The 61,305-nt window shown below is 42.8% G+C and overlaps 2 protein-coding genes and 1 long non-coding RNA gene across 3 annotated transcripts in view; 1 reads left to right on the forward strand and 2 right to left on the reverse strand.

The window, feature by feature from the left end:
• LOC100685048 (zinc finger protein with KRAB and SCAN domains 4-like) overlaps nucleotides 1-4,269 on the forward strand; it is an 11,559-nt gene extending 7,290 nt beyond the window's left edge. The window contains 1 exon segment of the mRNA XM_038584443.1: nucleotides 2,792-4,269. The gene's annotated coding sequence lies outside the window, so the exon portion shown is untranslated.
• Nucleotides 4,270-22,595: 18,326 nt separating this feature from the next.
• On the reverse strand, nucleotides 22,596-24,759 carry LOC119877885. The gene is made up of 2 exons (XR_005384449.1): nucleotides 24,495-24,759; nucleotides 22,596-23,949 (listed from the first exon to the last, which is right to left on the reverse strand). It is a non-coding gene; the product is annotated as an uncharacterized LOC119877885 (long non-coding RNA).
• A 4,051-nt stretch (nucleotides 24,760-28,810) lies between these two features.
• ZSCAN12 (zinc finger and SCAN domain containing 12) lies at nucleotides 28,811-59,340 on the reverse strand. Its single transcript, XM_038583983.1, has 12 exons — nucleotides 59,230-59,340; nucleotides 53,225-53,694; nucleotides 52,861-53,008; nucleotides 51,850-52,505; nucleotides 46,385-46,636; nucleotides 45,743-45,851; nucleotides 43,513-43,779; nucleotides 42,917-43,056; nucleotides 37,052-37,253; nucleotides 35,994-36,448; nucleotides 33,382-33,529; nucleotides 28,811-31,803 (listed from the first exon to the last, which is right to left on the reverse strand). Exons 2-12 carry the CDS (start codon nucleotides 53,615-53,617, stop codon nucleotides 30,536-30,538), a joined length of 4,038 nt encoding a protein of 1,345 aa, XP_038439911.1. The 5' UTR covers nucleotides 53,618-53,694; nucleotides 59,230-59,340; the 3' UTR covers nucleotides 28,811-30,535.
• Nucleotides 59,341-61,305: the final 1,965 nt, after the last annotated feature.

Genomic DNA, 61,305 nt, shown 5'->3' on the forward strand with positions numbered 1-61,305 from the left:
CTTCTTGGTCTTCTTACGTGTTAACTTCTAAGTCACCGGTGGGGTATCATCTCCTCAATTGTCATGATGACAATCTTAGCCGTTAAGTTAATTCCTCAGCCTATCTACTTTTCTTTCCTTTAAAAAATTGTATCGGGCAGCCCTGGTGGCACAGCGGTTTAGCGCTGCCTGCAGCCTAGGGCGTAATCCTGGAGACGAGATCGAGTCCGCCGTCCGGCTCCCTGCATGGAGCCTGCCTCTCCCTCTGCCTGTGTCTCTGCCTCTCTCTCTGTGTGTCTCTCATGAATAAATAAATAAAATCTTAAAAAAAATTTTAAATGTATTTATTTGTTTTAGAGAAAGTGTGCATGTGAGAGAGTGGACAGGCAGAGGGAGAGAGAGAATATTAAGCCGACTCCCTGCTGAGTGCAGAACCCACTTGGGGCTCAGTCCCAGGACCCTGAGATAATGACCCGAGCCGAAATCAAGAGTCAGACACTTACCCAACTAAGCCACCCAGGCGCCTCTCTGCTATCAACTTTTCTTAAGCATACTTTGTAGACCATCTTTATTTTTCTTCATGATAGTCAAAGTTGCAGTTTTGTGAGAAAACTTTTTTCAAGTCGCCATTATTAGAAGAACAGTGACCCTTGAACAACACTAGTTTGAACTGCACAGGTCCACTTATATGCAGATTTTTTTCAATAAATCAATACTATATGTATAGCTTATTAATAACATTTTTCCTCTAGTTTACTTTATTGTAAGTATACAGTATATAATACGTACAACAAAAAATACATGTTAGCTTTATTGGTAAGGTTTCTGATCAACAGTAGACTATTAGTAATTAAATTTGGGGGGAGTAAAAAATTATATATGGATTTTTCAACTGGGCAGGAGACTGCCACCCCAGCCCCCTGTTGTTCAAGGATGAACTGTAGTATTGATTATTTATATTTCAAGTGGAGTTGCTTCTACAAAAGCATTTCCTAGAATGACGCTGTCCTGCAAACTTACTGGAGAAATATGCTTTTGTGTTTGAATCCACCCTTCTCACATGGTTCCTGGCACCCACAGCTTCTTCTCTGTTTACAACATCAGTCTGGAATTTGAATATAGCAAGGTTTTCTGGTTACTTCGCATAGTTAATGGTTTTGTCATTGTGATATATTGTCCCCTGCTTATCCAAAATCCTTTGCAGATTGTCCAAGTCCCCACTTTTATGACAGTTTCCAAGGCCTGGTACTCCAGAATTTTTAGGGATCACAAATCTAACAAATCCTAATGTAAATTATTTATATTACAGTAAAAACCATAGGGTTATTTTGAGTGAATTCTTAAACCAATAAAAATGCATTGCATGATTTCCAGAATTTCTGTATATACATGTATTAGGGTTCTCCAGAGAAACATACTTAATAGGATATAAATATATAGAAAGAGATTGTTTGGGACACCTGGGTGACTCAGTGGTTGAGCGTCTGCCTTTGGCTCAGGGTGTCATCCCAGTGTCCTGGGATAGAGGCCCACACCCGGCTCCCTGCATGGAGCCTGCTCCTCCCTCTGCCTCTGTCTCTGCCTCTCTCTGTGTCTCTCATGAATAAATAAATAAAATCTGAAAAAAAGAGAGATATTGATTATAAGGAATTTACTCCCATGATTATGGAGGCTGAGAAGTCTCAGGATCTGCAGTTGGCAAGCTGGAGACCCAGGAGAGCCAATGGTGTAAGTTCCAGTTCAAAACCAGAACCCATGTGAATTTGAGGCAGGAAATGATTGATGTCCCAGTTTAAGGCAGTCGGGCAAGAGGAGCTCCCCTCATCAAGGGAGCGTCAGCGTTTTGTGCTGTTCAGACCTTGAACTGACTGGATGAGGGCCACCCACATTATGGAAGAGATTCTTCTTTATGCACTGATATCAGTTCAGCACTGACATGAACTGATATCAGTTCAGATGCTGGTCTCCTCCCAAAACATCCTCATAGCCAAGTCACACCCAGAGTAACATCTGACCACATGTCTGGGTACCCTGTGGCCTGGTCATGTTGACCCATAGAGCTGACAGTTATGGTACTGTAGTTTGGGGTATTTGCTGAATAGAAGATACTGAAACTTTGAACCATGCTCCTCCCCTCTCCCCCACCTTTTGTTCTCTAGTTACTGCAACTGACAATAAGAATCTAGGAAATAGTGATTGTGCCTCCCTCCCCTGCTTCAGATCAGGATAGAGAAAGTATAAAGCTGAACACAGAGATCAATGACTGGCTCTTGTATCCTCAGCACCTGGCAGACTTGATGAATGAATAGTTCTGAAGATTGATTGATTCTACTTGCTCTCTCATATTAACATAAAATCCCTATTGGTGGAGACCAGTGTTCACATTCCTATTTCCAGAAATAAATTTTTCTTTCCTATTTCTAACAAACTCTGTTTATAGCCATTCATTCAGCAAACCTGAATTAGGTTAGGTCATGCACTAAGGAATCCAAGATGAATGGTTGCCTCTTCCTTGGAGGAAGATGAAAACAAAATTCTCTTCTAAGATATTCTGTCCACATCTGTCCTCCCAGACCCCAAGATCATGCCAAAGGCAGATGCTCAACCACTGAGCCACCCAGGTGCCCCCTGTATATATTTTAGAGTAAGCTTATTTATATCTACAAAAAATCCCTGGTGAGATTTTGATAAGATCTGTATTAAACCTATAAATCAGTATAGGGAGAACTGATATCTTTATTGTGTTCTGTCTTTAAATCCATAAACACAGTGTTCCTCCATTGATCAGCTCTTCTTTGCTTTCTTTCATCAGGATATAGAGAACTCAGTTCTGACCTGAATTCCACCAACAACCATTGAATGATCTTGGAATCAGATTCTTTCCAAGTGCCTACCAGGAAGAATGCAAATGACTGACACCTTGATTCTGGCCTTGTGGAACTGGAGTAGAGAAGCCAGCTGAGTTAACTGGGATTTCTGACTTAAAGAAGGAGGAAATAATAAATTTATGTTGTTTTAAACCACCAAGTTTGTGGTAATCTGTTAAGGTGGCAACAGAAAATTAATACAAGTAATATTACAAGCATCACTTGGGAAATTATTAAAAATTAAGATTCAGACCTACAGAATCTGAACCTACATTTAACAAGATCCCCAGGTGGTTGATTTGCTTACACTCATTTTTGAAAATCACTGGTAATACTATGCCTGCTGTGGAAGTGGAACAAAGAAATTGAAGAAGAACTCAAGTTTGCATGTATTTCAAATAAAGACAAAGCCACAAATTTTAATGACCAGAAGAAAGAAAGAAAAAGACCACCACAGAAGGGGTGTGGGCCAAAGATTCTGCGTTCAGAGAGTCATATTTTCCATTGTATCAGTAAGAGTTCAACCAGAAAACACATGATATCTACCTACCAACCTATCATCTATGTACCCATCGGTCTGTCTGTCAATAGACTTATGCATTTGGGGGTCTGGCTAAACAGTCTCTGTGAGGCTCCAGGGCCCACAAGCATGTAGTCAGAAAGGGAAGATAACAAGCCATCTAGTACCTGTGTCCATTCCTATTGCCTCTGATTTTTGTGATAAAGTTATCCTGTGAAAACGGGGCCCTTCATTGTGGAGTTAAATGCAGTTGGATCAGAAGTCAAAGCACAAGGAGTCAAAGAAGCACAAGGAGGATCCAGGGGAAGAGAGAACAACTATAAGCCCAGGTGCTGCCTCACACCAACCAAGTGAGCCAGGTGATTAGCAACAATGTATGTAGGCTACATAATGGCTGTTACCTCCCTCCTGCCTGTAATTCTGAGGAGACAGTCTTCCTGCAGTGCCCCCCTCTAACAGCAACATACTAAGAAAGAGAATTCTGGGGAATGTAATTTAGCTTGGCCAAGTTGGCACATCACAAGCCATCACAATCCATCATCCCTTGTCAATCTTGGTACCAATACACATCTTCTTAACCATACTTAATTGCCTAATATCGACATTACAAAGCTGTACTTCCATCTACATGATACCAGAATCCCCATAAAACCATGACTACACTAACTCTTTTCTCAGGAGAGGATACAACATCTTCTCCCTCTCCTTCCCCATTAAAAAAAAAATGTCTTAGCTGGTGTTCATTCCTCTCTTACCTGATTCACACTCATTTTGAAACCCCTTAACCGGGACGCTTGGGTGGCTCAGCGGTTGAGCATCTGCCTTTGGCCAGGGCGTGATCTTGGGGTCCGGGATCAAGTCCTGCATCGGGCCCCTAGCTGGGAGCCTGCTTCTCCCTCTGCCTATGTCTCTGCCTCTCTCTCTCTCTCTCTCTCTCTCTCTCTCTGTGACTATCATAAATAAATAAAAATTTAAAAAAATAAATAAATAAAAGGTAATTTTACTGTTTTATCAACTCAACTGCTTCCAGATGATGAGGACTATGGTAAGATTAGTGAACTCCATGAACACAGCCCCAATACCCACTTCATTTGCTTTGAAATAGTTCCTTGGTCAGAAGTGAAGCCGTGTGGAATACTATGAAAGTGGATGAGGCATTCTGTAAGTCCACAGAAGGCAGTTTTGGCAGAAGCACTATAGGCCAGGAAGGTAATCCATATCCAAAGTGTGTATTCTAGTGTGTACAAAATGGTGGACATGGTCCATTGTACTTCATGGTCATTGTACTTCAGTCAAGTAGCTGGCTGATTGCATCAAGAAATGATGCATATTGGGAGTTTAGTGTTGGTTTCTGCCGTTGACAGATTGGGTACTCAGCAGTGGCTCTAACTAGGTTGGCCTTGGTAAGTGGAAGTGAGCCTGAATCCCTGCATCCATGGCCCCTTTGTTCAGGATCCCAGGGAAAGAGGCTGACTGATAGCCCCAGAACAGGTCATCCTATCCATGCAATTATTAAAAAAAAAAAATCCTCCTCTGCTGAGATCACCCATTGGTAAGCAATAAATGGCACACATGTAACTTCAGATTTTTGCTTATTTGGAGAAATCTATTCACATATTTTTACCCAGACTTCCTTGTTTCAATTTTCCAATGGTACCTTAACCATTCAGCCAAACCAAGAGCTACAGCCCATAAATTGTTAATAGATTCATACTTCTGGCCACCTCTCTCTCCTAAACAAAATGAACAACCAGGTACAATTCTTGAAGTTCTGTCTCCTGGGAGGATTTCATTTTATCACCGTCTTTCAGGACTGTCCCAGAATAGGCCTACAGTGCTGCAAGTCAACTTTTGTAGATGTCATGCAGAATCATGTTTTTTTCTTTTTCATTCAACTATTCATAGAAAACTCCCCCATGAGGCCATAGTTTCAAGCAAATAGGAAGTAATGTAGCAGGAGTAAAGGTCTGGAGTATTTCAGTCACTTCCTCATGCAACTTATTTGTCTGCAAGCCTGCTCAAGCTTGACCATGTATATATACAACTTCCATTTAATAATGAAGCTGCTGTGTATTCCCAATTTTATGGCTTGGTATATCAGACAACATCCAACTCATGACAAGCAGATCAGGTCACATGGTAACTTAGTGGTCCATGGCCAAGTATTTATTCTCTATTAAGGTCCAGTAGCAAGCCAAAAGCTGTTTCTCAAAAGGAGAGTAGTTATTTGAAGAGAATGGCTCTGCTTCAAAATCCTAAGGGTCTGTTCTATGATTAACCTATAGGGATCTGCTAATGTTCTAATTTTTTTTTTAAGTTTTAACTTAAGTTCCAGTTAGTTAACACAGTGTACTGTTGGTTTCAGGTATACAATGTGGTGATTCAACACTTCCATGCAACACTAGGTGCTCATCACAAATGCCCTTCTTAGCTCCCATCATCTGTTTCTCCATCCTCCCACCCACCTCCTCTGGTAACCATCAGTTTGTTTTCTATAGTTGAGTCTGTTTTTTTGTTTTGTTTTCTTCTCTCTTTTTGCTCCTTTGCTCTTTTGTTTTGTTTCTTAAATTCCACATAAGTGAAATCATATGACATTTCTCTTTGACTAACTTTTTGCTTAGCATAATACTCTCTAGCTCCATTCCTGTTGTTGCAAATGACAAGATTTCATTTGTTTTGATGGCTGAGTAATATTTCATTGTGTATATACACTATATCTTCTTGATCTGTTCTTTGATGGACACTTGGGCTATTTTCATAATTTGGCTATTGTAGATAAAGCTGCTTACATCAGGGTGCATGTATCCCTTTGAATTAGTATTTTTAAGAAATATTTTATTTATTTATTCATGATAGACAGAGAGAGAGAGAGAGGCAGAGACACAGGCATAGGGAGAAACAGGCTTCATGCCGGGAGCCCAACATGGGACTCGATCCCGGGTCTCCAGGATTAGGTCCTGAGCCAAAGGCAGGCGCCAAACCACTGAGCCACCCAGGGACCCCCTGAATTAGTATGTTTATATTCTTTGGATAAATACCTATTAGTACAATTGCTGGATCATAGAGTCGTTCTATATTTAATTTTTTGAGGAACCACCATATTGTTTTCCAGAGTGACTGAACCAATTTTCATTCCTACCAGCAGTGCAAGAGGGTTCTACTTTCTCCACATCCTTACCAACATATGCTGTTTCTTGTGTTGTTGATTTTAGCCATTCTGACTGGTGGAAGGTGATATCTCATTGTAGTTTTGATTTGCATTTCCCTGGTGTAAGTGATGATGAGCATCTTTTGATGTCCATTAACAGGATGTCTTCCTTGGAAAAATGTTCATTTTTCCTGCCCATTTTTTAGCTGGGTTATTTGTTTTTTGGGTGTTGAATTGTATAAATTCTTCATATATTCTGGATATTAACTCTTTATCAGATATATCATTTGCAAATATTTTCTCCCATTCCACAGGTTGCCTTTTAGTTTTATAGATTGTTTCCTTTGCTGTGCAGAAGTTTTTAATTTTGATGAAGTCCCCATAGTTTATTTCTGCTTTTGTTTCCCCTGCCTTGGGAGACATATATAAAAAGAAGTTGCTACAGCCAATGTTAAAGAGGTTACTGCTTGTGCGATCTTCTAGGATTTTTATGGTTTTAGGTCCCACATTTAGGTTCTTAATCCATTTGATTTTATTTTTGTGTATGGTATTAGAAAGTGGTCCAGTTTCATTCTTTTGCACATTGCTGTCCAGTTTTCCCAATAGCATTTGTTGAAGAGACTCTTTTTCCTGTTGGATATTCTTTCCTGCTTTGTGGAAGATTAATTTACCATATAGTTATGCTTCATTTCTGTGTTTTCTATTCTGTTCTATTGATCTATGTGTCTATTTTTTGTGCCAGTTACTATACTATTTTGATTACTACAGCTTTGTAATAGAACTTGAAGTCCATAATTGTGATGCCTTCAGCTTTGTTTTTCTTTTTCAAGGTTGCTATGGCTATTTGGGGTCTTTCGTGATTGCATACAAATTTTAGGTTTGTTCTAACTCTGTGAAAAATGCTGTTGGTATTTTGATAGAGACTGCACTGGGATATGCCAATGTTTTTTAAGAAACATCTCCACCTGCCACTGATAGTTCAAGGACCACAGGATATGTTCTATTACATGGGAGGAGTTTCTAGTTCCCTAAATTAGCACTAAAAGGGGTTATAATCCAACCTACTTAAAGGGTGAATTTGAAAAGTTTGGGTTACTTTAGAGTAGTGAGCCAAAGCCGGATTTGACTTAGATGGCCTTTAGGTAAACATGTAAAGAAACGGCCATTGGTAAAGGTGGGTGCTGCTAAACATTTAATAGAAAGCCAAGTAGATGAAGAGACAAGAAGTAATATTTATTGAACATCCTCTATGTGCCAGGAATTATGCTGGGCTTATATTTATGGTGCTTATATTGATTATTTAATTCCTACAAGTGAGCAATTTTCGAATTATAATGTTTACAAATGGGTACACTCAAGTTTAGAATAATTCAGTGACATATGTAAGAAAAAAAAATGAAACTAAAGTTTTTAATTTAAACATGGGTCTCTAACTCCAAAATTCTATGCCTTCACAACTTTACACCAATTAACTGAAAGTAAGAAAGCAGTTGTGTACCGCATTGCATGTTCTGACAAGAGATGAAATGATTACTCAGAGTCCAATACTTTGGAATAAAGACAGGCCCGAAGGGGCTGCACCACCAAGAAGTGCAGGAGCCGAGGTGAAGCTGTGAGTCCGGGCTGAGTCTTGGTTTTATCAGAATGTAAAGTATGTGGAAACAAGGAAGGATAAATAACCCAAGAAAGCATCACATGAGGGGCAGCAAGGAACTGCATATGTGACTACCTGCACGGGTCTTAGTGAAGCGTTAATCTAGGGTGCTGCAAGGAAACAGAGAACTGACCTCAGCAGGCCCAGCTATCTTATCCATTACCATTACTATTTTCAGCACAGACCAATGGCAGGAATAATTGACTTTTGCCACATGCATAGAGCTGTTGCCATTTATGTGTGTCCCTGTTCTTATTGTTTCTTCTACCTGTTGAGGTCCTGCTCTCCCACAGTTGTGGTCTGCAGTGAGGACTATCATTTAGGAGTAACTAGATAGAGGAGGGAGTAAAGAGGAAAAGGCGGTGGAAAAAGGCAGATAGATACTAAATGAACAAGATAGCTACCCTTCAATGGGTAAAAGCAGGGCAACAGTTAAAAGGTGGTCACTGTGAGTACTGGGCTCCTATACATATTATATGCATGTATCTTAAGGGAAATAGAATTTTTAAAAAAATAGTTATGCATACAAAGTTTTATCACCATAAAACTGAAAGGCAACAAATGAAGCTAAAAAGAAAATCCATACGGGGTGCTCCAAAGTATGAGATATATACGCATGTATAATCAGACTTACACAGTGAATAAACAAGACCACAAGGGGCACTACCAAGGATATGTCTTCTGCCCTAAAAGCCATCTGTTAGGGGAGGTTTTATCCATACAGAGATAAAAAGTAAAAACACTGATATCCAGGACCCCAAATAATCACAATTTTGGAGACAGTAAATTTTAAATGATACTCATAATTGACTGAGTCTTGGACAAAAATATATTTCTTTATTTGAATGTGTTCAATTCAGTTGGTATGTACTTTTTTAGACCTTCAAGTTACTTAGTGGATGCCTCAGAGTAACTGGATTTTATTCCCGTGTATAGAAAAGGTTAAGTCCTAGCAATAATCCTGTATAATTAGTACTTTCTTCCATGTCTAAAAGATGCGTTCTTTTAAGTGATTAAGGACTATAAGTACGTAAAATTCTTTGGTATAACACTATAACAGTGTGAAGAGCATGAAAACTGAGTTGCTAAAATGTCGGAAAATAGAAATTGTTAATCCCATTTGTCTCATTCCATGTGTAACAGCAAATATCTTGTAGCTTATATCCAAGAAAGTCGCAATGACTCCTACAAAACCAAAAACAACCAAGCAGCAAGAATACACAACAAAGACAACCTAAGAGTGAAGCATGTATGCCACAGGGTTCTCAACGAGCTCACAAACACTTCATTTTCTTTTCACTCCACAGTTTAATTTCTACCTGCCTTATTTCCTGGGAACAAAGTGCTGTGGTTTGTTTTTTGTTGTTGTTGTTGTTGTTTTAGCTCTGTATTCACTGAGAAATCCAACAGTCATTTGGCCACTGATGTTTGTGGTGCTGAAACTGGATGCTGGGTATTGATTAGCATTATAAAATAACCCGGAGGTGCCTACTGGTGAGATCCAGAATGATGACATCAGCACTTCCTGTCACTGCTAGACAGGTGGTTATTTGTTACTCATATAATACTAAAAAAGGGGGGGGGGAGAAGCTATCCTTTTCCCCCTGTTGCCCTAGAAGCCTCTATGCTGGGGATCTCTATCTCCAGGGCCCAGCTCAGCTCCCTACTACGAAGAATTTACTAACACAGCTTAGCTCATGAGAAAAAAAAAAAATGTTTCCTTCCTTTATCGTAATGTTCTGGGAAGAACTTCATTCGTTCATTCATGAGTTCCTACCGTGTGCAGGCCTGTTTCAAGCCCCTCAGGTGCTCAGTGAACACAACAGTAAGAGCCAATACTCCCACCAGGCGGACTTCCGGGCAGTGGGCAACTCTTACTCCTGATTACAGCGGAACACACACAGACTTCGGCCCTGGAGGAGCTCACACCAGCGTCAGGGTAGACGTAGGCTGGGAGTACAGACAAACGCCAGACGAAGAAAAGTGGACCTGTCAGCACTTGAGGCGGTAAGAGCTGTAGAGAGAGCGGATCGGCCTCCCGGAGCCGACCCGAGTGCGGTGGGAGAAGCGGGTCACGTAGGCCACTGACGGGGACTCGGACTCTCCGCCCTGGTCCACGTGCACGCCTCCCTAAGGGCTTGTGCCGCAGCTCCCCGGCCCCGGAAGGCCCCATCCACCACGCGCGGTGTCGCCCCGGGCCGTCGGAAAAGACGCCACGGAGGCCTCCCCGCGCCCCCATCATTCCCGGTCCAGCCCGCCGTCCGGGGCCACCGAGGCGCTCCCGCAGAGCGGCCCCGGCTCCTGAGGCGGCTGCCGGGACTTCCGTCGTCCGCAGGCACTTCCGGGATCGCTCTAGGATCGCAGGAAGGTTCCCAAACTCAGTGGTTGCTCTGAGCCGGGTGTAGGGCGCGGCCGGCCGGCCAGGCCCAGCGCCTCGAGGTCGCGTTCTCCTGGCCGCCTTCCCCTCCCCTGCGGAAGCTGGCGCTCCGCTCCCCTTCCGCCCCGCGGGCCCGACCTGCCGAGCGGGTTATGCACGTGGACTCACCTCCCTTTGCCTGTAAAATTCAGACACTTTACTTTTAGGGGTTTTTTGCTGACTTGACTAGACTTGTTATATATCGGCCTGGCACAAGTAATATCTTTTGTATTTGCTAGATAAAAATAGTGCATTACCCCTACTAGCCTGATATGCTGCTCATCTGTCCTGTCTTTGACCACAGACGAAACTGGTGGTCTCTGTTTCTAATCTCAGGGCCCGGGATGAAGTTGAAGGAGGAAAGCTACGTGGTAAGCGTGAGAGGAAGACTGGTTTCCCTTACGCATTAGTGAAAGAGTATTCTGAGTACAGAGTTAGTGCATGACCTCAGAACGAGCCACCAGGGCAGGGGGTGTCTAAAGAAACTAATCCGTATTGTCAGGCATCCAGGACTCCCAAATGATCAGTGTCCCACGGTGTGTTCAGAGAAAACACTGTGCCCTCCCCCAGCAATACAAAGGTAGTTTGAGAATCTGTGAAATAATAGGTACTTCCAGATGCACCTATTGGGTTGGCAGTAAGCCACAGAGGCAGCAGGTGCAATGGGAAGACAAGGGGCTATCTCTGCTACCAGTGAATATCCAAAATCCAAAGGAAGTGTCTTGCTTGTAGGAAATAAGAGTGAGCAGAATTGTTGATTCTTCTTCCTCCTCTTCCTTCTCCTGCATCTTCTCCTTTCTCCTCTGCCTTTCTGTTGTTGATAATAAACCCTAATGAGAAAATAGACTTCCCACATAAAAACTTTGTGGGGTATTAAGTTCAATAATGGATGGGACATGAGTCAAAGGATGACAGTTTCAGCCCTTTATTTCCTGGCCTAGAGAATACAGCCTAGGAATCAGATAGTACATTTAAAAAGCTAGGAAGGAAAAAAATAAAATAAAAAGCTAGGAAGGTACTAGAATTTCAACCAAGAAAACTTGTATTTCCTATTTCCATTTCTTGCCAGTTTCCTTCATTTCAGCAAGAATCTCAACTTGAGCACTATTGACATTTGGGGCTGAATCATTTTGTTGTGAGAGACTGTTCTGTGCATTCTGGGATTAGAAGCATTCCTGAACTCTACCCACTAGATTCCACTAACTCCTTCTTCTCCCCTCCCAGACACTGACCTGTCCCTCCCCACTGACCCCCCCACCTGGCTGCCGACTGTGAAACCACAAGTCTCTTTTCATGGTCAAATGTCTCCTGGGGGACAAAATAATCGTGGGTGAGAAGTACTGTTTTAAAATAAGCCTATTTGAGATATTTGAAAACACTTCGAAAGACCTTCTTCATATAGTCTTTTCCCATTTGCATCTCATGGCAACTCCTAGCACCCAGCCAGTCCAAGGAGCCCTTTTTTCCTGACCTTTCAAAATCTAGTAGTCCATATGAAATCTAAGTTACAAGAGCGCCTGGGTGGCTCAGTCAGTTGAACATCCAACTCTTGGTTTCGGCTGGGGTCATGATCTCTAGGTCAATGGACTGAGCCTGGAGTCAGCTTGTCCCTCTAACCTGCCCTGCCTCTGTGCGTCCCCCCTTGGTGCATGTGTGTACTCTCTCAAACAAATAAATAATATAAATAATCTTTAAGAATTAAAAAGACTTTGAAGTGCCTGGGGGGTTAAGCATCTGCCTTGGATTCAGTCATGATCTTGAGATAGAGCCCTTCATCATGCTCCCTGCTCACCAGGGAATCTGCTTCCTTCCTCTCCTTCCAACCCTCCTCTCTGCTTGTGCGCTCTTTTTCTCTCTCTTTCAAATAAATAAAATCTTCTTTTTTTAAAAAATAAAATCTTCTAAGAAAAAACTAGACCTTTAGAAAAAGAAATCTAAGTTACCTCATTTTTAGCATGAACTCTACCTCTTCTCTTATGGCTGACAGCATTGCCCATGCATTACTGTCCTTTCCTCCAAACAAGGCAAAGCTATTATGATGAGACATCACTATTCTATTTTGTAGGGTTAAAAACAGTAGAGTGAAACTATTGAATAAAATGTCAGAGCTCCAAGTCATGGATTTCCTTCATACCTATAGACCAGTGAAGAAAATTGTATCATGAAGGGATGTATGGAGTGAGGGCTAGTTGGTCATTTCTATATGAGGGCAGTAACTCCATAGGTATTCTTGAGGTATAAAGTTCTCTCTTCCCAATTAGTAAGTGTCCTAGAGGTTAGAAGGTCATGTTTTTCTACTTGGCTTTTGCATTTAACAAATGCCTGACCCAGCACAATGCATCTATCAAAGTTGACTGACAAAACAGTGTTCCTTTGAAATGGATTTGCCAGAAGGAAGCTCAGCAATAAAATGTCTGTAAAGACTGAGAGTTCAGAACCATTGATGGTACAAGTTCAGAGGGGCCTAGGAGATGACCTGGTACAACATTCTCTATTTTGAATGTGACCTATAAAAATGATAACTTTACAAATGACAGTTACACATACAAATACAGAATACTGAAACAAAAGTATCCTAAAACAGTACTCTTATTATTAATGAATTCTGATATTTTCTGTTCTAAATGCTTCCATTTCATTTTTTTGGAAAACCTACTGATGGATAATGACAACTGCTTCGATCTGTGTTGCCAAATATCCTCCAAAAACCACGTGGAACAAGAAAAACAAAACTACACAAAAACTATGTCTTCAAACTACCAGAAGACAGAAAATGCCTAAACTTTAAATTACCCTAGAATACAAAGTGAGAAAACACCAGAATCCTACCCTCCCCGCCCCCATGGCAAGGCTCTGTGGTGAGAAACGGGCAGTCTGAGAAAGTCCTAGAAAAGAGAAGAGGGGAGCTAGTAGTGGCCCTAAAAGTTACTCTAAAATCACCATCAGAAAGAGGGAGTCTATCCTATGTGTGAAGATTGGGGAAAATATACCGGGTATGAGAACACTGACTACAGCAAGGGGTTTAAGAGAGTATGTAACTCAGGGTGGCAGTCTTCAAAAGACATACTTTGAAAGGGAGAGGAGTAAAGAAGAAAAAAACAGTTTTTGGTAAATTTGTAGTAAAAGGGATAAAGAGTGAAAGAGGAAACTTTTAAGATTCCTGCAAGATATATATATACACACAAAGAAATCTCAAAACCAGTAATCACACAGTCTGCATAAAAACATCTACTAAAGAAACTGGATTTTGTTACACTGACAGAAGGAACCACTGAATAAAGAATCTAGTACACACCCTAAGTTTATGAACAGGGGAAAATGTGAAAAAAAATCTAGAAAAAGGTACTACATGGAAACAAAAAATCAGAACCAACACACCTCAGCTAATACAAATCAACTAGCCCACTCCCCCAAAAATCCTTGAAGAAAAAGAAAAATGAAACAAATACTGCAAAGTAAACTGAACATCTCAAACAAGCATCGGGGATATGAAAAACACCTTGAATCAGAAACTCAAGGCGCATCCCGCGTGGCTCAATGGTTTAGCGCTGCCTTCAGTCCAGGGTGTGATCCTGGAGACCTGGGATCGAGTCCCACGTCGGGCTCCCTGCATGGAGCCTGCTTCTCCCTCTGCCTGTGTCTCTGCCCCTCTCTGTCTCTCATGAATAAATAAATAAAATCTTTTAAAAAATAAAAAAAAAGAAACTCAAAAATTAAAAACAAAGATAGATAAAAAAAACTAGGAGGAAATGAAAAGAGAGCTGATTGAACCTGGAAGAAATGGAAAGAAAGTTACCTGAAAAACAAACACTACATTGAAAGATACCTAGGGTAGAAAATCCTAAATGTAAAAAATAAAAGGAGCACTGAGGCAGGAAAGGCAGGAAAACAAAGAGAATGAAAGCAAAAGGAAAGAAGAAGAAAGTGGAAGATATTAGAGGAGTGATTGAAATGGAAGCTGGGCCAATGAAGTCCCTGAAAAATAAAACAACAAAACAAAATTAATATTGAAAGTCCTAATCCAAGAAAACTTTACATGTTTTTTTTTTTTCCCCAAAGATTTCATTTATTTATTCATGAGAGACACACAGAGAGAGGCAGAGACATAAGCAGAGGGAGAAGCAGGCTCCCTGTAGGAAGTCTGACGCAGGGCTCAATCCCAGGACCCTGGGATCACACCTCGAACCAGAGGCAGACACTCAATCACTGAGCCACCCAGGCATCCCAAACTTTACATTGTTAAACACTGAAAACAGGGCAGCCTTGGTGGCCCAGCAGTTTGGCACCGCCTCCAGCTGGGGGTGTGATCCTGAAGACCCGGAATCGAGTCCTGTGTTGGGCTCCCAGCACGGAGCCAGCTTCTCCCTCTGCCTGACTCTCTCTCTCTCTGTCATGAATGAATGAATGAATGAATGAATGAATAAATAAATAAATAAAAATTTAAAAAGAAAACAAAAACAAAACACTGAAAACAAGACCTAAATGTACAAAGGCTCACTGGATACCTGGGAAGATTGTCCTGGAACAGGAAACTAGAGATGTGTGCTAGTCCATATATTTGGCTTCAAAGATAAAGAAAAATGTCCTCTAGGCCTCCAGGGGAAAACATTAAAGAACTTAAAAGGGCTAAATAATTAGACTGATATTAGCTTTCTCAAAAACACCACACAAAATGAAACTATAGTGGAATATTTTTTAAAAATTCAATGAAGAAAAGTGTGACCCATGGGGCACCTGGGTAGCTCAGTCTGTTAAGCGTCTGACTCTTCATCTCAGCTCAGGTCTTGGTCTTAGGGTCATGAGTTCAAGCCCCACACTGGGCTCCATGCTTGGCATGAAGCCGACTTAAAAAAATTTTTTTGTGAAGTGTGACCAAAGAATTTAATATTCAGCTCAGCTGTCCTTCAAGTATCAAGATTACAAAAATAGTTTGAGATCTAGAAGAACTTAGGGATTTCTTTTTTTTTTTTTTTTTTTTTTTTTTTTGAACTTAGGGATTTCTAAATCCATGAGTCTTTCTGGAGGAGACACCTGGAAACAGGCTTTATTCAACCATATGACTTGGAAAACTCAAAATTATCAATAATATTTTAATATATTTTATTGTAGGCCTAAAATTAAAATAGAAGCAGCAACAAGGATAGAAGATAAACATGTAAACATCATTTATTGTGACAAGTAGAATTAATACAACTTCAAAATGGGAGAAAGGAGGAGCACCCAGCTGGCTCAGAAGAGCGTGAGACTCTTAATCTTGGGGTAGTGAGTTTGAGCCCCATGTTAGGTGTATAGATTTTTAGAAAAAAATAAGTAAACTTTAAAAAAAATGGGAGAAAGGAGAAGCTCACTGATTGTAGGTGAAGGAAACAAAACTGACAAGTCAATAGTAAAAGCTGGATATGAAAATAGGTGACTAAGGGCATTAAAAATATAAATATAAATGTTACCATTGTAATAAAACTACATTTTCTTCTAAATATGAAGAATATTTCTAAAGTAAAAGAGCAAAATATACACAAGAAATAAATATAGCAAACACAACAGTCAGTATTAAAAAATTTTAAAAAATAAATTGATAGTTGGTACCAAATATATCCAATCATATCAATAAATAGAAGTGAAACCTAACTTACCTGATAAAAGAAAGATTGGGGGGGGGGCATGTGGATGGCTCAGTCAGTTAAGTGTCTGATTTGGGCTCAGGTTATGATCTCAGGGTCCTGGGATTGAGCTCCACATCAAGCTCTCTGCTCAGTGAGGAGTCTGTTTCTTCCCACTGTCCCTCCCCCTGCTCATGCTCTCTCTTTCAAATAAATAAAATCTATAAAAAAAAGAAAGATTTTTCATTCAAGCTACAAATTAAGACCTGATTATACATGTACCCTATGCACTGAATGTTGCTGAGATAAATTCAAAAAGATGTAAATAAATGGAGAAATATACAATGTTCATATGTTAGACTACTCAGTACTCTTAGGATGTCAATTCTCCCCAATTTTTTTTTTTATAGATTCAATGCAATGCAAAGTAAAATCCCAGATGTTTTGGAAGAAATTGACAAGCTGTTTCCAAAACTCATATGGAAATGGAAATGACCTACAATTGCCAAGACAACTTTGAAAAGGTTGGAGGACTAATGCAACTGATTTCAAGAATTATTATAAAGATATTAGTAATCAAAAGAGAATGGTATTAGTAGTGTAAAGGTAAACAAATAGATCATTTGAACAGAATAGGAAGTCCAGAAATAGACTCGCATGAATATGAACAACATTTCAGCAATCATTTGAAGGCAATTCAGTGGAGGAAAAAACTAAAAATTACAAAGCACCTAAAAGAATTACAATTTTTGTGTGTGTGTGTGTGTGTGACTTTGGGTTAGGCAAAGATTTCTTAGTCATATCGCCAACATGACCCATCTTAAAAAAAAAAAGATAAATTGTACTTCATGAACAGTTAAAAATTCTGCTCTTCAAAACACACTATTAGAGTGAATATAGCCTATAAACTGGAAGAAATAGTCATACATCATTGCACTGATAAAGGACTGGTATCCAGAATATATAAGTTTAGAAAACAAACAGCCCAAGGAAAAAAAATGGGCAAAATCTTGAACAGATACTTCAGAAAAGGCTTTATAGGAATGACCGATAATCCCATGAAAAGATGCTCAATCATTAGTCCTTAGAATTACAAATTAAAATTACAATAAGGTACATATCTATTAGGTTGTCTAAAATCAAAGACTGACCTCACCAAGCATTAGCAAGAATGTGTAGTTAAGGAAAGCCCATAGAATGTTGGTAGGAATGTGAAAGAGAATAAATATTAGAAAACAGTTTGAGTTTCTTTAAAAGTTAAAAATATTCTTAGCAAGTAATTTCAACTATCCCACTCCTAGGTATTTACTGAAGAGAAACGAAAACATGTCTATACAAAGACTTGTTTATACACAAATGTTCATACTTCAAAACTTCATTTTTAAGAGCCCTCAAATGGGAATAACCCAAATGTCTATCAACAGGTAAATGTACAAACTGTGGTGTATCCATACAATGGAATACTCAACGATATAAAGAAAGGATTGTTGATATATGCAACAACACAGATGAATCTCAAAATAAATATGCTGAATAAGAGAAGCTGGACCAAAACAGTTAATGTACTGTTTTATACATTCATATCCAATTCTAAAAAATGCAAACTAAATTTATAGCAACAGAAAGCTGAGCAGAGTTTGCTTGCAGATGAGGGCAGGATGCAGGGAAGGGAGGGAGGAATTATCAAGGCACACATGTTAACTTTTTTGGGTGATAGATATGTTCATTATATTGATTGTGGTAATTGTTTCACAGATGTGCACATGTTAAAAATTATGTTCAACTGTACACTTCTGCAGTTTACTATACATAATTTTCCTCAGTAAAGCTGTTTATTTATTTTTTTAAAGATTTTGTTTATTTGGGAAATACTGCACAAGTGGGAGGACAGGCAGAAGAAGAAGCAGGCTCCCTACTGAGCAGGAAGCCAGACCCAGGGCTTGATAACAGGACCATGAAATGATGACCTCAGCCAAAGGCAGACCCTTAAACAACTGAGCCACCCAGGCGCTCCAGTAAAGCTGTTTAAAAATACTATAACTGATTATATTGCAGATTCGAGGTAAATAAATTTAAAAATCTAGATGAAATGGATAGTTTTCTAGGCAAAGTAATACATTACTAAAATTGATTCCCATTATAAATAGCCTAAATAGACCATTTTTTGTAGAAGAAACAGAACAAGTTACCAAAGAACTATCACACAGGAAAAGTACTCAGATGGTTTTACATTAGAATTCAAGCTTCAAAGACCAGCTAATTCCAGTGCTCTATAAATTGTCCTAGAGTATTAAAAATGAACAAAAAAGGAATTGCTTTTATGATGCAATTCAAATGTTGAAACCTAAACCTGGAAAATGTAGTACAAAAAAAAAATAAATTACAGGCCAATTTCATATAAACATTGAGAATAAAGTACTAAATAAAATATAGAAGTCACACATATTAAGAATAATCATGACTAAGTAGGATTTACTGCAAGAATGCAAGATTGATTCAATATTAGAAAATCCTTTCACATAACAAAAGATAATAAAGAAAAAATAATGTGATTTATATAATTTCTAAAAGGCCTTTTGCAGAATGCAGTCTTCTTTTTTTTTTTTTTTTTAATTTTTATTTATTTATGATAGTCACAGAGAGAGAGAGAGAGAGAGGCAGAGACACAGGCAGAGGGAGAAGCAGGCTCCATGCACCGGGAGCCTGATGTGGGATTCGATCCCGGGTCTCCAGGATCACGCCCTGGGCCAAAGGCAGGCGCCAAACCGCTGCGCCACCCAGGGATCCCTTCTTTTTTTTTTTATTAAAGATTTTATTTATTTGAGAGCGAGGGAGCAAAAGAGCATGAGGAGGGGGTGGGGGCAGAGGGAGAAGGGGTAGAGAGGCAGAGGTAGAGGGAGAAGCAGACTCCCTGCTGAGCAGGAAGCCCAACAAAGGGCTTGATCCCAGGACCCCGAGATCATGACCTAAGCCAAAGGCATATGCTTAACAGACTGAGCCACCCAGGCACCCTGAATGCAGTCCATCTTCTAAAATGACTGGAATAGAGGATGCCTGGGTGGTTCCGTGGTTGAGTGTCTGCCCGTGGCCCAGGGCATAATCCTGGAATAGAGTCCAACATCCGGCTCCTTGCACGGAGCCTGCTTCTCCCTCGGCCCGCATCTCTGCCTCTCCCGGTGTTTCTCATAAATAAATAAATAAAATCTTAAAAAAAAATGTAATGACTGTAATACTTATTTTTTGAGAGGGAGAGAGAGCACTTGTTGAGGGGGGGCAGAGGGATGAGAATCTTATTTTAAAAGATTTTATTTAGGGGATCCCTGGGTGGCTCAGTGGTTTGGCGCCTGCCTTTGGCCCAGGGCGTGATCCTGGAGTCCCAGGATCAAGTCCCGCGTTGGGCTCCCAGCAAGGAGCCTGCTTCTCCCTCTGCCTGTGTCTCTGACTCTCTCTCTCTCTGTCTCTCTCTCATGAATAAATAAATAAATAAATAAATAATCTTTGAAAAAATAAAATAAAAGATTTTATTTGAGAGAAAGCACAAGCAGGGTGAGGGACAGAGGGAGAAGCAGACTGCCCCCTGAGCAGGTAGCCCATTGTGGGGCTCAAACCTGGGACTCTGGGATCATGACCTGAGCCAAAGGCAGATGCCCAACAGACTGAGCTACCCAAGGGCCTCGAAGGAGAATCATAAACATGTTCCACAACCAGCAGAGAGCCCAACATAGGGCTCAATCTCATGACCCCAAGAATGTGACCTGAACTGAAATCAAGAGTCGGATGCTTGGGACGCCTGGGTAGCTCAGTGGTTGAGCCTCTGCCTTTGGCCCAGGGTGTGATCCTGGGTCAGGCGATCGAGTCCTGCATCAGGCTCCCTACGAGGAGCCTGCTTCTTTCTCTGCCTATGTCTCTGCCTCTTTCTCTGTGGGTCTCTCATGAATAAATAAAATCTTTAAAAAAAAAAAGAGTTGGATGCTTTACTGGCTGAGCCACCCAAATGCCCTCTGTAGTATCTATTCAAAAAAAAATTTAGGAATGCGGGATCCCTGGGTGGCGCAGCAGTTTAGCGCCTGCCTTTGGCCCAGGGTGCGATCCTGGAGATCCATGGATCGAATCCCATGTCAGGCTCCCGGTGCATGGAGCCTGCTTCTCCCTCTGCCTCTCTCTCTCACTGTGTGCCTATCATAAATAAAAATTAAAAAACAAAAAAAATTTAGGAATGTGCAGCAAATACACTCAGAGTTCTAAAATAATCACTGCAAAGTTTTAAAATCTATGTTTCCTATATTAGTGATTAATTACATAAGCCTCATTCTCTCTCACAGAGATTAGGCCATATTAACAACTTGCTGAAGAGCTTCTAAAGATGCTTTCCTCTTTTGGCCTGTTTTACAAATGAAAAAGGATAATTAAGTTAAAGTATTAGCCTTCACAACATTATATTATGCATTATTTGTAAGGGAAAGTATTTCCATCATTATCTTTCAATAAGTTGTCTGTGAATTATCTTTCACCATCGTTTTTTTTTTTTTTAGAGTTTTATTTATTTATTCATAGAGACACAAAGAGAGAGGAGATCTATGCGGAGGGAGAAGCAGGCTTTATGCAGGAGCCCAATGTGGGACTCGATCCTGGATCCTGGGATCACACCTGTGATCCTGAGCCAAAGGAAGACACTCAACCGCTGAGCCACCCAGGCATCCCTATCTTTCACTATCTTAAACAATCAAACCCAAGGTAGAAAATACATGTTCTCTAAGGGACACTGACATGGTCTTATGCTGGAGAACACAGAAGCAGTCTCAAATTTAGGAAAGTGTCCAACTTTATAAATGTGATTTTTGTGTCCTGGGGTACAGACATAAGCCTATTTAGCTCATAAAAAAAATAAAATATAACAGTAGGCAATATCTACTGTTGTTGAATGAATTAAAATATGAGATTACAGCAGGCCTGGCAGAAACATGTACACACAGTCCTCAAGAAGACAGTAACACAGATCCTGGGATGCAGATGAGCACCTTATTTCAAAAGTTCTGGTTGCTTACATCTATAGATTCCTCTAGAATGCAAAAAAGAATGGCTGACATTTTCTTTTCTTGACCTGAGACATTCATTGAATGTTTTTACTGGCTAAATTGGGCAATTAAGAATACCCATTCCCCATACAACTTGCCTTTTTACATTAATTTAATTTTCCAATAATGTGGAGATTCTGTTGTTGAGACTTGGTCTCTGTCCATGCAACATCCCATGATCCTCTCATTTATAAGAACTCCTGGGGTATGGATTCACTGACGTTAACCAAGGTCCAACCACTGTTTGAAGACTTCCATACTCCTCACACTGTCTGGGTTTCCTTGTAGTGTGAATTCTTCAATGATGAATAAAGCTGATGGTTCCATGCAAAACATTTCCACATTCATCACATTTATAAGATTTTTCTCCTGCATAGATTCTCTGGTGCACAGTTAGTCCTGACTTGTGGGTGAAGGCATTCCTATTTCCTCCATGTAAGGTTCTATAAGGTTTCGGTGCTATATGAAGGCCTCCTCACAGTCATCACATCTATGCAGTCTCTCCTTTATGTGGATTCTCTGATGTAAAATAAGTCCACTATAGCTGAAAGCTTTCCCACATTTCCTATACTGAGCATTTTTCCTTGTGATGTATCTCCTGGTGGGAAAAGATGGACCCGCCATAAACAAAAGCCTTTCCAAACTTGTTCTCCAAGAGATTCTCTTTGTCATTTGGACTCCCTGATGTTGAGTAAGGACTCACCAGTTACTAAATCTTTTACTACACTTACTGCATAAGTGTTGCAGTTCTACAGAGATAGAACTACCACATGATTTAGCATCTTCATAATTTTTTTGTTGGAGACAAGTCCTTATTTTCATTCTCAGTAACACCATCCTAAAAAAAAAAATGCAGACAGTTCAAATGTTGGTTATCTCTTCTCCTGAGATAATAAGACTTAAGATGAAGAGCAGTGATAAAAATAAAACCCAGTTTTACCTAAAGTGCATCCCTTTTCTATGTATCCAAACTGTCATCTCAATTTGGCAAAGTGCTGAAAAAGGCACGTGAGGTTCCAGTTTTAGTGAGAAGAAACAACTGGGCAGAAAGTCTGGAGGATTTTCTTATGAAATGTGACAAAGAATCAGGTAGGTATAATAAAAAAAGTTAAGAGATCAGCTTGAAACCAGAGATGAAAAATGAAGTTATTATGCAATCAAGAGAAATTTTGTTAGTGTGAGTTAAAAGGACCATTTATACCAAGTTAGATGTACTTAGGCCACTATTATAGAAAAGCAAAATGCTCCACAAATATTTATTGAGTGAACCAATTAACAGTGAGATATGATAAAAGTTAACTCAAAGCAATAGCTAGAACAGTTTCAAAACACGTAGTATTTTTTAAAAGATCTGTTTCTTTATTTCAGAGAGAAAGTGCATACAAGCATAAGGGGGGCAAAGGAAGAGGGAATATTAAACGGACTCGGCACTAAATGGGGGTGCTAATGTGGGCTGGATCTCACAATCCTGAGATCATGACCTGAGTCGAAATCATGAGTCAGTCACTTAATCAGCTGCACTACCAACGCACCCCAAAATACATACTGTTTTGAAAGGGAAAAATTTAAGTGGGGAAAATAACTTTTCCAGCAATGTTCAGGACTAAATCATAAGAAGAAAGCCGCACTTTGAAGTTCAAGGAGTTGAATAGGTCAAAACAAACTAAACAAAACCCCTCACAATAATGGCTTGGAGTTTCTACCTCAAGAATTGGGCAGATAATGAGGAGATGGGTAGAGGCCAAGTTTTCCTTTTTTTTTTTTTTTTTTGAGGCCAAGTTTTCAAGGGAAAGGGCATTACTAATGAGAATTCTAAGAAACTTTCTTCAAGGATCTCTTCTTTCTCTGAAGACACTGCTTTCCATTTCAAAAGGCAATAATGCTCAAAGTCAAACTAAGACAAGATCTTAACAGGCTGCACTTGACACTTTGGATTCCAAAGTACTATCTCTGCCACAAGTGTATCTTGTTCTATCCTTTAGCCTAGACCCTAAAGGAAATGGGATGAAGCTGGTCTTGCAAAACTGAATTTGAAGCTAAACTTTCTGGTAAAATTGCCCAAACCACCACCACCCAATTTCAAAAAAGTTTCCAGAGGTGCACACGAATACCAAGGGGGAATTAAAGTCCATGAGGTAGGTGCTGGGTTTGGCTCAAAGACATGTAGTGGATCCTAGAGTTCAGTTTTACCGTTTTCTGTACTATTCCAGAAGACTTTCACTAGTCAAGCCATAACATAAGTGATTATCCTAACCCTTCCCACCTGATGGCTTTTCCTCCAAGCTGTCTCCAACTTCTCCAGCATCAGCGATGTCTCTTCTCCACATTCTGGATATTATCACTTCCTGAGTCTGCAGCTCGCCAGTAGGTGTCAGGATCTGCTTCAGCACTTGCTCCTTGGTCTGTTTCTTATCTCAGCAACTGTAGGCAAAGCTCGGAGTCTTCTGACAGCCCTTGGAGCCCAGGTAGCTGCCTCTTGGTAGTAGCAACTTCAAGTCTGAAGGAATGCCCATGATTTCTCTGCCAGCACGATCCCAGGCATAGCCCTCTCCCTCTGCCATCAGTCACTAGTAGGGACCTTTGCACAGGAGGCACCGCCATTCTGGGAGGAGAGCGCTCAAGAGAAGATTCACTCCAGCCTCGAGTTCACACTGGTTCTTCAGAAGTATTTCCTTGTAGTCTTCTTCTTCCTGGGGAACAAAGTAACACTGTTAACAGAAACTCTCAATTTTAAGTTCTCTTCCTCAAGAGCTCACTTAGGAGACAAGGCACTGAAGGAAAAAGGAACTCTGTCAGGAAGCTAAATAAATTAGGAGAGTGGGAGTGACTTTGCAAATTATTAGCTAGCACCAACACCAAGTACTAAAATCTTACTTCCTAAATGTTAATAAAGCTTGAAAGACCATGACCCTCTTCTCTTGGGTTCTCCCTTTCAGAGAATCCCAAATAAACAGTAAAGAAAATAACATCAGAAATGAAATAGCAGCTAATATTTAAAAGTGGACTGCAAATTTACTCATTTAAGTAGATAATATCATAATCCCACAGACAGTTGAGACACCATGGTAGAGATTGAATCACTCAATACAGCACACAACCATCCTAATCCTTTCTCGCACTCCAGCGTCACCTATACTCTAGGGAGAGTCACAAGGCGGATCATCTCCCGACCAACCCAACTTCGCTTTCGCAAGAGCCGGGCCCCAGACTTTCCTCCTCCTAACAACCCACGTACCCTAATACAGCTCACAACTCGGAAGCCATCCTTGACCCTCCCACGCAGCTCTCCATTGTCGGACACACTCCCACCCCAGCGTGCCTCCTCTCCTCCTGCACAAGCGCGCCCGGGTCCCGGCCCTCGCACTTCCGGCTGCACCGTGGATCTCCTCTAGGAACCTGGAGGCTTCCTCCTCTCGGTGATTGCCTTGGCCGTCCCCGCCCTGCCAAGCATCCCCGCGGCACGGGCAGATGAGGGGGCCCACCCTCCCAGGACAATGGTCGCTAACCCGGGCTGTACTGAGATAACGAGCAGGGGCGGAGACAGGGCGGGGAAGCCCTCTCGTCGTCAGCCTGAGTGAGATGGGTCCTGAAGGAGCCGCAGCAGGCAGTTGGCCCGGGAATCCTGCAGTGGCCACAGACGACCGGTGCCTGCGGTTGGAGCGCCCACGGGGACGCAGCCGCAGCAGATGGCTGTTAAGAACCGCAGAGCGCCAAGCACTGTTCTCAGCACGGTCTACAGAACCCAGCGACTCATGTACCGGCCCAATCACGTGGCGGCTAGTACTGCCACTTTCCCTATGGAGACACTGACACAAGGATAGCCGTGGGTCTGCCCGAATTCACTTAGTATGCCTGGAAAACTAGTACCTACACTGCCAGGTCCTTTAGCGGGTATGAGATGGTGAGATGCCCACTCCTAAATATTTTTCAAGTAGGCACAACTGACGCAGTAGATGAAAGTGAAATATACGTATCAAGCTTATAGAGGAATGAATAAAATCCTAACCATAAATCATAAGGGACAAATGACCCCCACTTGAGGTCCTTCTTGGGATAGCCTGGACCAGGCCATTCGGGGTAAGATGACTGGTCGAACAAACATGCGTCCCCCAAAGACCACTTTCAACTGTTGGCTGAAAGCTCTGGGAGCCAATGGGTTTTCAGACCAGGGAGTCAGTGGTTTACAATATGAAAACTGCTGGCTTTCAATGATGGTCTTACCATGTGAGCTAAGGAGTTACTCAACTGACTTTACTTATTTGGCTTTGTCAAAATCGAATTACGTCTAAAGCCTATATACAACATATTTTTATAAAATACATTCATACATATATCCTCTCTCTATATATACACAAAAAAACTATACGTGAGTAAAAAATGTGCAAGGACTCCTTACCAATTACCCCCAAAAACATTTGGAATGAGAGAGAATTCAAAGAAATTTCCAATAAAATGAACTGCTAGAGAATGTGGTATGAGAACTTTTAAGTGTGAAAGGACAAAAGTTGAGAATATTTAATTAAAGGTTATCAAATGATAATCCCTAAGAGGAATAGTGCAACTTGTTGCTCAAATTCTGGGCTTGTGGCGCCAGGAGAGACACCTGAAAAAACGATTTTATATACTTATGTTTCCTTCAATCTTAGAAGTGGTGTTAGCTACAAATATAAAACCCTCATCAAGGGTAGATCCATATGGGTTATTGGATAGACCCATAATGGGACATCTAAATCTTTATCATTTGTATTAGTGAAAACTGCCAAATACCCTGAATTCTGTCAGAATGGAGGGTGATCCCTTCCTATAAACATATAGAGAGCCCTCTTTTAGTGGAATGTCTCCTTTGGACACCCTCCTTAGGTAGGCAACAAGAATTGGGGTTCATGTCAGGCTGACCAAACCTCATTCAAGATTTAGTGTGCAAAGAGGGTGGTGATATTACCTTGGGTGTTTAGACCTGGGACTCGGGTTTCTAACATATCTTTCAGAATAATGACAAGAGTAAGAAAGTTTCCACATATAATTACTAGAGACACTGATTACCACTGCAACATAGGGTTCCCTCAACTGAAGTAAACAGGAAGTGTGGGCTCTGGAATTGGGCTGCGTGGGTTCAAAGCTTGGCTCCACCACACAATAATTTTGTGACCTCAGATGGCTTTGATTTCAGTTTCCCCAGCTAAAAATAAAATAAAGCACTTAGTAGTGCCTGGCCCTTGGTAAGCCATTAATGTTAGGCATTAACAAATCCTTTTCTTGACTTGCAAAGATAGCCAATAAGGCATCTGTTCAGAGCACAGGAGTACAGAGCTGCTCTTCTTGGATCTTCACGCTCTCTACAGCTGGCCTCACCACACAATTGAATGTCTTAATTGACATTCTCAATTAAGAGTCCTACTCAATCCCATTCTGCTTCCTCATTAGCTTTATTTCCCACCTAAAATTCCAGCAACCTCTTCATACAACTGGGGTTTTTTTTTGAGGGGGGCCCCAGCTTTCATCCCTTTGTCCCTTTCCATTAAATCCTGGACCCCCTGTTTGTCAGGTTACTTTTCATTTAAAGCCCCCTTTTCACTGTTTTAGTACTTTGATTCTCCCCCAATTTCTCCAGGTTTTTTTTTTTTTTTTTTTGTCTTTTTTTGTCTTAAACACTCAATATCTTGTTTACCTTGAATCAATTAGAAAAGCCAGGCAATCTCACTCTCCCTTATTTCTAAGCCACCACTTCATGATTCATCATTTGAATGTTACACCAGTTCTTCAACCTGGCTGTTATGTTACTATTCTCGACTGACCTTATTTCTACCTTGGACTTGCTTCAATTTCACATTTTTCTTTTCCATCCTACCGGCTGTTATTGTTGATGATTTCAAAATCCACAAAGGTAAGCTACTCCAAAGGACCCTAATTTCTAGATGCTGTCACGGTTACAGCATGTCTACCTTTTATCCATAAAGATATACTCTGGACTTCGTCATGGGGCACTCTGTTCACCACATTCCCCAGTTTCATCTCTAACCCGTCATGTCCCCCACTTGCCCCTCAGGGCCTTCGCCTTCTGTGTTGCCAGTTTAGCTGGCGTTATTCCACTCTATTTTCTCCTTATCCTGGATAGTTTGACCCCTCTGATGCCTACTTGGAAATTCCATGCCATCCCACCCTTTCTTGGTTCTGCAACTATATATAAGTACAAGAAGTGATCAGAACAAAGCCCCCACCTTCACTTTTAAACCAGTGATGAACTGTATCCTATTGAAGGGGTACATCCTGCTGCTCTGGGTCTCTGTCTACAGCTCCTTTATGTTAGGCAGTTAAGGACATCAGAGGCAGATGGAGGATGTGTCTGCGTTGAAAGAACGTGTTAAGCAGATGAACTGCACAACCTGCAAGTAACAGCACTGCAAACAGAAAATAAGAACTGAGTTCCAGTGAACAGTAAGATTATGAGAGAGGCTCAAAGGGACTATGAAGAGTAACTTCAGTTTGGACACCATGTCTGAAACCAGATCGGATGGCAAGGACAGATAGCATCAGCTGGTATAGAGGAAAGGTGCACGTGGGTTCTCATCACTGAGTAGCAGAGAACTTGCAGGAGAGTGAGAGACACATGGCAGGGTGAGCTGGGGAACAGGAGCATACGGCTGAGTACACTCAGGCTCACTCGGGGCAACAAACTGCTTTCTGGATGTAAAAAAATTAGGTGTCCAGCCCTGGCGGCTTCAATGTCTCATGGGCTCAGCACCAATGCTGGTCGTAGGATAAACACCCTAAAGAGTTTTCAACTTATGATTGAGTTGTTTTTCAAATGTTCATTTGCTTTCCCCTATTGCGAACTCAGAATGTTTTCCCAGTCATGTAAATTACAATCCCAAAAGCAAATGTGATACATAATATGCCTAAATTATAGTAGTGATACCATTATTATTTTTATATGAAAATGTGCTCACACCTACGAGCTTAGAAGCTACATATCTATTTCTCCAGAGACTCTTCTGGTTCCAAGTCAGTGATGATATGCTTATGTTCTGTAAAGGACTGTGGATAGAGGGGCAAGAGAAAGGGGCCACTGGGAAAGGACACCAAGTACATTACAGGAGCAGGGAGGAAATGGGATAAAGACACAGGGCTGGATGCAATGGGAGTTAGGAGTAGCCAAAGGATAGTTACCCTTGTCTTTCACCACCCCCTTTTGTCACTATCTTACCACTTCAAGCCCACTAACCAGCTAGAGGTGAGGGGTGGAGAGGATCCTGGAGCCACATGGGATAAGGTGGGGTGAGGAGGTAGCCCCAGAAATTGCAGTCTGCCATGGCAAGGTAGAAAGGGAAGGAAATAAGGGGAGACAGCTCAGTGAAGGTTATAGTCTCTGTAAATAGAAAGATAAACAGGGGTGCCTCAGTGACTCAGTCAGTTAAGCATCTGCCTTCAGCTCGGGTCATGATCCCAGAATTCTGGGACTGAGCCTCAGCCCCACATCAGGCTCCCTGCTCAGTGGGGAGTCTGCTTTTCCATGTCTCTCTGCCTGCCACTTGACCTGTTTGTGCTGTCAAATAAATTTAAAAATTTATTTAAAAAGAAAGTTTAAAAAAATGGTAAAAATAAAAAGACCAGGAGCCATACATGCCTCTACATGGCTGCCTATTATCCACAACAATAATCATCGGCCCTCATTAGGACATAACTATTTACTCAGTAATACAGGAGTAAAGTTAACCAGTTATCAGTTGATCTGTGTTTTCACAAGTCCCAAGGGACAAAGTCACCAATCTTTGGCTCTTTCATGTGCTCAAGAAGGTATATAGACCAAAAAATTGTAAACTAGTTCTAGAGAGCAGTTATTAGGGAATTCAGAACATGAGAACCATATGGTTGGGTAAAAAGAGAGGTTAGGAGTAAAACAGAACTCTAGCACCCTCCCTTAACTAAACATACACAGACGTGTGCTCAGATGACCCCTGGAAGCCTTCAAATGTAGGTTAGTCTATTTTGAAAGCCTTAAGTATGAAACAGTAGGAAGGCCATTCTGAAGCCCTAGGGGCTGGACAGTGGTCTAGTTCCCTGTCCACTAAAGCACTGGTAGCACCTGGCTTTCTTTAATGCCTCAAATCTGCATGGGTCCCTGTTTACACAGACTGTGTCCAGGCGTAATCACTCCACAGGCAACCATGAAGGGAGCTGGGATTCAATGCAATGTTTCTCAGATTTATAATCAGGTGACCACAGAGCTATACAAATGAAGATTCTTGCCCTCATTCCAGACTTAATGAAGCAGAATGTCTGTGAGTGGGATACAGGCATTTCAACAAGCTCCATGGGTGATTCCGATGCTCAGAGGAATCCCTAGAGCAATGGATAGGACCTGAGGTCAGAGACCCAGGCTTCAGGGGCTGGCCTTTCCCTTTGTGTGATGTTAGAGCTATGTCACCATCTCCATAAGCAAGGGTAGCCTTGCTTTTAAGAAGGAGAGGAATGTTGGGATGCCTGGGTGGCTCAGCAGTTGAGCATCTGCCTTTGGTTCAAGGCATGATCCCAGGGACCCAGGATTGAGTCCCACATCGGGTTCCCAACAGGGAGCCTGCCCCTCCCTCTGCCTCTCTCTGTCTCTCTCATGAATAAATAAATCCTTAAAAAAAAAAAAGGAGAAGAATTTTAATTTACAGAGATATTTTAGGAATTCAGTAAGAGTGTTCTGTAAGTGCCTTTGGTTAAGAGGCTCTTTCGCCCTCCCAATCTGTCCCCAAGTTATGTTTCCAGCTTACTGCCATCAACTGTCCAACTGAAGCTGGTCTACCTCAGGTTGGCATGGATGCTTCCAAACCATGAGCACTCTTGCCTCTGCTTACATCTCCTTTACCCTAAATGTTTCCCATTTTGCCTTCCAAATCTGCCCATCTAACCCTCATCATCCATAGAATCTTTCTTGACCTGCTTAGGCATCAGTGATCTGTCCTCCAGAATTGGTAGCACTTACTGTGTGCCAGGTGCCACTTCAAAGATACAGGACTCATCAATCCTCCTGCCCTGCTGCCATTTGATGATCTAACCTCACACGTGGATCTTAGAAATCCCAAACTAAATTGTAAAACTTTTGAGAAGGATAATTTGGTGTTCTGCTTCTTGTTCTCCACAGCACCTGAGAGAATGGGCAGCACACAATGAATTCTTTGTAAAATATCTGAGGTTTCCTTTTAGCGAGTGACTGACGTTTTGCCCTAAAGGATTTGAAAGCTAGTATTTCTCTCCAGCCTCCATTGTGAGACAGCTTCCCTATAGTTGTCATACAGAAACAGATTTTTTTCCTCTGTGGATAATCTGATGTTGAATTAGAGCTGAAGTTTGCCTGAAGGATTCCCTACACTCTTTAAATTTACAGGGACCATCTCTGTTATGGATTCTCTGGTGTTTACTAAGATCTGACCTCTGCCTGAAGGCTTTGCCACATTCATCACATTGGTAGGGTTTCTCCCCAGTGTGGATTCTCTGATGCTGAATGAGGCTGGTTATTCCTCGGAAGGCATTCCCACACTCATCGCACTTGTAGGGCCTCTCTCCAGTGTGGATTCTCTGATGTTCTGTGAGGACTGACCTTTGAGTAAAGGCCTTCCCACACTTATCACATTTATAAGGTCTCTCCCCAGTGTGAATTCGCTGATGTTCTCTAAGACTTGTCCTCTGAATAAAGGCTTTTCCACATACATCACACTTGTAGGGTTTCTCCCCAGTGTGGATCCTCTGATGCTGAGCAAGGCCAGTCTGACTGAAGGATTTCCCACATTCCTTACACTGATGGCACTTTTCTTTGTGGTGGATCTCCTGGTGGGAAATGAGGGATGAGTTATAAACAAAGGCCTTTCCACACTTGCTGCACTCATAGGGCTTCGCCCCAGTGTGAACTCCTTGATGTTGAGTAAGTATCGAGCGCCGACTGAAACTTTTATTACACTGAGTACAATGGTATGGTTTGTCTCTTGTGTGGATCTTGAGATGGTGAAAGAGGCCTGCTTTCTGGCTGAAGGCTTTGCCACATTCATTACAGTGATAGTGCTTCTCTCCTGTGTGGAGCCCCTGATGTTGGTTAAGAGCTGACCACTGGCCAAAGGCTTTGCCACATTCATTGCATTTGTATGGTTTCTCTCCAGTGTGTATTATTTTGTGCCGAATAAGTACAGTTCTCCCACGGAAAGTTTTTCCACATTCCTCGCATTTGTAGGGCCTGTCCCCAGTATGGACCCTCTGATGCTCTATGAAGTGCAAGTGCTGACTAAAGCCTTTCCCACATTCCTCACACTCGTGAGGTTTTTCTTCCAGATAGACCATCTGCTGTCCAGCCAAACTGACTCTGTTTTCATCACCTGTAGATTGTTCACCTTCCCTGGAGTGTCCAGAAGACTCCTCTGCTTTTGCTGCAGATTCATTAACTTTTCTGTATCGAGTGGACCAGAATACTTCACTTTCAAACCTAAACATATTCCCACATGGTTCCATTTCTTCAGAAACTTCTTGCTTTAAATTCCTGTACTCCTTTCCAGTCTCAACACCTGAAACTACAATCGATCACCAAGTCAGCTAATTTCCAGCATAAAATTATTCAGGTGAAAAATACATAAGAACCTAGAGTTTCTGTAGGACAATGAAATGGCATTAAAACACAGGACTGACATAATATATAAAGCACTTCAAAAACTATTATGGAAAAGACCAAACCCAAATCAAACTGGGCAAAGGAAGAATTGACTGTCTCCAGGAAAGGAAATAATTAACTCTTAAACACAAGATACTCCACCTTAAGATAAGGGAAAAACAAATTTAAACAGTATCAGGATACAATTTTCACCCATCATCTCTGCCCATGAGTATAACACCATGTTCATGAAATGGGCGTCACACATCGCCAGTAGGAGTGTAAACTGACCCAGGCTTTACAGAGAGCAATTTGCCAATATCCATCAAAATTACAAATGTACTCAACATTTGGCCAAGTAACTCCACATATGAGAATCTATACTGAAGTACTCACACACATTCCCCACCACTACCTGTTAAAGTAAAACACTGAGGACAGCTTGGGGGATGGGTAAGTTAATTGTGTGGCTCGTCCATACACTTTAATATCAAGCTGCTGTTAAGAAATAAAAACTGCAAATTTTACTATCTTAGTGATAAAAAGAAAAAAAGATACTTATTTTGAATACGAATACATATTTTGAATTTGAAAAACATATGTATGTAAAAAAATTTCTAAGAAGAACACATAAGAACTTAAAAACAGTGACAATCTGTTTCAGGGCTGGGAGGAGACCAGATTGCCAAAGGAATTGAGTGGAATGAAAAACCTTTCACTGGGTAACTTTTGTTTTTGAACTATATGAATTTTTACCTATTTTAAAAAAATAAATATAGACAAAGTAGAGATAGGAAAATATGGGTTCTTTCACCCATTCACCAACTTTTATTTTTATTTGTTTATTAAAAGATTGTATTTATTTATTTTTAAAATGATTTTATTTATTCATGAGAGAGAGAGAGAGAGAGAGAGGGGCAGCAGAGACACAAGCAGAGGGAGAAGCAGGCTCCATCCAAGAAACCCAATGTGAGACTTGATCCAATGACTTTAGGATCACGCCCTGAGCCAAAGGCAGACACTCAACCGCTGAGCCACCCAGTCGTCCCTCATTCACCAACTTTTAACACTCTGCTATATTTGCTTTGTCGTTCCTGCTCTTTACAAGCATACACATTTATACATTTTTTTTCCCAAACCATCTGGAACTTGCAGACATCGTGGGGCAGAGGCCTGTCTACTGACCGATAGCCAAAGTGAAGACAGTAGTACTGTCTGATCGGATAAAGGCTAGAGAAAGCAGGGAGATAAGGACAGGAAAATAACTATCAGAAGGACTAAATTAAGTGATCTCAAATAAAATATTGCAAGAATTCACACACAAAAAATTTAAATACAAAGAGAAAACAAGAACGGAAGAGTGACAAACCAAAGTGGGTGAGTCTATGCATGAGAGCCCTTCCTGACTATACTGATCAGACACAGAACAAAGTACTAGAGGCCCCATGTCATGGGCCAGCCTGCCTTTTCCTTTCTCCCAGGATGGTTCTGTCTTCTTTACCTTGCTCCTCTGGTTGGGCTTCAGATTCCAGAGACTCACATTTTAGTTGCACTGTCAGGGGTGGAAGGGACGTGCTGGGCTCCTGCTCTGTCCTCAAAGGGCCCATGTCCTGCAAGGGCTTTTCCTGTTCCTCAGTGTGGACCAAGACCTGGGGCAGACGAGACACAGTTCAGACACTCTGCAAACAGCAAACAAGAGGATACAGTCCAGGGCAGTGACACCAGCTCCCCGATACCTGAACTTCTCTCCAGACACCAGTCTGTCCTAAGCCTACTCATGGCACCTCCTCTGGGAAACCTTCCCTTCTCTCGTTCTTCACAGCTACAAAATGCTGGTTGTACCACCTTCACTTCATTTATGCTCAAAGAAGTGGAGAAAGGGAAGGGAGGCAGAAAGGAAGAGAACAGAACTTGGGGGAGAATAAAACAGGAGAAGGAAAACAGGGTGGGGATAAGCAGAGAGGAACGAAGGACAGAGGTGCTGAAGAAGGCAGAAGGAAACTAAGGGGGAGGAGGACGGAGAGGAGGTCTCCTCCCTACAGACTCTGCCCTGCCCAGGCCTCCACCCCACTTCCTTCTGGGAGATGACCTTGATTTCTCCTTGTACACGGTCAAGGTCACAGTCACATCAGGGACCGCCCACCCTTCATTTCATCACCCACCCCCACACACACACTTCTCCTTTGGTTCCCACTTAGAGGAAAAGGCCTTTTCTTGTTTGAGGCTTGTATTTCCACCCTTGCCTTCAACCCCATCCCTTCTTGCACCCTTTACCCCTGCTCTTGCAACTAACTCATTTATTTATCAGTTTAAGCTGCCTTGTAGCTTCCATGCCTGGACAAAACAATTCCCCTTGTATTTGAAAATAATAGGTTTCCCCAGCAGGGTGCAAAATGCAGGGGCCAGGGACCGCTTAGTCTGTTTCTTAGTTCAGTAGCTCTGTGACCAAGGCCCAGTTACTCGGACCGTATGGCATTGATTGTGTACCAAAGCACCTCACCCAAGGGGGGGGGGGGGCACTGGCACACACCAGGCCCTCAAACTGCTCCCCAATCCCCTACAGTGGCTAAATTTTGTAAATAAGAAATCACCACACACTGCCTCTATTCCGACTCAGTTTCATTTTGTAACCTCTGACCCCAGAATAAGAGCCAGAATTAGCATGATGCTATCTGAGATGGACAGAAAAGGCTGGTACAGTGAGCTATGCCTTTCACCCATGGATCTCTGGCAGGGCCTCAAAAATCAAGTTTAAATTCCATTAGCTGCCCCCAGCGTGCTCTGAGGGAAAGGGCTAGTTGGTAAACAAACTCAACATGTTTAAAACCAAATTACTGTGCTTGAGAACTCTGCTTCTTTCTTCTGGTTCTGCCTAGAATGGTGCCTGGTACAAAAATCAACATTCAGTATATGTCTTCTGAATGCGTGGACTTTTCCTTAATCCACCTTCCCCTATACCTTGAACTCTGTTAGGAGCACCTGGATCACACTGGAAAATCTTAAGCTGGAAATCCCCAGTGCTCAGCCTAGAACAGAATCCTCGGTAGACAGTTTTCATCCACTAGTCTGTCATTGTTTCCAATTAACTTATGGACGACATGCTTCATCCTTGTAGACTTACCATCACAACTCCATTTCAAACTCACATCCCTCTCCAGTGTTTCTGCCCCAATGCTGGAATGCACTTCTTGTTTGGTTAGTTACCTGTCTTACACTCTTCCTACCAAGACTTCCCAGTCTTGACTTTATGACAAGTTGGGTCAGATAATTCTTTGTGGTATGCGGCCGTCCTATGCACTGTAAGACATTCCCCAATGTCCCTGCCTGTTAGCCACTAGATGCCAGTAGCACCTCACCCTATCTGACAACCCAAAATGTCCCAAGACGCTGTCAGATGCCTCAAGGGCACAAAATTGACACCGGTTGGGAACCACTGTCTTTTAACAATGTTTAAACAAAACAGAACAGAACAAGCTTCTATAACTTTGGTTACATCCTGGGGTTAGAGAAACTCATTTAGATTTAAAGAGAAACAGAAGCTTGTATCCTACAGAATAAAATCTACACTCCAGAGATGATATTCAAGGTCCTGGACTCTCTGTTCTCAACCCTTCTACTTACAACTCGCCTGTCCAACCTAAATGGGCTTTCTCCTACTCCAGGTAACTTGGCTCCTGCCCTGGCCCTCAATCCTAACCTTCCACTCTGCTCCAACCTCACACGTCTCCAAGGTGGAGACTTTGATTTTGCCATCTTTTAATTCTTTAATGGAGGCAGGGCAGCAGATACACTATACTGCAAAACAGAAGTGATGTCTGTTTCAAACGACTGTTGCCCACCCCATTACCATGACCTCTCTAACATTTCCTCTTAGAAATCTGTTTCCAATGTTTTTGACCAACATTTCACCAACTAGAACTCTGTAGGCCTAGTACAGAAATACGCGATCCTTCCACAGAAAAAAATATAATTTTAACCAACTTTCCAAGAGGGTCGAGCCTGATACACCAAACTGTCAAGAACACATTTTGTGAAACAATGCTGCGCTTCACTCTGGCCTAGAAATCCATAATCCACCTTTTCTCAATCATAAACCAGATCTCTTTTTCTCACCTGCTCCCTGGGCTCATCCAGCTCCCTCTCCAGGTCCTCCAGCACGGCCACCACCTCGTCCCCGCTCTCGGGGTGCTGCTCCCGCACCCAGGCCTGGAGCTCCTCGGGCAGGATGGTCAGGAACTGCTCCAGCACCAGCAGCTCCAGGATCTGCTCCTTGCTGTGGGTCTCAGGGCGCAGCCACTGGTGGCAGAGCTCGCGGAGCCGGCTCAGGGCCTCGCGGGGCCCAGATGTTTCCTGGTAGCAGAACTGCCTAAAGCACTGCCGGAAGACTTCTCCGCTGTGGGTGTTGTTCTTCTGCAGGTTCTGATCCCGTGTGGGGGTATCCTTACACTCCTTTTCCTCCTCCTCGGTCTTTACTTCCAAAAGCTCATCCGGGTCCTCGTGGGCCTGGACTGCCCAAGTAGATGCCATCGTGTCTTCAAAAGCTTTGTCAACGCTTTTAGCAAGAATCCCTGGTCAAGTTCGTCCTGGGCGGACCCGAGGGAGAAGCCATCCCTTCTAACACAGGCTACACCACACAGGCAAAAATGGCAAACTCTAAAAATTCACTTTGTGCTTTGAAAGCCTCCTCCAGGTTAATTGACGATACTCGGGGAAATGCTCTGATTTCAAGAGACTTGAGAACTTAAGTAAAAGATGCCAAGTGGTCTGAGGGTTTACAAACGAATACGACGCGGCAGAAACACCTGCATTCTGTTCTAGGAACAAAGGGCAAAGCGCCTACAACTAACATTTAGAGCAAATAAGCAGTAGTAAAAGGTGGAGACATCATTCAGGTCTCCTTTGTTCTGTGACGGCCGAAGTGCGGCGGGAAGCCCAGGAGTTGGCAGGCAGCGGCCGCGGGACTTTATCCCCGCGGGCGCAGCCTCCGCTCCTTCCCCGCGGCCCTCCGAGGGCGGGAGACGGCCGCACGCTCGCTCACGCGCGGCGGGCAGAGGCCAGAGCACTCACCCCTCCGCGGCCCGAAGGCCCGCGGCCTAGAATAGGCCCGGAGCCGGGAACAGCCGACAGCGCCCCACAAAGGCCGGAAGCGAGCGAGGTCCGCGAGCACGCACTTCCGCTACAGCCGCAGGTGGGCGGGCGACTCGCCGCGCAGTTCCCGCGGGCCCCGCGAGGTCGCGAGAGTTGGGCGGGTGGGAGCGCGTGCGCCCTCCGCGGCGGCCGCAGGGAGCGGCGAGCTAGCAGGTGCCGTAGCTCTCCCCGTCGCCCCCCACGGCGGGCGAGGCCCGGCACACCTCGAGTAGGTGCCACTTTGTCCTATAATGCTTTTTATGACTTATTCGAGTCAACTTGGCAATGTTTTGTTGGGGGTTTGCATCCCTGTTCGTGGAAAATACTGCCGGTTTTCCTTCTGTGACCTTGACCCCATGGCGCGCGGCTTTCTGGAGGAGGCTGACCTGGAGGAGGCGGCACCGCGGACGGGCCGAGGCGACGGTGGCCGCGGCGCCTACTGGAACGGGATGGCCGTGGACGGGGGAGGAGGGCCGCGGGGGTGTGTGTGGCCACAGCAGAGCCCCAAGCACGGAGAGCATCCCCGTCGTTTACAGGGAGGAAACCCAGGCACGTAGGGATGCAGAGCAGACACCAAAGGTATAGAAACGGATCTCCAGAAAACTCATTCATCACTTTCCGTCCAAGTTTATTCCTAACATTTGGCCATTTTATAAACCAGGTAATGCTAATTTATAAGAGAGTGTTTCTTGTGATAATTTGATGAGCCTTCTAACTACTAAAAGAGGGAAAAAAAAAAGCAGACTTTGAGATCCAGGGCTCAGGAAATAAATGGTGAAACTAATGTCAGAAGATCACTTTACTTTGTGTATAAAATATGAACGTATACATTTGATTAGCTCGTAATCATGTTGGGTGTATTTAGGGAAGTTGAAAGGAAGCAAAAAAGGAGGAAAAAGTTGAACAATTATTTAGAAAAAGAGAATCCCAAAGGAACTTTATTATTATTTTTGCCCCAAGCTTTAAATCTGGGTGGACAAGGCTGTTTTGGAAAATTAAAGATGGCTACAAATTCGTCAGCACTTTTACCATTAAGAGGTAATGTCATTTGGGGGTCTATGTCATTTTCCCTTAAGTCTGAGTCGATTTGATGACTGCTCTAATAAAATACAGCAAAAGTGATGCTGTTTAAGTTTTCCAGCCTGAGCCTTTTAGAGAACAGCAGCCTTCACTTTTTGTTTTCTGGAACAACTGTTTTTTTTTTTTTCCATTTGTTTTTGTTGAAGTTCAATTTGCTAACATATAACACCCAGTGCTCATTCCATCAAGTGCCCTCCTCAGTGCCCGTCACCCAGTTACCCCAATCCCCTTCCCACCTCCCCTTCCACAACTCTTTGTTCGTTTCCCAAAATTAGGAGTCTCTCATGGTTTGTCTCCCTCTCTAATTTTTCCCACTCAGTTCCCCTCTTTTCCCTTATCATCCCTTTTACTATTTCTTATATTCCTTGTATGAGTGGAACCATAATGATGATTGTCCTCCGATTGACTTACTTCACTCAACACAATACCCTCTAGTTCCATCCACGTGGAAGCAAATGGTGGGTATTCATCCTTTCTGATGGCTGAGTAATATCCCATTGTGTACGTGTATATATATCCATTCATCTCTCAAAGGACATCGAGGCTCCTTCCACAGTTTGGCTATTGTGGACACTGCTGCTATGAATGTTGGGGGTGGTGTCCTGGCGTTTCACTACATCTGTATCTTTAGGGTAAATACCGAAAAGTGTAATTCCTAGGTCATAGGGTAGCTCTATTTTTAACTTTTTGAGGAGTGGCTGCACCCGTTTGCATTCTTACCAACAGTGCAAGATGGTTCCCCCTTCTCCACATCCTCTCCAACATTGGAACAACTGCTCTTGGAGACCTGAGCCATCACAGAAAAAGTCTGAGTGCCCTGCTGGAATCATCAAATAAGGAGGCCCTGTGACCATCTTTCTACCTGTCCCTGTCCCCAGTGCACTGGTCATGGCACTGCACTGTCTTGGATTTTCCAGAAAAACCCAGCTGCCAGATGAAGTGCCAGTAGAAGATGCCACATGAAATGGAAGACTCTCCCAGCTGAGCCCTTCCAAAATTCCTGGCCAAAAACATCATGGGATGGCTTTCTAAGCCATTGTTTTGGGGTAGCTTTTTATGCAGCAACAGATAACCAGATCATGTTTACTATTACGGCTTGGTTAGACAATTCCCTGAGAATATTAAATTTCCTTAGGTTAAATGGTATAGTCTACAGGGAATTTTCAATTTGTAATTGATTTCTCAACTACTAACCAGAAAAAGATGTGGAAGATATGCTACTTTTTTTTTTTTTTTTTTTTTGCTACATTTTTTTAAGTTGAGAAGTTTATTAGGGAAATATGAGAAGCAAAGACACTCCAGTGACAGGAAGAAAATTCTGAAAATGTCCCTTCAAGCCAAGTTGGGGCCTGGCCTTGACCTCCCCAAAAGGACAAGAAAGTGATGAGTTAGCAACAAAACTCTGTGGTGGCCACCTTGCCAGGACATGAGGGACTCAGCCAGGACTGCCTTTCACTTCTCCACCAAAGGCTGAGAGGAGACAAAGATTGTTTATAGAACCAACAGCAGAAACCATGAGAGCTCTAAGGAAAGTCTGAGAGAGAGGAAGGGAGGACTGTAACAAAGTCCCAGGGGTTTGGCTCTGAGCACCTCAAATACATTGACAAATAGTTCTACAAGATGTTACTTAAAAGGTAAAATGCCTAATGTTTCTGAGTTCCCCAGGTCCACAACCAGCTGTTTTATTATTTTTTTTAAGATTTTATTTATTCATGAGAGACACACAGAGACAGAGGCAGAGACACAGGCAGAGGGAGAAGCAGGCTCTATGCAGGGAGCCCGATGTAGGACTCAATCCTGTGACTCCAAGATACACCCTGGGCCAAAGGCAGGTGCTAAACCACTGAGCCACCCAGGGATCCCCAGTTTATTTATTTTAAGTAATCTTTACCTACAACATGAGTCTTGAACTCATGACACCAAGATCAGGAGTCACTGGTTCCTCTGACTGAGCCAGCCAGGCGCCCCCAACCTGATGTTTTTTTTTTTTTTTTTTAAAGATTTATTTATTTATTTATGATTAGACACACACACAGAGAGAGAGAGAGAGAGGTAGAGACACAGACTCCATGCCAGGAGCCTGACTCGGGACTCGATCCCAGGACTCCAGGATTGTGCCCTGGGCCAAAGGCAGGCGCCAAACCGCTGAGCCACCCAGGGATCCCCAACCTGATGTTTTTAATAAGTTAGTTGCAAGTGGGGAGATAAGGAAGAGGAAACTATTAAAAAAAACTTAAGAGATATATCAACCAAAGTATGTTTTCTTCTTGGGATCCTAATTCAAACAAATAAGCTAAAACAAAAGAAATTTAAAAATTCATGACATCATTGAGACAACTAGAAATTTGGTATCAAAGGATTATTGTTAATATTTATACATGTCATAATACTATTATGGTTAAATAAATTCCTGTCTTTCAGTCATACCTCTAAGAATCCATCTTTTGAGCTATATATTGAAATATTTACATTTGAAAAAATATATCTGAGATGTACTTCAAAATTATATGGAAAAAATAATACGGCAATGAGTTATAAATGAGATAAGATGGTCATAATTTGATAATGTTGAAGCTGGGTGGCAGGTTCATGGAGATTCATTATGCAATTTTTTTATATAGATTTGTACTTTTTCCAGAATAAAAAGAAAAAAAAAGTTTGTGGCTTTTAGTTGGTAGTATGTAAAAAAAGAAAGAAAAAAGAGGCAACTTAAAAACCCTCCATGGCTAGTTAAAAAATAATTTGAGCTTTTCCTGTAGGAGCCACTGGGTTGAGAGGAGTGCAGTCCTCTCCTCTTCATGGTGTGTACTCATCCACTGATATTTGTGTACTCTGAAAAGAGGTCATTTGGCAAAAATGTTACCTTGCCTGCTGTGCTCAAGGCTCCCATTCAACCTAATATTGTGAACTCTGTTCACACCAACTTGTGCAAAAACAACAGATGACCCTATGTGAATTAGCAGGTCATCTAGCCAGTGCTGCATCTTGGGGTACTGGCCTCCCAGGGTACAAGGTGATGGGACTCACCATTATAGCCAGGGTGCTTCTGGGAATATGTGCTGTGGGAGCTGCACGTTTGTACCAAGCAAACAACACAGAAGCAACAATGCTATCTGCTCTACCCTGGCTGCATGAGCCTTTCCAGCACTGCTCATGTCTATAGGTCATTGTACTGAGGAAGTTCCTGAACTTCCTTTGTTGGTTAAAGATAAAGTTGAAGGCTACAAGAAGACCAAGGAGGCTGTTTTTGCTTCTTAAGAAACTTAAAGCCTCGGATGTCTGGGTGGCTCAGTCGGTAAAGCATCCAACTCTTGATTTTGGCTCGTCATGATCTCAGGATTGTGGAATGGAGCCCTGTGTTGGGCTCTGCACTCAGTGGGGAATCTGCTTGAAGATTCTCTCCCTCTGCCTGTCCATACCCCCATTTCTCTCCCTCTTTCAAATAAATAAATCTTAAAAAAAAAAAAAAAAAAAAAGGGAAGGAGAAGAAGAAGAAAAAACCTTAAAGCCTGGAATCCACTGAAAAACCTAGGAATCACAGTGAAGCCAGACCTGCACACAAAGACCACGTGCCAGAACATCATTCTTCGCTAGGGCAAGAGTCACAATCCAGAGCAGCAGCCTTAAAAGCCAAATCAGATGAGAAGGGGTTTCTGGGCAAGAAGCCTGTGTTAGGGAAGAAAGTAAAAAAGGATGTTGGTGTTGGAAGCAGAAGGAACGTTTGGTGGGAAAAGGCCACAGCTACCAAGAAACCAGTAGCTGAGAAGCAGCTTGTAGGGAAGAAACCCATCACAGAAGACAAGAAGCCTGCTGCATAAGCTTAAATTTGTTTGTTCTCTAACAGTTGAACCATTTTGGACAGCTAATTTTGAATAAAGACCTGATCAAAGGCAAAAAATAACAATAATTTGATACCCATAAAATGAAACCTGTTAGTGGGATGCCTGGTGGTTCAGTGGTTGAGTGTCTGCCTTCAGTTCAGGGCATGATCCCAGAGTCCTGGGATCCAATCCTGCATTGGGCTCCCTATGGGGAGCCTGCTTCTCCCTATGCCTATGTCTCGGTGTCTCATGAATAAAATCTGGGCAGCCCCAGTGGCTCAGCGGTTTAGCGCTGCCTGCAGCCCAGGGCATGATCCTGGAGACCCAGGATCAAGTCCCACGTCAGGCTCCCTGCATGGAGCCTGCTTCTCCCTCTGCCTCTGTCTCTGCCTCTGTGCGTATGTGTGTGTGTGTCTCGTGAATAAACAAATAAAAATCTTAAAAAAAATCTTTAAAAACAAAAAAAGAAAAAAATTTATGCTAGCAATATGTATGCATAACATGTAACTCTTATGGATATGTCCATAATGTATTATTAAATTTAATAGTAGTGGCAGTTGATATGTTCAGTCTGATTATATTTGAGCATATACGTGTGCTTCTCTAACAAGCACATAAAAATACTAGGTTTGTTTCCTGTACTAATTTTTTCAAAATGCACATTTAGAAATTTTTGTATTGCACATAGCTTTTGAGTCATTTTCTATTGGCTTCAATGAAAAAAAATGTTCTGCCTCTGGGTTAAGAGGAAGTTGGTAGGGATCAGGGAAGTTGGTAGTATTAAGTTAGAATGGAGGAACTGAACCATTCAATAGGAGTGAATTTTCAACAATTCTAGTCAAAGAAGTGAAGGAAGAATCACAAGGTGAAAACAATGTGTTTAAAGGAACAGGTTAAAAGTGGAAAAAAAGAGCAAGTGAAAGGTAGGGAAAAATGTTAGTGATGAGGTTTGTTTGGAAAAACACAAGAAGACATTTCCTATCTTTTCCCCCGTTGGGATCTCCTCACCTTTCTCCTGAACAGGGTGCAGCTCCCAAGGTTCAGAAGTGAGCTGACCCATTCTGGCTGGAGCCAACTCTGGGGTGAGTCCTGTGCTGCTGCCACATAAGCTGTTTGCCCCTGGGTCCCTTCCTGTTGCTGCAGGAGGACTAGGACCCAGGGACAATGAGATAAATTTGACCAGGGAGCTATATGCTGAGAGTTCTAGAGCTTCAATCCCAATATCAATGGGGAACATAGATTAGGAGAACAGAGGTTTCCTTGACCAAGGGCAGGGATTAAAAGGACAGGGAGGGGAACACAACTCTGGCCAATACATTTATTTTTTTAAGATTTTATTTATTCATGAGAGACACAGACAGAGGGAGAAGCAGCCCCCCCCCCCCCCCCCCGGGAGTCCAATGCAGGACTAGATCCTGGGACTGGGATCATACCTTGAACCAAAGGCAGACGCTCAACCGCTGAGCGACCCAGGTGTCCCTGGCCAATACATCTTGACAATTTCCCTCCCTACATGTGAGAGGAGATCACAAATCTCTTATCTCTCTCTCTCTCTGGAGAGAATACCTGCCTTCCGATGATAGATCACTTCTTCCTTATCTCACCTTTTGTCTGGGATGATCCAGCTTCCTGGACAAGCCTTCCAAGTCCAGCAACAGCCTCCTCCCTATCCCCTGGGCTGCTCCTGCACCTGGGCTGGGAGCTCTCCCACAGGGTGGTCAGTAGCTGCCCTGGCTCGAGAAAGTCCAAGCCCTGCTCCTTGCTGTGCATCTCTGGTCTTAGCCACTGACAGCAGAGGGTCTGGAGTTGGCCTTCTGAGGCCCAGAGGAATCCTCCCAGCAGAACTGCCTTAAGTTTCGTCTGAAGAAATCCTGTCAGAAGGACCACTTCTGTGCAGGTTAGATTCTGCTACTCACATTCCTTCTGTTCTTCTGCAGCCCAGAAGGGCTGGATTGAATCCATTCCTGGGCAAACTGCTCAGAAGATTGGCTCATTATAACAGCAGGGGGAGCTTAAGGCTCATGATAACACATAACACAACACTTAACAGATCAGCTCCAAAGAAAGAACATATTTAGTCAGAGTGAATCGCTGTGATCAAGCCAGTGATTTGAAGGTAGAGATGCTCTGTAAAAGATAAAATGAACACAAACTGTCATTAGAATACTGTCATAAAATTATGCAAAACACATTACTTTAGGATTAAAGAACAATACTAGTAACTTTTAGATCTAGAAACTTCAGTGGCATATTCAGATAACAAAATATTCAGGTAACGAAGAAAAAACAATGCAAACAGTTGTCCGCTTAAGCTGCATGTCAGAGGTTTAGTCAGTTATATTTACAAATCAACCTGTCTGCCAAGAATTGTGCTAGATATGTTCCAAGGCGTTCTTAGTTTTAAAAAAGAACAGTGTGCATGTCAGTCAATGTGTCCCAAATTTGAGTCAAGAGTCCCAAGTCAATAAACTGAAGCCCCCTTTGTACACAAACCCAGTGAATATTTTTCAGTCCTTTACTTATCAGATGCCCCTACAGCACCTAACACTGCTAGCCACTCCCAGTCTTACAAGGAACTGCAATCTTGTGGCTGTTTTCCATAAGTTGGTCTCTGTAAAGTGCTTAGACCAATGCCTGGTGCTCAGGGAGTTTTTGTTTTGTTTTTTAAGATTTTATTTACTTATGAGAGCACAGACAGATGAGAGAAGCAGGCCCCTCATGGGGAGCCCAATGTGGAATTCCATCCCCAGACCCGGGATCATACTCTGAGTAGAAGGCAGACGCTCAACCACTGAGCCACTCAGGTATCCCCAGGATATATTATATAACACTTGTCATAACTCATTCTTAAGTCTACTTTATGGCTCTTCTTCAGCTTGTCAAGAAATGTCTGGTACCGTAAGTTGAGACCCAGCCGTCTTCTCATTCCATTTTCATGCTGGGCAACCTTGTCCATTCAGTAGTAGCATCTGAGAAGTGAGATGTTGTCACCTAAGAACTCCTAAATCTGATTCTTTTTTATCCCAATCTTGCTTTGGAGCTCCAGACCATTATAGTCCAATGGTGTATCAGACCCTTCCACTTGCATGTATTAAAAGCATCTCTTGGGATGCCTGGGTGGCTCAGTGGTTGAGTGTTTGCCTTCAGCTCATGATCCCAGGGTCCTGGGATTGAGTCCCACATCGGGCTCCCTGTAGGGAGCCTGCTTCTCCCTCTGCCTATGTTTCTGCCTCTCTCTGTCTCTCTCATGAATAAATAAATCTTAAAAAAAAAAAAAAAGGCATCTCAGCATCACCAAAATTAACTCATTTTTCCCCCATAATCAATGTCTCCTCCAAAATTACCTACCTACCTCACTCCTTCCTTCCCCCATCTCTTTTAAAATGGCACATTCACGGGGCACCTGGATGGGTCAGTCAGTTAAGCATCAGACTCTTGATCTCAGCATTTTAAATTCAAGCCCTGCATTGGGTTCCATCCTGGGTGTGGCACCTATTTAGAAAAAAATGGCATATTCATTCACCTAATCATCTAATTAAAAAAACTAATTATCCCTGGCTATATTTTGCTTTATTATTTTTTCTAAAGATTATATTTATTTGAGAGGGTGAACAGGGGAAGAAACAGGGAGAGGGACAAGCAGACTCCAAGCTGAACATGGAGGCCTTTCACCAAGTTATAGTATTGGTTCTTTCTGTGACAACAGCACATCTCTTCTCTAGCTTCTAGTCTTGCCCCATTCCAATTCATTTACCACAATGCTTCTAGAATATTCCTAGTAGCCTAGTAGGATTATATTACTAAGCTGTCCGTAGAGTAGACCTTCCCATCTACCGTGGATGCCACAGTTCACCGGGTGCCTAGATACTGCCAGCATACTGATGAGCATAACTGGCACAGCTGCAGCCCTCGGCCTGGTCTCTTCTGCAAGGCGGCTGCACTGCTGTACGTTAAATGTATGAGCTGTTACATTAAACGTGGAGCAGCACAGTGCCTTTCAATGTTTAGGACCCTTGGCATACCCAGTTATTACTACTTTCCTCTGGGCCCCAGCTACACCACACCCGCCTTTCATTTCAATTTTCTCATCTGTCACCCACAATCAATCCCCTAAGGGCCATTTCTTTCCTCTTCGCCGTCTGCCTCCTATTGAGAGGCAGCTCTAATGGCTTCAGGGGGGTGACCTCTAACTCGCCCCTGCCCGCCTCCCAAGGCCTATATGAAGCTTACTTCCCTGAGGCACTTACACTATACTGTAAGAGTTTCCTCATCACACGGTAATGTCTGTTCCGGTGCTTAAGGCACGCACGGCGCCCAACAGACGGCCGTGCTACCTGTGGACCCGTTCTTGGCCATAGGAGCTCACGAGGCGCTGCCCTGGGCTCCTCGACATCGTGCAGGTCACGCTGCCGTATTTCAGCGAGAGCCTCCCCAGCACTACATGCAATCCCACGATCATTCCCCAGGATTTCTCACTAGTCCTCCGGCAAAACCACCACCTGCGGACCACACCAGCGCTGCGCAGCGCCTGTGTCCGCCAAGGCCGCCCAGGTCTTGGCGGTCCAGGCTATAGCCATCCCGCCCGCGGGCGGAGAACCAGCCTCCCGCCCACGCCCACGCCCACGCCCGCACCCGCGACGGAAGGGGCGCCCTGGGGCCGCGGCGCCCGCAAGACCGGAAGTGCGTCACGACCCCCGAGCGCGCCTCCGCCGGCTCCTCGCCGCCTCTCTAGGAAGTTAGAGGGCCCGTCATCTCAGTGGTTAGTTGGCTCCCACCCGCAGCGGGGCCTCGCTGGCGCGGTGGGCTCGGAACCGCTCGGGAAGGCGGGTTGGCCTGGTGTCCGGCAGCCCTGGTGCCTGGGCCCAGGTCTCTCTACTCCATTGAGGACACCGGGCCCCTGGTCGTTGGAGGTCCTGCCCGCAGGGTCCCTGAAGATGCCCGCTGTCCAGATAACAGTCCACTCTGCCCCCCGGGCCAGAAGCAGTAATCAGCAGCCCCCGGAGCAAGGCTGGCTTGCTCTTCACTGTCTGCAGGCCTTGTTCACACAACTTGGGTCCTTCTGAGTAACGGAACCGCATCAGATCCCTGACTACTGGGCTGGCAGAAAGCTAGGAGGATACCACCCCCTACCCCTACCCCTACCCCTACCCCACCCTACCCTCGGGAACACAACGGCACACGGGCCTGCGGCAGGGGGGCAGCGTCCGTGCTGGCCGCAGCGAAGTAAGTGGCTCAGTTATAGTAACTCAGGAAGCTACTTGGCACAGGATCTGGTCCCCATTCATCCGAGCTACTTCTTAAAATGGCTCACCTTCTGCTTTACTCCTTCAAGGTTCCCATCTAGTGCCCTACTGTCCCATCTTCCCTCTACAGTTTGAAAGTGCATATCCCATACTAGTCCATAGTCCCTATGCACTGAACGGCCCTTATGCTTCTGAAATGTCACCCTTGTCTGGTAAACCCTTCTCTCAACAGGTTCACATTAGGTGACTACCTGTATTAACAGCTTTGTTGTTTGTGTTTTGAGGGGATCCTTTTTGGGTGTTTTTTGTAGGCATACTCACCCTTTCTTACCTAATCCAATAGATGCATTAACAGGGATTATTTCAAACCAGGCAATTGGTGGTGACCCTGGTCTAGGTGGCTTCATCTAAATCTCCCATCGCTTCCTTCATAGATGTTCTACCTTTGCTCTCATGAGAACATGGACTTCTTTCTGCTTCTATCTCATTTTCTATCTCCTCAGCTGGAAAAGTCCTAAGTGGGAAGACCACACATGCTGATTTAGGCCTCTTATCTGGGTGAAATTAGTAACTGTCCCTTTCATTCTCAAGTGTCCCAAATTGGGCAATAAATTATATATATGATTACCTTATGTCTGAGAGCCACTGATAAACTAGCTAAAATACTCCCAGGTTCTGCCCTCAGAAACATTCAGCCAGTCTGGGGTAGTGCCCAGGAAACTGCAGTTCAAACAGCGCAGGGGGTTCTAACACAGGTATATATTCAAAAACAGTGGCTTCATCAAAGAGCTGAGATGCTGGCATGGAAAACTGGGTGTGGGTCCAGAGACCTAAAAAAAAGTCAGTAATTTATACACTGTGCTCTTCTCTTTCTTATGTAAAGCACCAAAATGAGTAAGGAGTGAAGAGCAGTGGGACTGTTTTCACTGTTAAGACAAGTGGACTAACAGAGACAAAGGGATCTCTAGTAAAAGGTATTATAAAGATAGGAGCCCGGGATCATGACCCAGTGGAAGGCAGCCGCCTAACTGACTAAGCCACACAGACACCCTTACTTTTCTCTCAACTTCTAACTTAAATTAACATTGAACCACAGACACACATGTATACTGGTACAGACTTTATATTTCAAAATTGCTCCTGAGAAAAATACTTCATATTTTATAATTTTGACTTTAGATAAACTTTTAAAAAAAGATTTTATTTGAGAGAGAGAGCAAGCACAAGCAGGGGGAGCAGCAGAGGGAGAAACAGGCTCCTTACTGAGCAGGGAGCCAGATGCAAGGCTCAACCCCAGGACCCTGAGATGACCCAAGCCAAAGGCAGACGTTTAACCAACTGAGCCACCCAGCTACCTTGACTTTAGGTATACTTTTATTTTAAAATCTCCTCAGAGATTTTGTCTTTGTCTTACTGGAAAAGTATAAAACAGTCTTCCACTATAAATAATAATTTTTAAAGGAAAAGTATTGTCAGATACAGAAAATAGGAGTCATTTCCAAATACAAAATGTGGACAGAGACTTGGTTCTCCTTGTGTCTTGACCTTCAAATAAAAATTACAGTGAAAGAATCTTTAGGGCTCTTATCTACATCTCTAGATAGGTGTTAGTTGCAAAATTCTCAGCCATTTTTTTCCTTACAGTGTCCAGTCTCCCAGCAGTGTTCAGAGGGGTCCTGGACTATCCCTCAAGAACCAACAGGCTTTTTAATTGGATTTCAGTCAGTATTTTTTATACCTTGCTCAGCTGTAAAACTGACTACGCTTTCAGATTAGACTTTCAAAAGCATACGGATAGATGGTTGCTGGCTTAATGGAGATCACTGCCAGAGACTTCGTGGGTTGAATAAAAAGAGCCAGGGTAGAGAAAGAAGAGAGAGAAGCGAGGGTAATTTAGGAATGTAAAAGGGACACAAGCAAGAACTTCTGGCCAGGAAGGCTGGAATAATCACAGAATAGCCAGGATCTGCATGCCATTGTCTACAGGCCACATCAAACATTAGTTTTCAGCGAATGACAAATATGCATCCCAGATAAGAGAATTAGCACAATTAGTATCAGAAACAAGTAAAGTTAGTTTAGTGAACTGTAAGTAATTTTAATCACGTTAACCATCACTGCATTCTAAGTGGCACATATCTGTACAGCATATATAACATCTTTTGTTTCTTGGTATTTCATCAGTTGTTGAGAAAATTTAGAATTTTTGAGAAGCTGTGAAAAAACAAAAAAACAAAAACAAAAAGACAAGCACAAACCAAACCAAACATCCAATCCTCAACTGCAGGTGTAAAAACAATCCATTAGAAATACATTCTTTAAAATTCTGATCTGTTCATATTTTAAATCTTTTAAGAGCTGATATAGCAGAATTATCCAAATATGCTGCTTCAGTATATGCAGATACATTTAAGATATTTATGAACTCAGGTTATAATTGTATATGTATTATATTACTATATGGAATATATATTTATTTGAGAAGTAGATTTTATTTCAAACTTAAGTCTACTATATTTTCCTTCACTTTAAAATCCACATGTATCACTTTTGGAAATCATTTAAGCTCGAGACACAGTAAAATACACTCTTGAGAAAATTTAAGATTTGGGGAAAGACCTGCAATTAGCCACAAATGGTGACAGAAATGGTTTGAAATATTATAAATAAGGATTTATAATAGAGCCAAATACACAAGACTGAAAATCACCCCATCACTTCTGCATTTCTCTGTAGAAGAATTAGGTGCAACTTTAGTTACTCAAACCCTATTTCCTAGCTCATGTGGAAGTTGTTAGCTTTTAAATGGTTTGGCTTGAACCAAATTTGGGAAAAGAATGAAACAATCTGTGACATTGTAAAGTAGTGATTGTGCATCTACGGGAGTGTGTCAAACTGCAAGAGCACCAATAAATCAAATACTGTCCCCACTAGCAAACAGAACGAGAAAGCTCTGTTACTCTAAAGACTACTGTTTCATGAACACAGAAAGGTCTAGAGTATATCATCTTTCTGTGTAAAGAAAGGAAATAAGGTTATATATACTAACATTTTCTTGTATTTACATAAACACTGAGGATACATAAGATACTAGGAAAATGGCTATCTATAAGGTCAAAGATAGGCTCCCTTTTTAATGTTGTTCTGATACTTGAACTGGATGAAGAATGAGTTATTTTTCTTGAAAACTCTGGCTAAGTAAATTAAAATTTAAAAGTTAAAAATAATCAGGTTGCCTGCTGTTTCAAGTCAGTGAAGTGTGTAACTCTTGATCTTGGGGTTGTGAGTTCAAGGCCCATATTTGAGGTATATAGATTACTTAAAAATAAAATGCCCCAAGTGAGGGATAAGTGGTGAGTCTTTCCTGGAACTGAATAGAGGAGCTGTGCATTTACTAAAACACACAGATGGGAGGCTTTGTTGAGCTACAAAAGCAAAGCCTCAGTGCCTTCTAAATCTTGTAAGTTCCATTTACTAGTAATTTCTATTTGGAGATAAAATGCTTCCAGTGGCTTAATGGAAAGAGCACTGGGAATTAGGAGACAGAGGTCTAGCTCCAGCTTCATTAATTAGCTATCTGTATGATCTTACAGTTGCTTCCCAGAACCTCCATTTCTATATCAATCATACAAGGGGGCGCAGAAGTGATCTCTGAGGGCCCTTACAGTGTTTCTATTATTAAGGCGTATTTGGTACTTCAGATTGTCATCACCAGAGAGTTTCCATTTCTTTGTGTTCTGGGCTTAGTATAAAGTAAACACTCAGTTACTTTAGGGGAAAGAAGTTTTTTTTAATGCATGACCTTGGTGATAATCAATAGGTAGTGCTGAGAAGCATGGAGCTTATAAAAAGCCAACAACAAGGAAGACTGATCATACTTTTCTCCTTTTTTATGTATTTGAAAATATCCATAACTAGGGGTTAAAGAAAGCAAAAACTGAAAACGCTTGTAAGTCACAGGAAAAATACAGAGGCCTATATTTTCATAACAAAGATCAGAAACGAGATAACCAGATTTTTAGCTAAGTTTCTTGGCCTGTGCCAATTGAATATCTCAGGCAATGTCTGCTACGTCTAGCCACTGAGCTACTAGTAACATATGATTGTTCAATTCCTTGGACCCTATCCGGAGGCTGAGTTACTGAAATGCTACAGAGCGCTTCCATAGGGAAAAGCTTTGTGTATGTCTATGGGACAATTCATCTGCCCCCCTGCTGCAGGTCAGAAAGGTATGATAATTTTATCATACCTTAATGAAAACAGAAAATAGCCAAATAGTTTATATATTTCACTGCAATTACTTTTCAATTAGTTTTTAAATTCTCAGTGAGTGAACTACTTTTAACATAATTTTGTGTTCAGGCAGCATTTAATTTTTAAAAACTTTTAAAAAGTTTCCTAGAACCAGAATGAAGAAGGCTTCCTGAAGCACACCTAGAAAACTTTTTGCACAGGTGTGTGTGAGACTGAAGACTGTGTTGATTGAGTCAACACAACAATGTTCAGTACTGCAAACTGTGGATGCTGTTGACCCCAGAAAACCTGACAGAGGTACTTACGATATTAACACTTCTCTCAGCAGAAAAATACAATTTCACTGGCTCTCCTAGGAGCTTCCTACTCGAGAGGATTACACTACTTTTTACTATTACCTTACTCAGGGACAAAGTGAGAACCCCCCCCCTGCAACCTTGCCTAGTGGTCTGATGTCAGGAAATGTTGCCCTACCTGTTCCAAGGGGCTGGCTGGACTCAGCAGAGGGTGCACTTTCCGGTGCTGAATGAGGTTGCATTGATAAATGAAGTTCTTGCCACATTCTTCACATTCGTAAGGCCTCTCCCCAGAGTGAATCCTTTGATGCTTACTGAGGACAGAGCGTCGACTAAAGCTCTTACTGCACTGACCACACTGGAAGGGCTTCTCCCCCGTGTGGATCCGGAGGTGATGGAAAAGCCCCGCATTCTGGCTGAAGGCTTTGCCACAGATGCTGCACTGGTAGCGCTTCTCCCCAGTGTGGAGTCTCTGGTGCTGAAACAGGCCTGACCGCTGCCCAAAGGCCCGTCCACACTCCTCGCACTCGTAGGGCTTCTCGCCTGTGTGTGTTCTCTGGTGCTCGATAAGGATGGAATTCTGGGTGAAGCTCTTCCCACATTCACCACAGATATAGGGTCTTTCCACTGAAGAGCTCACCCGCTGCCTTTCCAATCTGCCCTCATGGTCACAGGTGTCTCCACATTCAGGCGTCTGAATAATATCACCATTCGATTTTTCAGGTGCTTCCACAAGAGATTTCATTTCTTTAGAAAGCTCCCTCTTTGGAGCTAACTCCACATTCCAAGTCCCAGCCCCGTCACCTGAAATAATAAGTAGATCACATAAATGTTATGTTTCCAAAGGAAAATGGGAAAAAACAGCCAGGAGAGTAGGTGGCAGGAGACAAATAACCATGGTTTCTGTTTACTGTCCCTGGGTAAACAATGATGCCCAGCCCCCAGGGAGAAAACTCACGGAACCATAACTGCTGTGACTGTCTGCCTCTCCCACCAGGCTGCAGACTTCCTGAGGGCAAGGAGCATGTCTCCCCTGCCTGTCACAGTATCCCTAAAACCAAGCACACTGCCTGGCACACAGCAGACATGGAACAGAGGTGCTGAACTGATAGACACTCGGGGAGTGAGGAAGGCCTCCTGAGGAAACTCTAATCCTCACCGATCTCCTGAACCGGGCACATCTCTCGAGAATTGCACTGATGCAGCTCTTCCAAGGTTTGGAGCCGGCCACCTGACACCTCGTGGGCTGTTCTCCGGGATGCTTTCTCCTTCACAAACTCTCCCTGTTCACAGACATAGGTTGGGACCTGATGGAAATTAAGGACAGTTAGGAATCAAATATCAGAGAAGACACTGTAAGGGAGCCATCTCAGGTCCACTGCACAGGAAAGGAAGGACCAAGAAACTGGCAAAGAGGAAAAGGCAGAGAGATAGAGTACCCACAACACACCCCATCAGGAACAAAGAAATCCTCCTCTTCCTCTTGCTGCACTGAAACCCACACTCTCCCTGTAGGTACAAACCTCTGTTTTCCTATCTTCCACCTGTTCTCCTGGCTCGTCCAGCTCCCTCTCCAGGTCCTCCAGCACGGCCACCACCTCATCCCCGCTCTCGGGGTGCTGCTCCCGCACCCAGGCCTGGAGCTCCTCAGGCAGGATGGTCAGGAACTGCTCCAGCACCAGCAGCTCCAGGATCTGCTCCTTGCTGTGGGTCTCGGGGCGCAGCCAGTGTCGGCACAGCTCCCAGAGCCGGGTGAGGGCCTCTCGGGGCCCAGGGGTCTCCTGGTAGCAGAACTGCCTGAAGCGTCTACGGAAGATCTCTCTTGTATGAGGGTTATCCCCCTCTTGTTCTTCTACCTTTACTGCCAGATGTCCCTCCTGCATCTCTGGAGTCTGAAGGGCCAAGGCTGTGGCCATTTTAGGCTTAACTATTCAGGAAAAGAGTCTATGCTCGATGATGCCTTTTTGATCTTTTCTCCTAGAAATCCCAAAATCTATAAAGTAATTGCAGAGAAAAAAATATTAAAATATAGAAAATCTTTTCTGCTGGCAGGCACAGGGAGTACTTGTACCAAAAGCAGTCACTGTCTAGTGAAAAACTCTGAATGCATGAGTAACAGTAAGGACTACAAAAATTCTGATGCAGGTGATATGGGAAGGGAAATAGAACACCCACCCTATCCCAACAGACAGACAGACAGACACACACACACACACACACACACACACACAGAGTTTTATTGAAGGAAGGGACCATTCTGATCATCATGAATGAATCAGCTCAAACAAATCAGCGGGAACATACTAGGCTTCCATTTCAATGGCAAGATACTGGACTCGGAGTTAAGTTTTCAGTTGGAGGTAAACCAACGTTTTGGTGCCAAGGGGTCACAGAGGACACTAAGAATAGGAGCAAAGGGAAACAAAATGGAGAAGAGAGAGAAAGCAAAAAAAGATAAAAAGACAGAATGAGGAGAAAGGCTCCATCCTTGCAGTCAGGTGGGGTGTGGAGGAGCGAGGTCCGTGTGGGGTGGGAGAAATACGGATGGAGACCTGGTCCTCCAGGCACAACCTCTGCTGACCTATCTTTGTAGGTGGATATAGAGATCAAGTAAGACCATGGATAAAGAGCACAAGAAGCTGGGAGCTTGGGATATTCTCAAGTATTATAAATTACCAATATTATTATTTTCCTTATAAATGTTGTTGAAAGATTTAATGAATCCTAGCGGTCAAAACATTATGGCAAAAAAAAAATGCTCTTGAACTGTTCTTGACTCAGAGATATTAAAATGAAAGAAATACTGGTTCTGATATTTTAAAACAGAGGTAGAGTTTGAGCTGTTTCTTGTTCTTTAATTTTCTGAAAACTGTTTTCTCTTTGAATATTGAGGATGGAGAATGGCAACCGTGTGTAAAAGAAAATTAGAGCACGTAAAGAGACAAATGTCTATGACCACGTAAAACTTATGGTAAAATCTTAACCATGAGAGTAATTAATGAAAGCAATTTTCTGAAAGAATATTATATAAACCAAGTGATTTCAAAGGATCATGTTTTGGCAGAGGCTTTCAAACTTTTTTGACCAGGACTCTCAGAAATATTTTATATCAAAACAAAAAATTTTTACATTGAGACCCAGAGCATGTATGTATACATGCACAGGAATGCATGTTTGCACATGAGTGAGGTACCCGCCCCCCACACACACACACAAATAGCTAAAATAATAATTTCACAAAACACTATGTATCCTGAATTACATCATATATACTATTAAATTCTTTTTTGAAACCCCAAAACAAAAAACCCTGCTCACAGCTGACCACATAGATTTCATGATCCACAAGTCATGATATACAGCTTTAAAAAGTTTCCACATTTAAAAAAAATAAAAAAATAAATAAAAAAATAAAAATAAAAAGTTTCCACATTTAAGTAAAATTATTAAAATTCACTGTAAATACTGGGGCAACTGGGTGACACAGTCAGTTAAGCATCCAACCGTTGGTTTCAGCTCAGGTCCTGATCTCAGAGTCCTGGGATTGGGCCCTGCATTGGGCTTCAAACTCAGCAGGGAGTCTGCTTGAGATTCTCTCTCCCTGTGCTCCCCCAAACCCCCTCCTCTCTCATATAAACAAATCTTTAAAATATATATATATATATGTGTGTGTGTGTGTATATATATATATATCCATACATACATATATGTGTGTGTGTGTGTGTGTGTGTATATCCCAACACTATTCTTAGGCATTGGCATGTATCACAAAATAAAAAAACTAGGAGTGGGGTGGGGGGGTTGGGGGTTAGGGGGTGGGGGGCTCCCCGGTGGCGCAGGGGTTTAGCGCCACCTGCAGCCCAGAGCATGATCCTGGAGACCCAGGATCGAATCCCATGTCAGGCTCTTTGCATGGAGCCTGCTTCTCCCTCTGCCTGTGTCTCTGCCTCTCTCTCGCTCTGTGTCTCTATGAATAAATAAAAAATCTTTAAAAAAAATTAAAAAAAACTAGGAGCATATTTAAATTACAACTGAATACAGGTCACACTACAACCACAAAGTTAAATCTATATTGCCATTATTAGTTATATTTAATCTGCAAACATAATCCTCCTCCACAAATTTCTGACATTTCTGGCTTCATTGATAGTCATGACCCTAGCACATCTTAGCTCCTTTTCGAACCCAGTGCCTCTAAAATGCTTCCCAAGTGTTTTATAACCCTAGCCTCCCAGTCACAAACATATAGTTTTTAATATTGTTTAGGTTCACCACCCCATTGTACAGGTCTTCCTTGACTTACAATGGGATTATGTCCTCATAAACCCATCAAAGTTGAAAATATCACAAGTTGAAAATGCACTGAATACACTTAACCTACCAAACATCATAGCTTAGCGTCACCTACAGTAAATGTGTTCAGAACACTTACATTAGCCTACGATTGGGCAAAATCATCTAACACATATCCTATTTGGTAATTAAATGTTGAAAATCTCATGTAGTTTATTGAATATTGTACTGAAAGTGAAAACCAGAATGGTTGTACAGGTACAGAATGGTTTTAAGTCTATCAATTGTTTCTTGTAAACAACTCGAGAAGATCAAAACTCAAAATTTGAAGTAGCATTGAACATCTATCACTTTCCATCATTGTTATGTTGAAAAATCATCCTACATCATTGGGGCCTCGGAAACAGGTCAGGAATATAATTAGCATAATAATCTCTCACAGTTAAAAAAAGAAGCACATCAGCATTTTATTTTATTTTTACATCAGCATTTTATTTATTTTTTATTTTTTAAAAAATTTTTAAAGGTTTTATTTATTTATTCATGATAGACACACACAGAGAGAGAGGCAGAGACACAGGCAGAGGGAGGAGCAGGCTCCATGCAGGGAGTCTGACGTGGGACTCCATCCTGGGACTCCAGGATCACACCCTGGGCAGAAGGCAGGCGCTTAAACCGCTGAGCCACCCAGGCTGCCCAACATCAGCATTTTAAAGCTAGTTTTTCCTAGAGCCTCAGCAAGATCAATACTTCAAAATCTACCATGACTCTCAGAGAGAAATGTTCTTTACCAACAGGGATAGAGGTTAAGACAAAGCAGCATGCAATACAAATGTCTCTATCATAATGCCTCCCCACACTCTCTCCTCTGATGTCACCATCCAAGGCCCCCACCACTTACTGAACACATGCCCGCACTCTCCCTTCTGATGTCATCATCCAAGGTTCTACCACTTACTGGACTCATCCCCACACTTCTCCCTCTGATGTCACCATCCAAGGCCCCCACTACTTACTGGACACATGCTACACTCTTGCCTCTGTCACCTTCAAAGGCTCCCACTACTTACTGGACGCATCCACACACTCTCCCCTCTGATGTCACCATCCAATGCTCCCACTACTTACAAGATGCAATCCCACACTCCCCTCTGATGTCGCCAGCCAATGTGCCCAGTAACTACTGGACACATGCCCACATTCCCCCCATGATGTCACCATCCAAGGTCCCCACACTTACTGGATTCATCCCCACACTCTTCTCTCTCTGTCACCATCTGAGACCGCCCACTACTTACCGGACATATCCTCAAACCCTCAAGCTTGGTTTAAGACCAGTCACAGCTCTAGCTCAATTGTTGGGCCACATTCTTGTTTTCTCTATTCCACATGCAAAAACTGCCAACTCCATTTAGGCTTTCCTTCTCACTGCTCTTTAATCAGGCCTTCCTCTTCCCTGTTCCATGTCTGTGGTCTTGCTTTCTGTACTTATTCAAACCCTATCCAAACTCAGCACATTGATCTGACTCTCAAATCCTCTGAGGTCTTCCCCATACACTCCAGTCCATCCCCTCCTCCTCCCAGCTCTTCTATTATGAACCTTTTCTTTTCCCTCAAGTCACTATCTTGCAGTTATTTCTCATATTAAAAAAAATCCAGAATGTACAGAATAAATTCCTTCATCAAGCTCTACTCTCCAGAAGTAGATACTGTTATAGATAAGAATGGATCCTTTGGACTTTCTCTTTATCTTCAATCTCAGAGGCGTGAATGTGTGTGTGTACACACACACACACACACACACCTCTTATGTTTCCTGTTTATCTGAAGTAAGTAGAAGGTAGTATGAGGTAGCAGATCTGGTTATGAATCCTGACTTATGAACAATGTGATTCCAGGCAAGTTTCCTGATGGATTTTTCTGACCTTCAATCTCTCTTACAAAACGAGGACAACTACTTTGTAAAGTTGTGCAAGAGTATTAAATGAGATAATGCATATAAAAGGATTTTGCACAAAACCTGGCACTTAATAAGCTTCAAATCAACTACCTTCTAAAGAGATAATGTACAATTTTTGGTTTAAGGTGGCTTAATCAATAGCTGCTACCAGCGGTTTGGCGCCTGCCTTTGGCCCAGGGCGCGATCCTGGAGACCCGGGATCGAATCCCACATCAGGCTCCCGGTGCATGGAGCCTGCTTCTCCCTCTGCCTATGTCTCTGCCTCTCTCTCTCTCTCTCTCTCTCTGTGACTATCATAAATAAAAAATAAAAAAAAAAAATAGCTGCTACCTACCCTAGCAGCCAAGACTGTAATGTTTTCTACTTCCCAAAGCACAGCATGGGTATGTGGGTGGCGAAATGTGGGTACCACACAGGTGAACACACAAATGAAATCGCTGTTTCATCAAGTTTGCAGACATATTCTGCAAGACATTCAAGTCTTCAGATCTATTCTTCTGCAATTTTAAATCCTAGCTAGAAGACTAGGTCTCCTGAGGTCCAAAAGGTGCAGGATCAGATTCAAACAAGAGAAGTAACCTCCTGGGTTGTGGCTGGAAAGCTAATCCAGAAAGAGAGCAGAATCAACAGAGAGAGCAAAAGGTTTAAGAAACAGAGCCTGGTGCCAGACAGCCTGGATTTGCAAGCTGACTACAGCCCTGACCCTAGCAAAGTTACTTGACCTGATTTTCTTTCTCGATGTTAAAAAGGGGGGCAAGGGGGCTTACATCATAGCAGTGCCTACCTCCTAGAGTTATGGGAAGTAAATATGCTAATACGTGCGCTTTCAACAATGCCTACCTGGAACATAGTAACTGCTATGTAAAGCCGCCGAAAAAAACAAAACCCAACAGAAGGCGAGAGCCTGCGCCGGCTGTGAGCCAGACCACGAGAGGCTGCGGCACAGGCTGAAACGACCCCTGCTCATTGCTTCAAGCAAGTCCCCAGCAGAACTGCCGGCCGCGGCAAAACACAAACACTGTCCCACGACACGGACACGGAGGGCGCGAAGCGGCCCGGGAACCAGGTCAGCGAGCGAACTAGGTCAGCGAACCGGTGGACGAGCTGGAAAGGGACAGAGGGGAGGGGCCGGGCGAGGAGGGAGGGGGGAGGGTGTGGCGATAATGGTCCAGGCGCCGCCGCCGCCGCCCCGTCCGCCGGGACCCCTCGGCCCCCGCCTCACACCCCAGCCCCGCCCCTCCCAAGGCCCTGGCGTAGCCGGACTTCGAAGCTCACCGAGCATCCGTGGGAGGAGAGGCCGTCGGCCAGACCGCTCCACCTCCGAGTCCTTGACAACCGCAGCCCACGCAGCCAACGGGGCAGCCCGGAAGTGCTTCCCGCGACCCGCCTCCCAGGGACAGCAGTTCCGGCCGCGTTCGCTCTAGCAAGCTCGGAGGCCTCGCGCCTCTGTGATCGCCTCTGAGTCTCCTCCCCAGGTGGAGTGAGGGCCTGGGTGGCACGGAGCCCCCCAGGCGGGCAAATGTAGTAACGGCCGACTTAGTGTTTTGCACACGTTAACTCATTCATTCGTTTTTTTTTAATTTTTTTAATTTTTTATTTTTTATTTATTATTTTTTTTAAACTCATTCATTCTAAATAGCAACCCTGTAAGTTAGGTACAGTAATCCCCATTTAACAGAAGAGGAAACTGACCCGCATTACTTGCTTGTAGGCCCTATCAATAATTCCTATTTTCTTTAGGATTTTATAGAATGTTTCCAATTCAAATACAAAAACATAGAGTACAGGGATCCCTGGGTGGTGCAGCGGTTTGGCGCCTGCCTTTGGCCCAGGGCGCGATCCTGGAGACCCGGGATCAAATCCCACGTTGGGCTCCCGGTGCATGGAGCCTGCTTCTCCCTCTGCCTGTGTCTCTGCCTCTCTCTCTCTCTCTGTGTGACTATCATAAATAAAAATTAAAACAAACATAGAGTACTTAATTTGAATGAATTCTTTCTTTTTATAGTTATGTTATAAACTTGGTATACAGTTAGGATAAGTTCTTTCTGTTTGTTTTTCTGTTTCAGGGTTTATTTTCCTTTCATCCCTTTTCATTTCCTTTCCGAACATGCAAAACACTTAATTCAAAATCTAAATGATATAAAAGGATATAACCAAAGTTTTGCCTCTATCCCTAACTCCTTTACTCCATATACAGTGGACCCTTTAATAAGATGGGTTTGAACTGTGTGCATTCACTTATACACAGATTTTTTCAATAAATACAATAGAGTTCTATAAATGTATTTTCTTAATGATTTTTCTCAGTTTACTGTACTATAAGAATACAGTATATTATACATATAACATACAAAGTGTGTGTGAATCTAATTATGTTATCATAAGACTTCAGTCAATAGTAGGCTACTAGTAGTTAAATTTTGAGGGAGTCAATATGTGCGTTTTTTATTGCATTGGGGTCAGTTCTCCAACCCCTGCATTGTTCAAGGGTCAACTGTATACACCCCATTTCCAGTAGTTTTAACTTATCCTGTCTTTCCCTCCTCTTTCCCTTCTTCTCTACTCTCCCTTACAAAGATAAGCACTTACCTTCTTTCTGTCTATAAACTATCATATTGTTTTGTACCTTGCTTTATCACTTACTAAAATAACCTGGAAATTATCTGTTCAATGAAATATCCGTCTTTGATTTTTTTTTTACAGTGTCATAGTACTCCATCATGTAACTGTACCATAATTTTTCCAGCCAGTCTGTGAGGGATGGGTATTTGGATTGTTTCCAACATTTTTTTTAATTCCTTTTTTAAAAATTTATTTATGATAGTCACACAGAGAGAGAGAGAGAGAGAGAGGCAGAGACATAGGCAGAGGGAGAAATAGGCTCCATGGACTGGAAGCCCGACGTGGGATTCGATTCCGGGTCTCCAGGATCTTTTCTTTTTTTTTTTAATTTTTAAATTTATTTATGATAGTCACACAGAGAGAGAGAGAGAGGCAGAGACACAGGCAGAGGGAGAAGCAGGCTCCATGCACCGGGAGCCCAACGTGGGATTCCATCCCGGGTCTCCAGGATCGCGCCCTGGGCCAAAGGCAGGCGCCAAACCGCTGCACCACCCAGGGATCCCCTCCAACATTTTGTTTTAATAAATAATGCTTAAGTGAACAACGAAGAAAGAGGAGAGAGGAGAGAGAAAGGGAAGTATCTTTGTAAACATATTATTTTGCACTCTCAACAGCAAAGTGTGAGAGTGCCTGTTTTCACATAACCTCCCCAACTGTATGTTTTCAAACTTTTGAATTTTATCAATATAGAGGTCATTAAGTATTTATTTTTTTAAAAAGATTTATTTA

This window comes from Canis lupus, chromosome 35 (genome assembly GCF_011100685.1).
Source record: "Canis lupus familiaris isolate Mischka breed German Shepherd chromosome 35, alternate assembly UU_Cfam_GSD_1.0, whole genome shotgun sequence".
NCBI lineage: Eukaryota > Metazoa > Chordata > Mammalia > Carnivora > Canidae > Canis > Canis lupus.

Excerpts from the sequence above, each read along its gene's own strand:
- ZSCAN12 (XM_038583983.1), bottom strand. The coding sequence starts at position 53,617 with ATGGCCACAGCCTTGGCCCTTCAGACTCCAGAGATGCAGGAGGGACAT. Across the intron at positions 46,637-51,849 it reads ATTTCCTGACATCAGACCAC|AGAGGCGGCGAGGAGCCGGC; the intron begins TAGGCAAGGTTG and ends CTAACTTCCTAG. Across the intron at positions 43,780-45,742 it reads GGTGAACTGTGGCATCCACG|GATTTCTTCAGACGAAACTT; the intron begins GTAGATGGGAAG and ends TCCTTCTGACAG.